Here is a 52,987-nt window from a genome sequence, read left to right on the forward strand (position 1 = left end):
GCACTTGATGTTGTATATTGCAGCAAAAGAACAAATTCATACAATCGGTCACCAGGGGAAAACTAATTTTTCTTTTTTTTTCTCTCTCTGAAATTTTTAGGTTGGTTTTTTTTTTTTTTTTTTTTTTTTATATATCAACTCTGAAATTTAAGGTATTTCGTAACAAATTCTAATACCTTTTACTAGAACACTAAAAAACATTTGAAATAAGCAAAATTAGCTAAAAAAAAAAAAAAACCATTACCAAATGTGACTTTAGCAAATTGCTATTTAAAATTACCAGGTTGACCACAAAGATTTCGGTGTGTAGAACGACCCTTAGCACATATTTGTACCAAGTCGATCCATGGAAAAAAAATACTATTTAAAAATCCATAATGTTAGAGATAAACATTCTACCTAGTTGGTATCTGCTACATGGATACGCTAAGGATCATTGGGTTGTATAGCTAGGTATATAATTCTCATCATTCATCTGTATGTTATCTAATTGTATGTATGTCAGTATTTTTGATGAGTTGTATTAGATAGACTAAGGGCTTGCTTATCTCGTCTACCAATGCGTAGCCACTAACTTGTGTAAATTAACTCATCATCAATATAGAATTAAATAATTAATACATGCTTCCAACATATTTCTATCTTTGCGTTTAATCATCACACATAATAGTTACTTTTTTTAATTTTTATTTTATTTTTTTGATATTGGTGTATGAGGATTTGAAAAAAAAAAAAAAAAAAAAAAAAAAAAAACAGTAAATTTATCAAGGGTTGTTCCTACAGGGACAATAATGTTCAAGTGTATTGAATATTATGTACACATAATATTAAGCCTGATTATACACTGTCTTTTGACAATGTCTGAAAAAAAAAAGGCCGCCCTATTTGCACTAAACTAGGTGCATGAAAACATTAAGCCAATAATATTTTATTCGGTTTTGCTAGTCAAATTGAACTAATATACAATTAATTATATAATTTTTAATTCCCTTTTAATTTTTAATCTGAGGTGGTATAATTCAAATTCAGAACCATAAGTTGAGACGAGATACTAATTTGCCATTTGACAATTAAGGGCTATAATCGTAAACTAAGTAACTGTTTCAGTGATTTTAACCACTGACAACTTATTCAAAATTTTGTAATTCTTAATAGTTAAGAATTTGGCAGATGTGGTCAACCGCCGGCTGCTGCTAAAACCAGTACGATGAACCCAGTCCCTCAATTTTTATCTCCTAAATTTTTGAAGTGATTGTTTTATATTTTTATTTATTTAGTCATATGCCCTTATCTTATTAAATCAACGATTGGCTCAAACTTCCAGCAAAAATTAATAAAAAAAGGACCGTTTGATTTAAACTTTGTACTATAAATAATTTTAATTTATAGTTTTTATTATTTAGTTACGAAAGTTTCGTTCAATGAAAGCAATTTTTAAGATGAAAATCAGCACGGAAACACCTCCAACATAAAATATTGATTTCTGTTTTATGTCTGCTACTGGATGAGGTATGTTGAAAATGAAAATATTGTACTATAATAATGATATCCCAATAGAAAGTTAACATTGAACATCAATTGTCGCATGATGCCATGAAATGTGTAATTTTTTTAATAAAAAAAAAAAGATGTTTAATTTGGTATTCATGCATGCACATGATGTCATGCATGCACTCAACTCCCTCTATAAAATCTTGAGCTAAATAAGCATTTTAATGATCACACGCTAATTAAGCAGATAAGCAACTCAATTTCCAGATCCTTTAAAACAAAATGTCGATCCAAGTTTCAGCAGTTCCTGAAGCCTTAACCCAAAGTAAAAACCGTCCTTCGGCAGATTTTCATCCCAGCATCTGGGGTGATTATTTCCTCTCTCTCTCGGTGGTATGCTACAGCCTTTTTTTTTTTTTTTTTGGCCTATTCTTAGTATATTTAGGTTACCGGTTCTATTAGTCCTTGAATTATATTCATAATTGTATTTTTTGGTCTTTAAATAAACTCTCTTTTTTGATACTTTCATCCATAAATTTTATTTTTTGTGCATTTTGATTCTTAAACTATTTTTTAAATTTAATTTTTAACAATTATGAAACATACAGTATATTTTATGATAAAGAAATAATGAAATTACAAAATTAGACATTTCCGCAAGACCCACATGCATGTGTCCAAATTGTTAAAAAGTAGATAAAAAATTGTTAAAGGACCAAAAGTACATCAAAAATTAAAGTTTATGACCAAAGTAAGCAAAAATAAATAAATAAATAAAATTAATAAAAAAATTCATGGGCTAAAGGGCAATTATGGGTATAGTTTAAGGACTAAAGAAGCTAATAACTTAGTATATATTTTTAGACTAGAACCATCTTGTTGAAAAAAACTATTCGGACTTCTCATATTAGCTCTTAGATTGTTTAAAAAGGTTGAATTTAAAGATGTATTTAAAATTTCTATAAATTTATAAAGGTTCATCTTATCTTTTCAAGATTTTATTACTTATTGAATTTTTATAAATCATACTTTTTTTATTTTTTATTTATAATAATAAACGATTAGGGTTTTCAGTCCCTTTTGAAACCGAGAGCAAAATAAAAAGGCCCATAAAAATAATTGACTGTTAATAGCTCTTTATAGATTTACTTGTTTCTAGATGTACCTCCAACCGGACGATTAAATTACTGATATATATATATATATATATATTTATCAATTGTGATAAATAATAATTAGCAGTGCTATAGCCACCTACTTGTTTACCATATGAAATTATTAAAATGCATGGCATGTTTATTCACTAAGAAAGAAAAAAAAATGTTTATATTACATGATAGGTTGAAAAATTAATATAATTTACAAAAGTAAAACTTAAAAGAGATAAATGAAACTATAGGCCAATAAAGTAATAATATGTTATAAACAAGTTAAACAGCTTGGTACCCATAGCGTTAATTAATAATTAACCAATATGTATTCGCCTTGCAGCAAAAGGAGCACATCGAAAAAATGAAGCAACAAGTCGAAGAATTGAAGGAAGAAGTTAAAGGGTTGATAATGAAATGTTCTCACAAAAAACCTTTGCAAAAGTTGGAGTTGATTGATGCAATCCAACGTTTAGGTGTGTCGTACCATTTTGAGAGGGAGATTAACGAAGCATTAGAAAAGATCTATAACTCTTATGGATTTCTTGTTGAAGAGGATGATGACCTTTACACTATTTCACTTTGGTTTCGTTTGCTTAGGCAACATGGTTATTATATTTCATGCGGTAAGTTTCTGTCTCTATACACTTCAATTCATTTTTTTTTTTTATTTGTGCTTAGATTTATTATTATGATTATCATCATAATCACATCGTTATTATTATTGTTATTATTTTTGTTTTTTTGTGTAAGTAATTTTTTTTTTAAAGAGGATTAAAGCAATGTTAAAAAGAAACAAGAGGATCAAAACATGATTTAGATAAAAAATAACATAGACAAACTATCTATATGTGATTAATTATATATTTCAGATAATCAAAATTACTGTTTCTAGTGCACTTTTGGAATTTTATATATAAATTGGTGTTGGTTGGTCTACAACCTAAAGATCAATTGGATTTTTGGTTTTTTATTTTGTGAAAGATGTATTTAACAAGTTCAAGTACGGAGATGGTGAGTTTAAGGCATCCTTAACTGCTGATGTTCCTGCCATGCTAAGTCTATATGAGGCAGCACACCTTTGCATGCATGGGGAAGAAATTCTTGATGGAGCCCTAGTTTTCACCACCACTCATCTTCAGTCAGAGCTAAGTAATATGAACCCCGACCTCGCCGCAAGTGTCATCTTCGCCCTTAACCGGTCCATCCGTAAAAACATACCGAGGTCAGAGACAAGACATTACATCTCTTTCTACCCTAAAGAAAAGTCCCACAACAAAACTTTGTTAAAGTTGGCACAGTTGGATTTTAATGTTTTACAAGCATTGCATCAAAAGGAAGTAGCTAACCTATCAAGGTATGTCTAAAGCTTGCTGAACTTGAATTTTAGTATCTCTAGTATTTTGTTTATAAGATCCTTCAAATATGATGAGGACAATATTATCGGAAGATTGAGTTTTTAATCTTGCCACTTAATTAGTTGTGATGTCTCTTTCATACTTTAATTAGTATATTTAATTCAAAATAATGATTATATATTATACATTTTTTGTGTTACTGAAAATTATTATGATTATATTATACATATGTGATTTAATTAGGTGGTGGAAAAACTTGGACTTTCGAAGGAAGTTGCCTTATGCAAGAGACAGACTAGTAGAATTATACTCTTGGATTTATGCAATGTTTTTTGAACCCAAATATTCCCTTGCAAGAGTGTTAGTTACCAAAGTAGTAGCCATGGCATCCATCATAGATGATACCTTTGATGCTTATGGAACATATGAAGAAATCAAACTCTTCACGGAATCAATCATAAGGTAATATAATTATAATTAATTTATGCTTTTAGCTCATATATGAATTGGTTAAAATTTCATTGATCTAGTAATTTTTTTTTTCAATCCATCATATTCAATTTATTTATTTATTTTAGTAAAAATTATGATCCTTAAATTTGATAAGATATTATGTTTTGTTAATTAATGATTCTCAGGTGGGATATTAGTGCCAAAGATGTTCTTCCAGATTACATGAAATTGATATATCAGGAAATTGTGGATAATTATAGTCAATTTGACGAGCATACTAACAAGGAAGGAAGATCTTATGGTTCAGCTTATGCAAAACAAGCAGTGAGCCCAATTAATCTTAAGTTTTTCTTTTTTTAGAATTATTTAATAATCAAAATCTTCAAATGGAAAAGGGAGATTAAAGGGAAAAAAAAATTCTTATAAATTCTTAAGGGGATCAAAATAAATCTTTGTTTATTTGAACAAAATATATTTGTTTATGATGATTTTCATGTTCTGTTAGTTACTTTTTTACTATATAATATATATTATTTTTTATGAGTTTAGATGAAAGAATTAGTCCAAGCCTATTTTGCTGAAGTTGGTTGGTTTCATAGTAAGTGCACTCCAGGGGTGGAGGAATACATATCCAATGGGGAAGTAAGTGCTACTTATTATGCTCTCATAACGGCCTCGTTTCTATTCATGGGTGAGGAGATTGCAACTGAAGAAGCTTTCATTTGGGCCTCTAATAAACCAAAAATCATTAAAGCTGCTTCACTTATTGGTAGACTAATGAACGACATTACCTCCCATAAGGTTGTTTTATATATATATATATATATGTGTGTGTGTGTGTATCTAATTGTTGCTAACTAAATATAATTAGACCGAAATAATTTTACTCCCAAACTAAATTACTTTTGTATTTACCTATCAAACCAAACTACAAAGATTTTCAAATTGCCTTTTTGACTTTTTTTCTTCTTTTTTTTTGCATGTTTTCATTTTTATTTTTTATCAGTTTAGTAAAATTATGCATTTCTTTCTAATGAATTTGAAAAAATTAGCCTTACACACTTACATAGATGAAAGTTTTTAAAACAAAATTACAAGTATGGTTAACTTCATCAAAGTCATTGTAAGATAAGATAATAAATCAAAAGTCTGGAAGACAACAAGAGGTTTTTTTTTTTTTTTTAATATATGGTTTGGTAAATTAATTTCATCTCAAGTTGTTTGAATTCCTTTCTTATATTTATACCTTGCTCTTATACATCTACAGACAACAATGATATAATTATTTCATCTTGTCTATGTCGTGCAACTGTGTATTTATTTGAGGTTTTTGTTTTTTGTAATTGGTAGTTCGAGCGAAAGAGAGAACATTGTGCATCGGCAGTTGAATGTTGCATGGAGCAACATGGAGTTGAAGCAGAAGAAGCATATAAAATGTTGCACCAAGAAATTGAAAATGCTTGGAAAGATATAAACCAGGAATTAATGAAGCCAACTGCTGTAGCAACCCCTGTTCTTGACTGCGTTTTGAATCTTGCACGCATGTCAGATGTTTCGTACAAGGACGGTGACAGCTATACCAATCCTCATTTGATCAAAGACACCATTTCTTTGCTGCTTGTCGATCCTGTACCCATTCACGAGCATCTTCTTCCATAATATATTATCCTAGCTATATATCTATATATATATATATATAATCATAATGATTTTCTATTGGAACATCATAATGGTTTTCCCCTTAAAACTTTTATTATTAGTTTTTGGATTATTGTCAAGATTTAAAGTTGATAGATTTTATGAGTTTAAATACTAAAACTCTAAAAGAGCAAAATGAAACATATTTTCAAATCTCAATACTTGATTTTTAAAATAATCTAGAAGCAGATACGTAAGATTTTCATGGTTTTTATATTAAAATGTACTAATAACGAAATTTCATTATATATAGATATATATTATATAGAATAATTGTAAAATAAAGAGTAGAATTAGTCCTTTTATTTTCTCTTTTGATCTCCTGTTTGTTTCTTGAGTGTATTATGAGTGCATTAATAAGTGAATTTAAATATTATATATATATAGATAGAATAATTATAAAATAAAGAGAGAGAATTAGTTCTCTGATTTTCTCTTATGATTTCCTATTGATTTCTTGACTTTATTATGAGTGCACCAATGAGTGAATTTGAATATTTGTGTTTTAAAGTGACTTATTTACTTAATATGATTTGATTAGTTCTTTCAAAGAAGAATAAGCACTTTTTTTTTTTTGGGAAGAAAGAGTATGCACTGTTTGTTTAACAATAAAACGTCATTATAAATTGCTTAAATGCAATTATCCATTAATGATGGATAATATAACATCCCACATCGGTTGGAAAGGGGAACGAAGCATGGCTTATAAGCGTGTGGATACATTTCCCTTCAAGAGGCATTTTGCCAGTGGGACTGGTAGAAACAAAACCGTGAAAGGGGCTACGGCTTGGAATACCCCAAAGCAGACAATATCTTGATGCGGGTGGACTGGGCTGTTACAGATAATTAGGTCTTTTAAATATAAATCATATCATATATTATTAATACTTTAATACTACTTACATTTTGAAGAAAAAAAATAAAAAAAAAAAAAGAGTTCATCACTAATGTCTACAGTAAAAAGCTCTCTATAGTCATACTATATGGACAAAATTAATTTTATAGCTATAAATAGATTATAAATTAGTGGAGTTAGAGTGACAATATTTTGGCTTCAATAAGAGTAGTATCCATTTCCATGAGTTATTATACACTTGCAATTTTATAGACATTATAATAACATTAAAGAATAAATCACTGTCCCAAGCAATTTTATGTAAATATTTTATGTCATCATGAATTTTTACTATAAAATACCATATATATTTTGTAATATATAGATAATTATCATTATGTTGAGATAAAATTCCTTAATATGAGACTTCAAAAAATTATAACTTATTATAATGTAAAATTTATTCTTATTTATAACTAGTCCAAGTTGGGACTAAAAATTTTTATGACTAAATAGAGTTTATTCCAAAATATAATACTATTATAAAAAGCTTTTATTGTATTAGAACTTAAATGTAATGCATACAAACTATTAATTAGTTTTTGTTATTTATTCATAAAAAAAAAACTATACAATATGTATAAATGGTTGACAACAAAATGCTTAGCATGAATAAAGTGATTGTAAATTCCAAAAAACAAGAAATTTAGCTTTTAATTAGAAAAGAATATATATATATATATATATATATATATATATGTATATATATGACAGGACCTGTCCCGCGAACTCTCCCAGGATCTCCTGGGTGGTCCCTCCTAATGAAGTCCTACTGGACAATCCCTAAAGAATATCCAATGGAACCTCACCTTAAAACGTGCACAACCGAACACCAACATTAACAATAATACCTCAATATATATATATAAATCTACAACAACGTAAAGTCCACAACCGGCCTACTGTACTACAGGCCATAACTACACACATAAGTACCATGATCTCTACTGAGTCTCATATTTAAAATCAGAGCATTCTAAGAGTGGCAACGAAGTCTAGGAGCAAAAATAAGTAATAAGTAAGTCCAGAAGATAACAATAGATAAAGGAAAGATAAATACAGCTGCTGTCTTAGAAGGAACAAAGCGATAAGCTGTGCGCAAGGTAGACTGCTACTAGCTACCTGGGCCTAGAGGAATGAATTTAAAACAATAAAACATGAGATAAAGAAATTTCAGTGAGTGGCATAGTATAATAGAAAATTAATAATTTATGTCTGAAAAATTTTTCTCTCAAGACCTCTCGTGCCACTCGTTTGAAAAGTTTCCCGTTTAAAAATCATTTCACAAAACCCAAACTTATATCGCAATTTAATATCATAAAAACCAATGCTCAAAAGTATGAATGAACGATCATTGTAATATTATGAAATGTCTCAAATCAAGATATAAATATTTGAGTATAAAATATAATAAACATAGTTCCACAAAATAAATATGAAAATACAGAAATCAACCACAATATTTGTAAATCAACAATATATTCAAATGTATACAATGTACCATACGATGTACCAATCTGTAAATCGTGGGATACACTCACCTCACGACCCTCAATATACGAACGGTGTCTTGGAAATAATAAATAACCATCGGGACATACCCAACCTTACGGTCCGTGGTAATAATATCCTGTGGGCCGAGCCTAACCTCATGGTACCGTGACAATAATAATAAACCGTCGAATAAACCCGACCTCACAGTTCGTGGCAATAATAATAAACCGTCGGATAAACCCGACCTCACGGTCCGTGGCAATAATATCCTGTGGGTTGAGCCCAACGTCACGATACCATGGCAATAATAACCTGTGGGAACATCCCAACCTCACGGTCCATGGCAATAATATCCTGTGCGCTGAACCTAACCTCATGGTACCGTGGCAAAACCTAGTGCACTGTAATATAATATAATATAATACTGATCCAAGACATTGGCATTACATGGTACATCAATTTAAAAGTAACCGATACAGTATCCTTAAAATAATCTTGTGAGATCATATATACTTTTCCAATAATACTGTATCATAAATCATAATTTAATATTCAAGCTCAACTGCTTATTTAAATATTTCAAAAATATCAATTTGCCATTTCATGCGAAAACTATAAAATACTACAATGAAATATATTCACCATAAAACCAATTTTAAGCACCCAAAAATTATAAAAAATATTTGAACATGTTCAAAATCATATAAATTTTAAATCTGCTCCTCGAATCAAATATTTTCTGAAACGATTTAAAATCTCAATTCAAATATCAGAATATTTAATTAACATAATTCACGAGTTCATTATGAACTCATCAAAATTAAAAATCAACAAAAATTTTATTAAAATCCGCATAAAATGATAACTCATATAAGTGAAAGCAGATATTATACATGCATAATGCAATCCTTTCAATCAATTTGTATATACGTAAAATAACGAACCATATATATATATATATATATATATATATATATTATTCTATATACCAAAAACATTTTAAAAATAATAACCACTCACGGTACTGTAGATGCTCAAGCCTGCTCCTTTACAGGATCGTCTCCAAGCTCAACTCGAGTGCCTGTAATATAATAAAATATTTCTCAGGCTCTAAACAACTAAACCAGAGACACTTGTATAACCCAAATGTCTCAAAATAATTTATAGTACTATAAAATTGCATAAATTGGACATTGGACAGTCCAATTATACTGCGTGTCCTTAGGATCCGGTATCCAAAACTGGAGATTTTCTGTCAGGACCCGTCCAGAATTCCTTCCCAGAACCCTAGACAAGCCCTGATCCCAAGGAAATACCACCGAACCTTCCAACGGAAAATCCGGCAGCACCTCCCCTAAGGGTAGGACTTACCAAAAATTACCTGCACTGAAAACACACTTCTATATTCACCCCTTTATTCCTCCCGCAAAACTACAAGTTGTTTCCACAATTTACAGCACTTCACAACAATAACAGCAACCCAGTGCATAAATAAAACATAAGTGTCCAAATAGTATACAGAGCTTTATGAAGTGCTAATCCACAAAAATACAACAAAGATGAAAGAAATAATACAACTGAAATGAATGAGTACAAAAGTACTTCTCGAAACACGATAGCAGCGGAGAATTGGTTCGCTCCGGAAGAACGTCTACCACCCCTTGCACCTAAGGGAACGGAACTTAAAAACATGAGATGCTAATCATCTCAATGAGTGACCCTAACTACTAAACACTTTTAATGATAATAATAATAATAATGTAACAAATAAGGGAATTGAATTAATACCAACAATTAATAAATAAATAATAACAGTTGGAAATAATAATTTTCCCTCAAAACTCTCACTAATCACTCCGTTGGAAATGTTCCCTTTTTAAAACAATTTCACAAAACCCGATATTCGTACTTCCCGAAAACCAAGGGATCAAACCATTTGATAAACAATAAATAAATAAATACCCCAATATATATAATTAAAATGTAATAAATTATAGTAAATAATTTTTGAACACCTTTGGGGTTTTAAACTTTATCTGAAAATTACACTTGACGCACCACACCATATACCAGTGATGCCCTCCGATACCCAGCGTCCCGAGCACCGACTGGCCGGGAGATTAAAGAGAGAAACTTGCAAACGGCACTTCGGCGTCCCGACAGTACCGCTGCTGAAACCGTCATCCCGGCCAAGGAGGGGGGCGGCTGTGGCCAATAACAAACTTGCCTGCCCACGGTCCAATGGCAACCACGGGAGACATAATACTTGCACGCTAAACCACATAATACTTGCGCGCTAAACTACGTGTACATACACTAGAACACCAATACTGTATGAGTGCGTCTAAAATAATTATTAAACCAACCGTACCGTTTTCCAAAATTACCGTGGGAAATATATTAAATTTTCACACTTACCATCCCACATACTTTTATTTAACAAACCGGTACGAAAACATCGATAACAAATAAACCATAATTTTCTCGTAATACGAGGTTCAACAGATAAAATACAGTGGGCATAATTATAAAATTAAACCACCAATTTAACAAATATTTTCATAAAATATTTAAACCAATTATGCCCAAAATAATACTTAAAACCACGTACGACTATTACCGAAATATATTTTGCTCATGCATAATAAATAAATTAAATCACAATAAAACCATAACTAAATTGTACCACATGAGCATAATTTAAATACCAATTAAACATAATTAATTGCCCAAAATATTTTTGAAGGTGGGTCACTCACCTTAAGCACGTAAATCAGCTAAGATCCTCCGCAGGATCAACTCCACTACTCGTACGCGCACCTAAAACATCCACAGTACACCAACCAAATATATTAATATTTTAATCGGATAATTCCCAAATGGGTACCCGGGGAGCGAACACAACGACAACTAAAAGTTACGAGTTATATACCGAATCGAAGCTTGAGTGATGAGGATCACGGATTCGGTCTTACTTTCCGGTGATCGGACCCGAAGGGGTCGGAATCTCGCCGGAAAGCTTTCGGGATTCGACTCCTCAATCCTCCCAAATCATCGCGAATTGGTGGAAAAGGATGCTGGATTTGGATTCAGAAGGTCGGACACAGTGGACAAGGACCGGCGGTGCAACTGGGTACTTGCCGAAACAGTAACTTCCGGCGAGCCGCCGCAGTCACCTGCAACCGTCGCCGGCGGCGGCGCATGCGGTGGCCGTTGGCTGAGATTTTTGGTGGTTTTTTAGTCGAGGGGAGAGGATTCCAACAGGACAGGCGGTGAGGCAAACGGAGGCCGGACGGCGGAGAAATCAGGGTTTGAAGATTTTTGGCCCCTCGCCAGAAAACGCTCCGATCCCGGCGTGTCGAAGGCCGGTGGCCGTGAAATTTGGTGGGTAGGCCGGACTTGAGGAGGTGGTGAGGGGTGGCTAGCGCGTGTGGCCTAAAAATGGCCGAAAATAGGGCAAACGGCGGTGGAGGGAAAAATCGCCGCCGAGCTTCACCGCCTCAATCCGGGCGCGTCCGGCGACCAACGGCCGTGAAATTTCAGGGTTTGGCCAGAAATGGGGAGAGGCTTCCGTCTGGCCGGCGAGTGTAATGAGAATCGGCCGGAAAATTTGAAGATTCTGGCGGCCGATCGGTTTCTCTCTCTCTCTCTCTCTCCTCTCTCTCTTTCTCTCTCTTCCCCGAGATTTTTGTCAAATAAAAGCCACCGTGGTGATACTGTTCATACACGTGAACCAATCAGGTGATGACACATGGTGTTACTGTGCACTTAAGCCAGATATAATAAAATATTACGATATCCGGCGAACTTCAAACGTCCATAACTTTTTAATCAAATGTCTGATTTAAGCGTGCCGCTAGTCTATGAACTTGTATTGACGAGTACTTTACAACCATACAAGAGTCAAAACAAAATTACACAACGAGAAAAAGTCAACTCCCGGCACCTTTTGGACTGTTTGCACCTCAACTTGTTTTGCCCATAACTTTCAAACCATAGCTCCGTTTTCGACGTGCTACTAGTCTACGAACTCGGGGTATCATGCACTTCGCCACGGTACCCTGGTCAACTAGAAATTTCAACTGGAACAAAAAGTCAACTTTTGACCCACCTCGATCAACGATCGACCTCGGTCAACGTGCACGGATTCCGGTGTAATTTGGGACGGGGTGTTACATTTTCACCCGAAACCTAATATTTTGAAATTGAATCACCTAATGGGTCCTAATAATATCCAATTTTACTAATCCAACTCCAATTTTAACTAATTGGACCAATTTTGTCCAAACATAGTCTCAACTTATCCGAAAATTAACTACTTGATCTAAAAATGGAAAAATTATCAAAAGACCTCCAAAATTCACAATATTTATATTGACGGAAAGCTCAAGAGACAAGGAACCCACCAGTATGGTCACCTTGGTCCAAGGTTTCCTCCAGTGGCCGAAAAACTTGGTTGAAGCTTCGGCAGAACTTCCCATCGTCGGATCTCCCAAATGGTAAGGAATCTGGGCAAAAGAACCATGTAAATGAGTTTAGAGGGGTAGAAAATAGTGGAAAAGGTGTATGGGTTGGCCTGAAACGGCCAAAAATTGCGAAAACCCGATGACCCACCTCCCCGGCCAGACGCGTCCAGCCAACGTTCACAGTGAAATTTTACGGCCAAGCTTGCCTCGATGTTGGCTTCCTCTCTGGCTGGTGCGTGTACAAGGTTGGTAGCTAAATGGGCAAGAACGACGGTAACCCAGTTCGACAGTAAACAGGTCGAAACGACCCAGTTTGGATCCACGGATTTGATGGGAGAATTTCTAGGGTTTTGGAGTTGAAAAGGGTATTTTGAAATTTGGTTTCGTGTTTGGCACACTTACCGAGGCTTATATAGAGCCTAGGTCAGACAAAAACTTGGGGACTGGTTTGGATACTGATATAAAACTTATCCATAACTCGGAATTTGGCGTGCCGCCAGTCTATGAACTTGTATCGACAAGATCTACGCAATAGTATCTCAGTTAAATAAAAAATATTGACCATTAAAAAAAGTCAACTTGGACCTACATATTATTCACTTGGTCAAATTTGGTCAAACCTGGTCAAACTTGTATATTTTGGTACGGGTTGTTACATATATATTGTGCAATTAGAGTATCAAAGCATCTCCAGTGGGATGCAGATTATAAAAACAAACATACTGTATAAACAATATAAAACTTATTTTAAAAAAATTACTGTCCAATTGCAATTTCTCAAATAAATGATAAATTGATATGACTTAAACATTATCAAAATAACAAGTCTCTAGATTTTAAAATTTTTGAAGAAAGAAAACTTTCTTTAAAATGTCAATTCTTTCAAAAAATTAACAAAATATTTAATTAATTGATAATCATAAATGGCTTTTATATGCATTATTATTGAAGAATAATTTTATATTTAATTATCCATTATATCACCTCTCAATTTATATATCTAATACATATTTACCATTGAAGATTCTCTGTAACATTTATAATACGTGTTTCCTTTTTTCTTGCTTTTTTTTCTTCCACTAGATGTAAATAATATTAATTCATTTGTTAAGAGCACAGTATGCACATGACAAACTGATAAAGCCCATTTTCAATATTTGGACCTCAACTCGAACGAGCATAGTTGGGTTGGATTGCAGGCTTGGGTCGTAACTAAACTTTTTTTCTTTCTTTCTTGGTTCCTTTTTTTCAGAATGTAGACCATTTGCCTTATATACTATGGGAAATAAATAGTATTTAAAAACAAGGAGAGGAAACTAGAAAGAATATAAGCATTCAGTAATCAAATAAATTAAACAAGACAGAGCGTTTTTCACTATTAATCATGTCCATTAAATATAAGATAGCAAAAAAAAAAAAAAAAAAGTGTCACCTTCCCAGTCCCAATCATAAGAAATTATACAAGTAAACAAACATGGATATAATAAGAACGTTCATACTAAAACCATAACAAATCAAAACAACCATAGTTAAAAAATCCAGGTAATTATCTATTTAGATCTCACCTACCATTGAATCCCCACATTAAGGATTAGCTAATTCATATAGCAAACACTGTTTCTCAATGAACTATACACCCAAACATATATGTGTACATACATACAAATATATAACATATTCAGTCACTGTCGCACACAAACTTCGATCTACCTATTATCTGTCATAATATACCATACAAGATTATAATCGCCACAAAAATTTTACAATTAAAATTTCAAGTTGAAAAACCTACAGATTAAGATCAACAATAAACTTTAAAAAAGAAGGAAAAAAAAAAAGGAATAAGAACAAAATTAGAGATCAAAGAACACAAAAATTTAAGGAAAAAAAGATAGTGAACGATAATCGCCAACAAGTATTGATATTGATAAAACAAATCGATGAACAAATTTTTTATTTTTTATTTTTAAAAAAAAGCACCTGCAATGGAAACCCTAGAGGCGTAGAGTGAAAGCAGTTGGAATTTAGGGTTTAGATGTTATGGAGAAGAAACTAGAAAGAAATAGAAGAAGAGAGTGAGAGAGATAAGATCTCATGAGAGGCGGCCAACCAATTCTCTGTATATCATATATTGTTTATATTTATATCTATACAAGGTGTGTATGAAATTTGGGTATCTAATAGTTTTTTTGTTTGGAATATTTCTAATTAAATTAATTTTATGATTGCTATGACATTATAATTTGAAACGCATCTATCTAGTAAGAATTAAATAAAAAAATTCATTTTGATGTGTTATTTTAAATTGCTAAATTAGTATATTTGAATGAGCCAACATACTTAATTTTGTAAATGAGAAAATTTAAAATACATCAAAATTTTAAAATTTTTTATTTTCTTTGTTTTGCTTAGAAAGAAAAAGGCCCAAACAAAATTGATGGGGAAAAGCCGACGTTTTTAACCATAAAAGCATCGGCTTTAGTGCTTTCAATATAAAAATAAAAATAAAAAAAGAAAATAAAAAAAAACATTTTGATGTATTATTTCAAGCTGTTAAATTTGTATACTTGAATGAATACCAAGTAAAAAAAAAAAAAAAGAGCATATTTAACTTTGTAAATGAGAAATTTTAAAATACATCAAAATTTTAAAAGTTTTTATTTTCTTTGTTTTGCTTACAAAGAAAAAGGCAAAAAAAATTTTATGGGGAAAAGCTGATACTTCTAAGCATAAAAACGTCGACTTTGGTGCTTTCAATATTAAAAAAAAAAAAAAATTATTTTGATGTGTTATTTCGAATTACTAAATTAGTATACTTGAATGAATACCAAGTAAAAAAACAGAGCATATTTAACTTTGTAAATGAGAAATTTTAAAGTATATCAAAATTTTTAAAGTTTTTATTTATTTTTTTTTTGTTTTGTTTACAAAGAAAAAGGCAAAAAAAAAAATGATGGGGAAAAACCGACACTTTTAAGCATAAAAGCTTCGGATTTGATGCTTTTAATATTTAAAAAAAAATCATTTTGAACAAAAATAATAAATTGGATTTTGTGGCAATTTTTATTCAATATAATGCTTATGGCAATTTTTTATACTTTTACAAGCATCATTGAAAATTTGTCAAATTTACACTAACAAAAGAAAAAAAGGAGAAAAAAAAAACACAAAAGAATAGGCCAAAGCCAATGCTTTTACAACAAAAGCGTCGGTTTTTGTTAATTTTATTTTATTTTATTTTTTTTGTAAATTTGTTATTATTTTTCTTTTTGTAATTCTTTTGTAATTTTTTTCTATTTTTTTGGTACTTTTACAAATATCATTAAAATTTTTTTTTTTAATACTTTTACAAGTATCATTAAAAATTTGTCAAATTCAAAGTAATCAAAGATAAATAAATAAAAAAAGAAAAAGAGAAAGGGGGGGGGGGGGGGGAACTGACACTTTTACAACAAAAGCATTGGCTTTTGTTAATTTTATTTTTTTAATTTTTTTGTAAATTTATTTTAAATTTTCTTTTTGTACTTTTATAAGCAGCATTGAAAATTTTTTTTTTTTTTTATACTTCTACAAGCATCATTGAAAATTTGTGAAATTCAAACTAATACAAAAAAAAAAAAAAAGGAAAAACGAAAAACGAAAAAAAGGGGAGGCCTAAGCCGATGCTTTCCAAAAAAAGCAGCGGCTTTTGTTAATTTTATTTTTTTTAATTTTTTGTAAATTTGTTTTAATTTTTTTGTACTTTTACAAGTATCATTGAAAATTTTATTTTTTTGTACTTTTACAAGTATCATTGAAAATTTGTCAAATTCAAACTAACCCCCAAAAAAAAAAAAAAAAAGAAGGAAAAAAAGGGAACCTAAACCAATGCTTTTTCAACAAAAGCATCGGCTTTTGTTAATTTTATTTTTTAAATTTTTTTGTAAATTTGTTTTTAATTTTTTTGTACTTTTATAAGCATAATTGAAAATTTAATTTCTTTGTACTTTTACAAGCATTATTGAAAATTTATCAAATTCAAACTAACAGAAAAAAAATAATAAAAAAGTGAAAAACAAAGGTGGCGAGGGCAAAGCCAAAGCTTTTAAAAGAGTGAGCTTTTGTTAATTTTATTTTTTAATTTTTTTTAGTGAATTTATTATTATTTTTTTTTGTGATTTTTTTTTTTTGGTATTTTTACAAGCATCATTAAAAATTTAATTTTTTTTATACTTTATAAGCATCATTGAAAATTTGTCAAATTCAATCTAACAAAAAAAAGAGAAGGCCAAAGCTGATGCTTTTATAACAAAAGCATCGACTATTGTTAATTTTATTTTTAAAAATTTTTTGTAAATTTATTTTAATTTATTTTTCTTATTTTTTTATATTTTTACAAACATTATTGAAAATTTAATTTTTTTTGTGCATTTATAAGCATTATTAAAAATTTATCAAATCCAACAAAAAAAGAAAAAAAATAAGAAGGTGCTCATCAGCTCAATAGATTAAACTATTTTTAATTATTGATTGGGTTTCCTTCTTCTTATTGGATGATTTTGTTTTATTGGGTTTCCACTTTTATTTCTACTTGTTCCCACAGAACAAAGGGAAAAAAAAAAAAAAAAGGAAAAAATTGTAGTGACAATGGCGGTTTTGTAAGTATAGACCGTGTTTGTTTCACTGGATTGGACAGGTCAGGACAGGACTGTGTCCCAGTCCAGTGTTTGGTATCAACATTTAGACAATGGGACAACTTGACCTGTACAGTGAAAGAGTCCCACTACCGCAGGATTAAACTGACCCATTTTCCACCTGGGTCAGTTTTATCCCAAACTCATCGTCCCATTCTCCTCTCTCTCGGTGGTGTCTCTCGCTGGTATCTCTCGCCAAAGCAGGTCCACCAGATCATCTCAACAATCGAAGCAGCTCTTCCCCGGTGAACATCCATGGCCTCTCCAGACCTCTGCATCCCTCCGAGGAAGAAACACGACCTATTAGTATGATTTCTTCTTCTTCGTGTTCTCTCCAATGTCTGTATTTTGATGTACCGAAATTAGGGCTTGTATTCAATCACCTGCACCATGTATGAAGACGCCCACAATTTGGTTGTGCATTTTTGAAAGGGATTTCAATGAATGTAACTTGGGTTTGTTAAATTTCGATATATATATATATATATATATGCTTCTTTTTTTTTTTTGATATTGTAAATTGTCAAAGTTTTGAATTTGAAGTTAAATCTTGCCAGAGGGGGCTTGCACTAGATTGTTCGATGTTGTGGCTCACCATAACGATGGTTGATTGTTTAGTTCTTTGTCAGCTTGGAAATTCTTAACTGCATATGGTGGGTAGAATTGGACCTTCGAATTGGAATACAGATGCCCAATCGAAATTCATTTTTTATCATATCATTTCTGTGTAGGAAAAAAAAATTCACTACTTTTGCTTGTATGCCAATAAGTTTGGAATTGAGTTTCATCTCTTTGTTTTCTTTTATATGGGTTTTATAATTTTTCAATAATGAATTGCATAGAGTGTTAAATGGGCACTTAAATATGCTTCCTTCTTGGGGATGAAGTATTTTTGGTGATTAGCAGGATTGTTAATAATATAATCGTTTGAATCGGAGTTAATTTTGATTTTTCTGCTACTGAGCTAATTTTGATTATGTTAATGTATGAAAATATATAACAAATTTTTTTTGTCACTATGTTTTTAATAAGCAAATTACTAAAACTAGTTTAAGCTCTGTTCTTTTTAATCATTTTCTTCTAAAACGAATAATGGGATTTGATAAAATGGATACTCATTAAGAGTTATGGGTATATTGATAATGTGTGAATTCGTTTTTTTAGTTGTGCAAAGATTAAGATCTCTGATCCAGTAAATCTTAACCCTTTAATTTTTTTTATTGATTCTCATTCCACCTAAAGTTATGAGTATCTTCGTTCAAATTTCCCATAGCCATGGTTCATTTTTTGTTTGTTTACATTTCTTAGGAATGATTTTTGCTTCTAGTTTAATTTGTTGATCGATGATTGTCTCACAAACTGTTGGTGTGAATGCTCTGTTGAAAAACCAATGCCGTGCTATGTTTAAAATGGAGAAACTTTGGAACAAAATGTTTCAACATGTGAGATTTTCATCTGTATTAGTGCATTTTGTATTCGAGGTTCCAATATGCCAAGTTCTTGATGACCAAGAACTGATGCTGTTGATAATGAGTTCTTTTGGGGATGTGATGTTGGCAATTAAGATGTAGAGGATAACTGGATTCAAACTAGTTTTGCATCTGTGCTAGGATTTATCAAATGCTATATTGAAGCTGTAAGGTGGATGTGGGACCCATTGGTCACAATGATATGCTTCTGATCTATGTTTTATCACTCTCTTTTCATTGAGATAATTCTTCTATATATTATGGCACACTTTGCAATCATTGTAGCCTCTATGAAGTGACATATTTTAATTACACATTTGATATATTTTTTTAAAATTTTCCAGATAACAGAGTCCATAGTCCATGCAGTTCGAGTTGTAGTAAATAATAGCCACATGCTACAACTGCTTTGTTTAAAGGCAGATAACAACGTTTTTAGCAGTCTATATCTTCACTGATACACAAAACGATGAGGATTATTGCACTGCTGGTTCAAAGGCTGAACAAAAGAAGGCAGAGAAGATAGCTTTTGATGTGAATTTGGAGAAGTTTGACACTGCTGCAAAAATCAAGGTGATTAAAGAAGGGCCTTTACCAATCTAGGACTGAAGGAAGCTAAAGAGCTGGTTGAGAAGGCACTTGTTTTGCTTAAGCAAGGAGTTACCAAAGAAGAAGCAAATGACATGATAGAGAAGAGAAAGGCTGCTGGGGGAGTTGCAATTATGGAGTAAAAATTTTCTGCAATGGTTTTATATCCTTAGTTTTGTTGTAGTTGGTTTTATGGTATCATGAAAATCTCAAATTTCAAATTATGAAAATTTTGTAATGTGGCTGCTTGGTGGACGTTCATTTGTCTTGGTGAAAAGATAGAAGGAATAAATTATATTTTGAGCTTTCATGGTTGCAAAGTCATTAATCATACACCTTCATTCATATGGTGAAAAAATTTCTGCTTTAGTTTATTTGGGTTCTAAAGTGGAATCTAAATCTGCAAAATGTATAATTTTATTTTAATTTATTTCTAAAATTATATATTAATTTAATTTGTGGGTATTAAAAAAAATTTAAAATTTGCATGTAAATATAAATATATAAATTTAGAACTTTAATCAGATATAATATTTTTTAAAAAAATATAAATATAATTTTTAAATTTTTTATTTTTAAAAAAATTAAAATTAAAATTATAAAATAGTCCGATTCTGCACCACCAAATATGAAAAATTAGTCTATTATTTAATTCGAAATTATGTCAAACACAGTACTATATTATTTTATCCTATTCGATCCCATCCGATCCGTACCTATCCTATCCGATCCAGTCCAATCCAAACGTATCCTGCATAGCAAACGCCAGCAAGTGGCTAGAAAGGAGTACGAATTGTCATTTAACATGACCATTAACAGAGTTTAGTCCGACGGATCCCGTTTTGACCTCACGTGCCCTGCCCGCCTCCACCCCGCACCCTCCAGAACCATTTAATTCACTTATTAAATTTTCTTTATTGAACATTTTTTATTTGTTTTTTTTCTATTTTTTTAAGTTTACCAAGAATAAATATGCATGAATAATGAAACTGTTATTCAAAATTTACTTTGTCCATTTAGACTCAAAAAACACTCAGAAGGACAAAAAAATAATAATAATAAAATAAAATGAAATAAAAAACAATTAATGAAGTTGATTTTTAGATAAGTGGGTCCCACAATACAATATTTTCTTTTGGCCGATCACTTTGTCTTCTCTCCCGTCCTTTGTTCTCCCCTTTGCATTTTAGTAATTTGTCCTTGTTATTTACTAAAGTGCGCCACTACTCTTATCCTTCACTTTCCCCCACAATGACAGACGCTTTTCCTCTCTCTCTCTATTTTGTCGTTGGATTTGTCATTTATCACATGTATTGAGGGAGAAAAAAGAAACCCAGAGATAATGGATGGATGGTTTCATGGTTGAGCTTAAGCATTTTCTTGTTCTTTTTGTTTTTTTTTTTCTTTTCATGGTTTAGGTTGAATATGTGACGATTTTGTTATTTGGTGAAGTGGGTTTTTTCTAGACGGATCTTTGGTTTTTTATTTTTTTCCTGAAAGGTTTTGTTTTTTGAGATTTTTGGAACTAGTTTAATGGCTAGAAGTAATGAAGTCAACCTTAATGAGTCCAGGGTTTAAAAAGTTTTGGTTTCTTTTTTTTAACTTTTTTTTTTTTTTTAGATATAGACTTACGTTAAGATTTTTTTTCAAAAGATTTGGCATTTGCTTCACTTTTAGCTTGTGCTTTGAAGCATTCTTTCTAGAGTTTTGATTGGATTTGTTGATACAATCTAGGGCTTGTAATGGGTTTGATTCTCTGGTCGAAATTATGGATTTGATTAGTTTAATATGGTTGATTTTGGCTTTGTTGTTGAATATTTTGGAGGCTATATATGATTTGTGTACTTGGTAGACATTTTGGGCATGTTATTGACTCTGATCTCTGTTCTCTATCGAATGCTTTGCCAAAGCTAGTGTTTAGATGAAAAACAAGGTAGTTGAGAGGTGCAACCAGCTTTTGAAACATGAAAAAAAAAAAAAAAAAAAAAAAGGCAAAATGCATGGGGCCGTGCTGTTTTTTAACCAAAATGAACAGTAAAAAAGGAAAAACCGCTTCTAGACAAAGGATATAAATAGTGTTGGATGCGACCCCAACCAATCCTATTTCTTTCTAAAAATATTGTTTATATATATATATCTATATATATATATATATATTTTTTTTTTTTTTTTTCACTTAAAAAGGCTTGGATCCGACCTTTTTTTTCTTTTGGCTTAAACTGGAAATTCATTCGAAACCAAAAAAAGACAAAACAATTAAAGTTGGATCCAGGGAGCTTCCTCAGGTGCACTTTTCTGGATCACTGTCTCAGTACACACACTAGGCAACCAAATTAGGTCTATAGGACCTACTACATAATAAGTTGCCGACCATTTGCTAACATTATGGGCCAAGTTGTTTGCTATTCTAGGAGCCCAACTGAATTTTACAATTTGGAAACTGGAAATATTAAGCATAATATTTGAGAAAAGGCTTTCTGAAGCCCATTGAATAAGGGATCTATCTTTCATGTGGAGTGCTTTAATGACTGTCTGGGCATCGGTTTCAAAAATCATCTTTGTCCACCCATGAACCTGGGCTCTGTGCATGGCTTTTGCAATAGCTTCTAACTCGGCTACTTCAGGGATGGAGACTTTCGATTTGAAGGAGTGTATTGACAGGACTTTTCCTTCTTCATTCCTGGCAATTATGGCTAGGAAGCAACCATTGGATCTCATCGTTGCATATGAATTTACTTTGATAAAACCGGCTGTCGGTTTTCTCCAAGAAAGACGGATGTGTCTGTCGGACACCTCCGGACTGTGGCTAGCACTAGCATCCCGTTTTGTTGCGTCGATCATCTCATTGACCTTTTTGCGTATCAAATCGGGAGTTAATTGCACATATGGAGACTCTATTGCATGGTAACTTGTATTCCTGATTTTCCATAAATATTCTAGCATGGTGGCGCCAAAGAAGAGGAATGTCTCTTTATCATCCTCATGTATGGGAATCAAGTCTGTTGGGTTGAACAGACAGTGGAGGAAGGACATGAGGTCATTGAGCCGCAGGGCTTCCCACCTTAAGCCCCAGGGACTCGCCAGCCAAATCTGCCGAGCCACTTCACACAGAAAGAAGACATGTATTTCGTCTTCGCTATAGTTGCATCCATGAACACACTCATTGTGCGTTACAGACATTCCACGATTTGATAAGTTTGCTGCTACGGGGAGACCATGGTTTGCTAGTTTCCACAAAAAGAACTTGGTTGTAACACCCCGTCCCAAAGTACAACGGAAATTTTCCAACTTTTACCGAGGTTGACCGTTGACCGTTGACCGAAGGGGTCAAAAGTTGACTTTTTGATTCGGATGGAATTCTAGGTTGACTGAGGTACCGTTACGAAGTACACGTTGGCATGAGTTTGTAGACTAGTAGAACGTTGGAAACGGAGCTACGGTTTGAAAGTTATGAGCAAAACAAGTTGAGGTCCAAACTGTCCAAGGGTGCCGGAGTTGACTTTTTATTCATGCAAAGTTGAGCTTTGACTCGTGCATGGTTGTAAAGTGCTCGTCGATACGAGTCCATAGACTAGCGGCACGTCTGATTTGGACATGTGGTTTGAAAGTTATGGACCTGTAGAGTTTTTCAAATACTGTGTTATTTTAATATAATTTTTTTTAAAACGTGTAACGATGTGCCACGTGTGACTTAATAAATGTGACCATGTGTCACCATGTTGAGATGCCACATGTCAACCATGCTTAATACCATATTATTTTATTATTGTTATTTTATATAATAATATTATTTTTAATATTATTTAATTATTTAATTTTATTTTCTTTTTATTTTCTTTTCTTTTTTTCTTTTTTTTCTTTTCCCCCACGTGGGAAAAATGCCCAGCCACCCCGAAGCCTCCTTTCTTTCTTCTTCTTCTTCCTCCTTCTTCTTCCTTTCCTTTCCTTCTTCCTATCGGGCCGTCACCGTTTCTTCGTTTCCGGCCACCACCTTGCTACACGCGCCGGCCAGGGATGAGCGGGGGACGGAGGCGAGCTCGGCCTCAAAATTTCACGGCCACCAGTCGCCGAACGCGTCCAGATCGGGCCGAAGAAGCCGCCGGCTGGAAATTTTCTCTCTCCTCTTTTCTTGTGTTTTCCGGCCAGCCCAGTCCAAAATTCGAAGCGGTTTGTGAGATACGAGGAGTTGAATTTTGGCCGGTGATTCACGAGTAAATTCCGACCACCGCCGGTCAAAATGGGTCCGACGAAGGTTGGTTTCATGTTCCTCATCTCGTAAACTTTCCATAGACATATAATTTGCGTATTTTGGATAACGTTTGTGTTAGGACCCCAGATACCGGGTATTAATTATCCGAATAAAATATTATTTTATTTGACTGTGTAAAATTGTTAATTTAGAAGCACGTGTGAATTGTGGAATCGATCCTATGGTAGATCGTGGTTTAATTGCGTGCTTGAGGTGAGTGACCTACCTTCAAATTAATTTCGGAAATTAAATTTGTGAATATTTTGTGTGAATTGAATATTTGAAATTTATATTCTATGTGTCAAATATTTAATTGATTTATTGTGGAAATTATTGGTGGATTTATTTTGATTAAAGAAAATATGCATTATATAAATTTATGCCATGTGAAAATTATTTTATAGTATTGAGGATTGTGGAATTCAATTATATATGAAATTCTTGTGGTTTTAACATTATTTTGGGCATGATTTGACTTTCAAATATTTCAAGGAAAATATTTGTTTATGTTGGTGACTTCAATTTTTATAAGTATGCCCATGGAATATTATGTGATTTAATTTATTATATTTCAAAAATATTTATGCCATTGGAAAAATTTGAATATTTAAATTGGTGGATTTGGGAGTTGGTAGATTTGGAAATCATGGAATTTATGGCGACGATTATAAAGAAATTGTGGAAATTTTACGGGTTTAATTGGATGGAATAAACCCGGTATGTTTATAAAAAAAAATTTGAGATTTTGAGATGTATTAATTTATGATTTTTAGATGCACCATACACGTACTGGTGTTCTGATATATGGATGTGATTAATGTGCACATGGATGTGATTAGCGCGCAGGTGGGTGTGAGTAGCGCGCAGGTGATTTATGGGGTTGTCCTGTGTTTGCCATCGGATGAGGGTAGGCCGCCCCTCTATGGCCGGGACACCTGTTTGCAGAGGCGCGGTGGGACGCCACGCGACCGTATGCCGGTTTCTCTCTATAACCTCCTGTCTGGCGGTATCTTGGGACACTGGGTACTGTTGGCGCCACTGGTATATAGTGGGTGCATCAAGTGATTTTCAAAACTGAGATTTTAAAATAAATATTTTGAAATTGCATTGGAATTAAGAATATGATTAATGCTGTTTTTATTATTTAATTGAATGGGGATTTTAAATTGATTTAATTTTTCCTTTACTTAATTATTCAATAAATTAATTTCTTTTTAATTATAAATTTGGAATGCTTGATTTATTATAATTTATTTGATATTTGGTTGAATAAATTGATTCCTTGGTTTTCGGGGATTATGAATAAAGGGTTTTGTGAAAATGTTTTAAAAGGGGAACTTTTCCAACCGAGAGAATCGTAAGGGTTTTGAGAGAAAATATTATTTCCAATTAATTATTATTTATCTACTTAATTATCGTGGTATTATAATCGTATAGTAGATAAGGTCACTCACTGAGATGATTAGCATCTAATATTTTTAAATTCCGTTCCTCTAGGTACCAGGTTTTGTCGGTATTCATCCGGAGCGGACTTGATCTTCATTGCTGTCTTAGTTCGAGAAGTACCTTTGTCTTCATTTATTGCAGTTGTAATACTTCTTTTCCTCTTGTTGTATTCTATGTTTAATAGTAATTCATGAAGCTCTGTATACTGTCTTGAACATTTATGTATTATATATGCACTGGGTTACTGTTATTCATTTGGAGTGCTGTAAATTTGTGGAATCAAATTGTAGTAATGTGGGAGGAATAAGGGGACGATATAGAAGTGTGTTTTCAGTGCAGGAAATTTATGGTAAGTCCAACCCTCAGGGGAGGTTCTGCCGGATTTTCCATTGGAGGGTCCGGTAGGGTTTCCCTGGGATCAGGGCTTGTTTAAGATTCCGGTGAGGAATTTTGGACGGGTCCTGACATTGGTTCTCTCATGAAGTTTGCTTTTCCAGAGGCTCTTCCACCAATGTTGATCTTCATGATGATTGGCTTCTTGAGCCAGATAAGCTGTCTTGACATTGAAAATCCCATTCTTTGTTTTCGTCCAAATAATTTTGTCCTCCTGGGTACTGTTGGCCCAGAACATTTCCTGGATTTTCTGAGCCTAATCATGATCGAACAGAGCATGTAAACGGACATCATCCCAATCGCCATTGCTGCGTTTAAGAGAGTTTACCAGGGCAAGAGATGTGACAGGGAGTTGTCTCGGTGTTGGGATGAAGCCTTAAATATTGGGAACCCATGGGTCTTCCCAGATATTCACACAGGATCCCATTCCTATCTTATAGCAGAGGCCTGTGGTTAGGATAGAACGACTCTTGAGGATGCCCGACTAGAGCCATGAGCTATTATGTTTCTTCTTACACTTCATGAAGGAAGAGTGGGGAAAGTATTTGGCTTTGAGGGCTTGCACCCAAAAATTATTTGCTTCTGTAGCAAGCCACCAGCCGATCTTAGCAATGAGGGCTTTGTTGAAATACCACATTTTTTTTATGCCTAGACCTCCACTGTATTTTGGTTGGCACACCGTTCTCCATGCTATTGGAGTGAATCCTCACGAATTTGTAAGGTCATGCTTCCATAGAAAGGCTCTTGCTTTGCGTTCCAAACGTTGGCAACAACCTTTAGGAAGAAGTAACGTTAACATGGAGTACACCAGGATGGAGGTGACCACATGTTTGACGAGGGTAGCACGACCGGCCTGCGAGAAAAGCTTAGCTTTCCATCCTTGGATTCTGGTTTCCACTTTTCTCTGCAAATCCTGGAAGGTTTCGGACTTATTTTTGTTGATAAATAAAGGCAGTCCTAGGTATTTGTTTGTCCGATCAACCTCTTTGATTCCTAACAGCTGTTTAATCTCTGATTTCCTTTTTCTGTTGACATTATGGGAAAAAAAACATCCTGATTTTTCTCGATTAAAAGATTATCCTGTCCATTTGCAATAAAGTTGTAGATAGTGATGGACATTTTTGGCTTCCTCAACACTGGCTCCACAGAATATGAGAACGTCATCGGCGAAAAGCAGGTGAGACACGACGGGGAGGAGCATCCAAATTTCACGCTGGTGATCTTCTTTTCGCTTTCCCATTTGTACAAAATACGGGATAGAAGTTCCACCGTGAGAATGAAGAGAAATGGAGATAACGGGTCACCTTGTCTGAGTCCGCGTTCCATCGGGATTTTGCCAAATATGCTTCCGTTTAGAAGTAATTCCATGGAGACAGGGAAAATGCAGTTAAACACCAGCTTGGCGATCTTATCTGAAATCCGAAGAGAATTAAAAGTCTGGAAATCACGACCCAGTCCACCTTGTCGTAAGCTTTCTGCATATCAACCTTAATGCCCATGATTCCATTCAACCATTTTTTACGTGACATAGAGTGGATGACTTCATGAGCTAAGATTGCATTTTCACCAATCCAACAGCCCAAAACGAACGCTGATTGGTTTGGGGAGATGAATTTCTTTATAACTGGCTTCATTCTATCAGTTATGATTTTCACAATGATTTTGTATGTAGTGTTACATAGGCTTTATAGGTTGGAGATGTTTGACTTCGGAAACTCCAGAGACTTTTGGGATTAAAACAACAAAGGTTCGGTTGATGTCTCTTGGCAGTAACCCAGAACTTAAGATGTTTTGCACCATTCTGACAACATCTTGACCAACAATGTGCCAGAATTGTTGGAAAAAAATGGCGGGCATGCCATCCGGTCCGGGAGCCTTCGTTAGGTGCATGTTTTTCACCACACTCCAAATTTCAGCTTCCGACGGGATTTTTTCCATGAATTGATTGTCTTCCCTAGTAACACAATTCGGAATGAATTCTCCCATGCGTTCGCCTCGTCTGATGTCCTTGGCGCTATATAGCTTTGAAAATTCCTCGATAAGCAGGTTACCAATTTCTTCGCATGATTCCCTCCAATGTCCTGTTCTGTCCTTTAGGCCTGGTATGAAAATTTTCCTCCTGTTTGCTATAGTTGCCACGTGGAAGAATTTTGTGTTTCTATCTCGTGCGGTCAGCCACATCTCTTGAGATTTTTGTCTCCAAAGAATTTCTGTTCTCTTCCTCCATTCGTTTATCTCCCATTGAGTGCTCTGTTCTTCTTCCAAAATTGCCTCTGTTGGTTTGAGGCTTTGAAGCCATTGTATTTTTTCTTCCAATTCATTAATTCTGGTTTGGCAGAAGCCAAATACGTCTTTGTTCCACTTCTTCAGGGCTAAAGCCATGCTGTGGAGCTTGTATTTTATGGATGCAAGACTATCCCTGGTGTCTGCACTTTTCCAAGCCATCTCCACTATGTTCCTGCATGTTATATCTCTTGTCCAGATTTTCAAAAATCGGAAGGGTCGAGCTTTGAGACATTGATCAAGATGAAGCTTGATTTGAATGGGGATGTGATCCGAGTTAGCACTGGAAAGATGGATGACACCCGTTTGATCGAAGACAGTCCTCCAAGCGGGGCTCGCTATAGCTCGGTCGAGACGCTCTCTGATGTTCACTTTGCCTCCCTTTTTATTGCACCATGTGAAAGGATTACCATGATATCCAATGTCAATCACTCCCACATCAAACATAAAAGAACGCAGGAAGTGATTGGACTTTTCCGTTACTGGTCGACCTCCCATTTTCTCATCCTGCTCATAAACGTCATTGAAATCTTCGACACAAAGCCACGAATCAGGGCCGGATTTGACCTGCTCTGATAGCATCTCCCAGAAAGCCTTTCTCATAGAACGTTCTGCGGGGCAATGACAAAACCATAACATCCAGCTATCCCTGTGGTTAGAGTCCACCCGCACATCAATGAGCCAGCTATTGGGTATGGTGATTGTCCAGTTCCACTTGGAGTCCCAAAAAAGAGCTAGTCCCCCTTTTTTATTAACAGCTTCCATTACAAAAAAAATTTCGAAGGCCAGTTTTCGCTTAATCTTATTTATTTTCTCCTTATGAGCTTTAGTTTCGCATAAAAAGAGGCCTGTAGGGGAGTGTTTCCTAACAAGGCCATAGAGGCCACAAACTGCCGAGTTTCTCTCCAGTCCTCGGCAGTTCCATGATATGAAATTCATTTGGGGGGGGGGGGCATGATAAGGCCTGCCTCCTCAGCTTTGGACTTGAAGGTTCCGCACATGGTTGCCTGGTGTACACCTCTCGCTCTTTTCTTAAGTCTTATCTTCGATGAAGGAGATTGATGCCTGTCTTGGTTCACCACTTTGCTTTCCATGAAGCATGGTTCTTCAATGGGCCGTGACTCCCCTTTTGGTTCAAACCAAGTCACTTGCCAGCACTCCTTTAAGGATCAATCTTGTTGGGCTTGTGTTTACCAATTCCCCCTGTGTAATCTTTGGGTCAGTACGTCCTGTTTTTGGGTCTTCTATAGTATTCTTCTCCAAATCATATTGTTGGGCTTCCTCAATATTCGGCCCATGAGATCTGCTCTTTCTTTTGTAGCCCACTCCAGTCAGCTTTTTGTTCTTCGCTACCTACCTCGTGAAGGTCCCAAACATGAAACAGGACGGTTCCTTGTCAGAGCTCCCCTGTTCCTCTTTTCTGTTGGAGATGGTGCTCTCGGATGTGGCTCTAGGGTTCCTTTCTGGATGCTCCGCTTTTTGAAATGTGGTAGTGATGTATTGTATTTATTCCTTCCTTCTTTGATGCAAATTATAATAGCTGACTTAGCCACATCTCTTTCTCTCAATCACGGCCGTTCCGTTTTGTTGTTATCTTGTGGATAAGATTTTTTTTTTTTCTTCTATGTTTCATCTTTTCCTATGCATATTATATTTGGGAAATTACAAAAATATTCCTTGTTTCTAAAAATTAATAATTTAATTGATTGTTTTTACAAACAATATATATCTAAGTTGTAACTCCTTTTTTTTTTTTTTAATGGTGATTATAATTTATATATTTATTTTTCATTCCCCATCTTGTTTCTCAATTAAATAAGGAATCTTTCACCCAGCAAAAACACGACTGTGCAATATTTTGTCATTCCAAAAACTACAAGAATTTTTTGTGAAGAACAAGGCTATAAAAATGATTTTTCTCAGTTGGACTACTTGAGAATAGACTTTATCAAATGCTGCTGCCAAAAATGTTTTATGTTTCTCTTAGGATTTTTGTTTCTTGTTTGTCTAATGCTTTATATTCTTTATCACGTGTTAGTTTTAAATATCCCTTACATAAAATTTGGCACCATCACTTAGAACATCCTAGTTATGTTATTATGAATAAAGTAGCATCACAATGTAATAACTATTTTTCGATTCCATCTTCTGGTGATTCTTCTTCCACTGCCTGCCAATTAGAGAAAAATAAACCTGCCAATTAGGCAAAAATAAATGCCTATTTACTTCACCATCTTCCACTGTTAGTCATGCACTATTAGAATTAATTTTTTCTAATGTGTGGGGTTAAACTCCAGTTGATCCGCTAAAAAAGTAAAAGTATTATTTATTCTTCGTGGATAATCATACTCATTTTTCTTGAATATATATCTCATGAAATTAAAATCAAAAGAATTAACAATATTTTACCATTGGTTGAAAATTTAACTCATAAAAGAATTAAAATTTTACAAGCAAATTGGGGAGGTGAATATCGGATTCTCAAAGCAATTCTACATAATTTTGGTATAATTTTTCAACATTTTTATCCTCACAATCATAATCAGAATGTAAAAGTAAAAAAAAAAACACCTTCATATTATTCAAACTGCTCCAACTTTGTTTCCACAAAATTTAATGCCTTTTACCTACTGTTGAAATTCTTGTTCTACTGTCACTTTATTAATTTTAATTAATAGACATCCCATTAAAATATTAAATTTTCAATTTCTTTTCCAAAAATTATTCCAAAAAAAATTTTGATTTTTCTTTTTCGAAAAGTTTTGGTTATGAATATCTTCTTTTTTTTACATATGACCTAGGAAGAAAAAGTCGGCGAGCGAAATTTCGGCAAGATTTCCATTGGATATTTGTAAAAGTCCAATGAAAATTTCGATTGACAGTGAAAATCTGTTGGATATTTCTCTCTTTCTCATCTCTTTTCATCTTTCCAAAGTTTGGTAAAAGCTTAACATAAAAGTCCTTCCTTAACCCAGCCGAACACCATCCCATTTTCTTCCTTCCTTAACAACCACCACCACCACGGCACCACCAAAATTTCGTGATTGCTTTGAGGCTTTGATCAACAAAGAGAAAGAAGAGGATTTCATTACCTTTAAAGGATCTAAACTGCCTCAGAGACCTGCCTCCTCAGATTTATTTTCAAGAAGAGAGCAATCGGCCACTGCTCCTCTCATTTCCTTCCTCATTTTTTCTAATTAATTTTTTTAACAAATTTTTTTATTATTTAAATTATTTTGTTTTGCCACATCCCACTGAAAACAACTTTATTTTTTTTCGTTTCTCTAACTTTTTTCCCCTGTTTTTGTCATTCTAATTAATTTATTTTTTACAATTAAAATATTTTTTTTGGTTCTTAAACTTATCGCTAGTTTTTTGCCGATTGCCATTTTTTCAACACACATCAAATCAACCTCTCTTTGGAATATTTTTTAATATTATTTATTTTTTTGGACTATTTAAATTCCAATCAAAATATTTTATTTTTTACATTGTCTTTCACGTGTCATTTCTTTTCTTTCCACGTACTTTCTAAAATATTGTTTGCATATTTATTATTTTCTATCGACTCTAGAAGCTTAGAAATAATATTTTATTCAAAATATCTCTACAATTTCCCCGCTGATTGGAAATGTGTAGCAAGGTGGACCATAAAAAAAAATTACATATGATTATTCATTGTTATACTAGTAGAGTATTTAGATATGATTATTAATTGATAAAGTATCATTGAATTATTTTTGATATTGATAATGTATTATAAAATATATTTAAAAATTTTATATATTTTAATATTATTTATTAAATTTTTTATATTTTAATGCTAACAAATATTGTATTTTTTTAATTTATAATATTTATTAACTATTTTATTATAATTATATTTTTTATATTATTTTAGTATATTAATTATTTTATATATAAAAATTTATATTTTAAATTAAATATTTATAATTTTTATAATTTTATAGATATTAATATCTCTATCTATATTTCCATAGAATTATAATTTTGATATTTTTATAAATACTGATATTTTCATTATTAAATATAATCCATATATTTATATCAATCGTCGAAAAAATTTATATTATCCCAAATATAATTTCTAATGAAAATTGCTCCCTCTTCCATCAAATTTCTTTGGCTAGGCCACAATGGTCCCAGTCCACATTTAGCTGTTCCATCAAATTACCAGCCTCGTTGAAGAGTATTCCTCCTGTCTTGTCACATCCGAAGAATTCAATCGTGTCCTCAGGGGTCACATACTACGTGTCCCTCATTCTACAACAGGTCCTCGCGGGGTCCCACATGCTATCCTCATTCTACAACGGCTCTTCACGGGTCCCACTTGGAATCATGCATGCACATGATGCATTTTAATCACACGCTAATTAAGCAGACAGGCAACCCAATTTCCACATCGTTTAAAACAAAATGTCGATCCAAGCTTCAGCAGCTCCTGAAGCCTTTACCCAAAATAAAAACCGTCCCTCTGCAGATTTTCATCCCACCATTTGGGGTGGTTATTTCCTCTCTCACTGTGTGGTATGCTACTGCTTTTCTTTTTTTTTCTTTTTTTTTTTGGGTCTATTCTTAGGCTATTGGATTCTATTAGTCGTTCAATTATATTTATAATTGTTATTTTTGGTCTTTAAATAAATTCTTTTTTTTTGACATTTGTGTTCCTAAATTTTATTGTTTGTGCATTTTAATTTTTTAATTATTTTTTATATTTAATTTTTAACAATTTTGAAACATACTTTATATGTATTATAATAAGGAAATAATAAAATTACAAAATTAGATACTTCTAGGAGACCCCATATATGTGTCGAAATTGTTAAAAAGTAGACCAAAAATTGTTAGAGGACCAAAAGTACATCAAAACTTAAAGTTTACGACCAAAGTATCCAGAAAAAAATTCACGGGCTAAATAAACTAATATAATCTAAATATAAATATAAATAAAAGTTAAAAAAGATAAGTGCAACTCAACATAAATCAATAAAATAATAAGATGTTACAAAAAAGTTAAACAGCTTGATACCCATAATAATAATTAACCAATATGTATTTGCCCTTGCAGCAAAAGAAGCACATCGAAAAAATGCAGCAACGGGTTGAAGAATTGAAGGAAGAAGTTAAAGGGTTGGTAATGAAATATTCTCAGAAAAATCCTTTGCAAAAGTTGGAGTTGATTGATGCAATCCAACGTTTAGGTGTGTCTTACCATTTTGAGAGGGAGATTAATGAAGTATCAGAAAATATCTATAACTCTTACGGCTTTCATGCTGAAGAGGGTGATGACCTATACACTATTTCACTTTGGTTTCGTTTGCTTAGGCAACATGGTTATTATATTTCGTGCGGTAAGTTTCTGTCTCTATACACTTCAATTCATGTTTTTTTTTTTTTTAATTTTTTTTATATGTGCTTAGATTTATTGTTATATCATCATCATCATCATTATTATTGTTATTTCTTTTTGGCATAAGTACTTTTTTGTTTTTTTTAATGGAGGATTAAAGCAATGACAAAAAGAAAAAAGAGGATAAAAACAAGATTTAGATAAAAACCCATAGATGAACTACCTATATATAATTAATTAATTATATATTTTCACATAATCAAAACTACTGTTTTCTATTGGGCTTTTGAAAGTTTATATATAAATTGGTTTTGGTTGGTCTACCATCTTAAGATCAATTGGATTTTTGGTTCTTTATTTTGTGAAAGATGCATTTAACAAGTTTAAGGATGGAGATGGCGAGTTTAAGGCATCCTTAACTGTCCATATTCCTTCCATGCTAAGTCTGTATGAGGCAGCACACCTTATCATGCATGGGGAAGAAATTCTTGATGAAGCCCTAGTTTTCACCACCACTCATCTTCAGTTAGAGTTGAGTAATATGAACTCCGACCTCGCCGGAAAGGTCACCATTGCTCTTAACCGGTCCATCCGTAAAAACATACCGAGGTCAGAGACAAGACATTACATCTCTTTCTATCCTAAAGAAAATTCCCACAGCGAAACTTTGTTGAAGTTGGCACAATTAAATTTTAATGTTTTACAAGCATTGCATCAAAAGGAAGTAGCCAACTTTCATGGTATGTCTAAAGCAACTTGAAAGTATCTCTGGTATTTTGTTTACAAAATCCTTCAAATGTGATCAGAACAATATTATAGTGAGATTGAGTTTTTAATGTTGCCACTTAATTAGTTGTGATGTTTCTTTCACACTTTAATTAGTATATTTAATTCAAAATAATTATTATATATTATAAATTTTTTTGTTATTGAAAAATTGTTATGGTTGTGTTATACATATGTGATTTAATTAGGTGGTGGAAAAACTTGGACCTTAAAAGGAAGTTGCCTTATGCAAGAGACAGATTGGTAGAATTATACTTTTGGATTTATGCAATGTCTTTTGAACCCCAATATTCCCTTTGCAAGAGTGTTAGTTACCAAAGTTGTCGCCATGGTGTGCATCATAGATGATACCTTTGATGCTCATGGTACATATGAAGAACTCAAACTCTTTACGGAAGCAGTCATGAGGTAATATAATTATAATTAATTTATGCTTTTAGCTCATATATGAATTGGTTAGAATTTCGTTGATCTAGTATTTTTTTTTTTTTTGGTCAGTCCATCATATTCAACTTATTTTTTTATTTTAGTAAAAATTTTGATCTTTAAATATGATAAGATGTTACTTTTTGTTATTTAATGATTCTCAAGTGGGATATTAGTGCCAAAGATGTTCTCCCATATTACATGAAATTTATATATCAGGAGCTTTTGGATATTTATAGTCAATTTGAGGACCATATTAGTGAGGAAGGAAGATTCCATGGTTTCGCTTATGCAAAACAAGCGGTGAGCCCAATTAATCTTGAGTTTATCTTTTTTTCTTTTTTGTTTAAATTATTTAACAATCAAAATCTTCAAATGGAAAAGGGAGATTAAAGGAAAAAGATATTCTTATAATTTCTTAAAGAGATCAAAATAAATTTTTGTTTATTTGAGCAAAATTTATTCGTTTATGATGATTTTCCTGTTATGTTATGCTTATGTACCACAAACATTATTTTTTTGCTTTTTGTTTTTTTAATGACTTTAGATGAAAGAACTAGTCCAAACCTATTTTGCTGAAGTTGGTTAGTTTCATAATAAGTATACTCCAAGGGTGGAGGAATACATATCCAATGGGGAAGGAAGTGCTACTTATTATTCTTTCACAACGACCTCGTTTCTATGCATGGGTGAGGAGACTGCAACTGAAGAAGCATTCATTTGGGCCTCTAATAAACCAAAAATCCTTAAAGCTGCTTCACTTATTGGCAGACTGATGAATGACATTGCCTCCCATAAGGTTGTTATATATATATATATATATATATATATATATATATATATATATATATAAATAATAATAATAATAATAATTGTTACTATCTCAATATAATTAGACTAATATCATTTTACTCCCAAACTAAATTACTTTCTGTATTTTACCTATCAAACAAACTACGAGATTTTCGTATTGCCTTTTTATCTTTCTTTTTTAAAAAAAAAAAAAAAAACCGAGTTTGTAAAATTATGCATTTCTTTATAATGAATTTGACAAAATTAGCATTACACACTTACATAAATGAAAGTTCTTAAAGCAAAATTACTAGCATGGCTCATCAAATTCATAAGACAACAAGAGGGTTTTTTTTATGTTTATTTTTTTTATATGGTTTAGTTAATTAATTTCATCTCAAGAAATTTGAATTCTTTTATTATATTTTTACATCGCTCTTATACATATACAGATAGTGATGATATAATTATTTCATACTGTTTATTCCACGTGAAACTGTACTTTTATTTGTGTTTTTTGTATTTTGTAATTGGTAGTTCGAGCGAAAGAGAGGACATTGTGCATCGGCGGTTGAATGTTGCATGAAATAACATGGAGTTGAAGAAGAAGAGGCATATAAAATGTTGCACCAAGAAATTGAAAGTGCTTGGAAAGATATAAACTAGGAGTTCATGAAGCCAACTGCTGTAGCAACCCCCGTTCTTGACTGTGTTCTAAATCTTGCATGCATGTCAGATGTTATTTATAAGGATGGTGACAGTTATGCCAATCCTCATTTGATCAAAGACACCATTACTTTGCTGCTTGTCGATCCTGAACCCGTTAACGAGCATCTTCTTCCATAATATATTATCATACCTCTATGTATATATAATCATAATGATTTCCTATTAGAACATCATAATGGATTTTCCATTAGATATTTTGTTATTAGTTTTTGGACTGCTGTTAAAATTTAAAATTAATGGATTATATGAGTTTGATAAAATACTAAAACTTTAAAAAAGCAAAATGAAATATATATTTAAATATCAATTATTGAACTTTAAAGCAATCCAAAAGCTGATAAGTAAGATTTTCATGGTTTTTTCATTAGGTCGTATTAATAACGGAATTCCATTATATATTATATATATATATATATATATATAAAATAATTATAAAATAAAGAGGGAGAATTACTCCTTCGTATTTTCTCTTTCGATCTCCTGTTTGTTTGTTGAATGTATTACGAGTGCATTAATAAGTGAATTAAATATTATATATAGAGAATTATTATAAATAAAGAGAGAGAATTAATTCTCTGATTTTCTCTTATGATTTCCTATTGGTTTCTTGACTACATTATGAGTGCATTAATAAGTGAATTTGAATATTTATGTTTTTAAAGTGACTTATTTACTTTGTTGTAATATATACTTTAATCATCAGTAAAATTTCATTTTTCATGTGATTTAATTGATTCTTTCAAAAAGAATATGCATTGTTTGTTTAACAATAAACTAGCATAGTTAATTGCTTACATGCAATTATCCATATCCAAAATATTTTATTAATGATGGATAATTAGGTCTTTTAAATATAAATTATATCATATATTATTAATACTTCAATATTACTTACAAAACCTTTTTATAGTTATACTATTTGGACAAAATTAAATTTATAACTATAAAAGATTATAATTTACTAGAGTTATAGAGAAAAATATTTTGACTTCAATAAGAATAGTATCCATTTCAATGAGTTATTATATCCTTGCAATTTTATTGACATTATAATAACTTTAATGAATAAATAATTGTCTCAAGCAATTTTACATAAATATTTTATATCATCATGAATTTTTACTATAAGATACCATATATATTTTGCAATGTATAGATAATTATCTTTATGTAGAGATAAAATTCCTTAATATGAGACTTAAAAAAATTATAATTTATTATAATGTAGAGGTTATTGTTATTTATAACCAATCCAAATTAAGACTAAAAGTTTTTATGACTGAATAGAAATTATTCCAATATATGATATTATTATAAAAAGTTTTTACTGTGTTTAGAACTTAAATGTAATGCGAACTTAAATGTAATGCATACTAACTATTAATTAATTTTTGTTATTTATTCATTAAAAATAAATACGATATGTATCAATGGTTGACAAAAAATCGATTGGCATGGATAAAGGAATTGTAAATTCTAAAAAAGAAAAAGGTTAAATTAGAAAGAAATATATATATATATATATATATATATATATATATATATATATATATTGTAAAATGAAAGTATAAAAGCATCTTCAATAGAGATGTGAATTATAACAATAAATATACCACATAAGCAATACGAAAAGTATTTTAAAAAAATTTCTATTTAATTGTAATTTTTAAAATAAATATCAAATTAATATGATCTAAATATTATCAAAATGAATATCTATTAGGAACCTGTTAGACATTTTAAAATTTTTTAAAAAGTAAATTTTTTTTTAAAATGTCAACTTTTTCCAAAAAAAAAAATATATTTAATTAAATAATAATTATAAATGACTTTTATATGCATTATCATTGAAAAATAATTTTATATTTAATCATCCATTATACGACCTCTCAATTTATATATTAATATATATTTACTATTGAAGATGCTGTGTAACATTTGTGTAAGGTGTTTTCTTTTTTCTTTTGTTTTCTTTTCCTCCACTCGATGTAAATAATATTAATTCATTGATTAAGAACACATTATGGGCATCACGACCCTATAAAGCCCATTTTCAATATTTGGGCTGAATTCTAATGACCATAGTTGAGTTGGATTTCAGACTTGGGGTGGATCTAAACTTTTTTTTTTCCCCCCTAAGAATGTAGACCATTTTTTCTTATATATATATATATATATATATATATGGAAACTCTAAATAGTATTTAAAAACAAGTTGAGGAAACTAGAAAGATGTAGGGAAAGTGGAAGGGAAAAATAGAAATAATATAATCATTCAGTAATCAAAGAAATTAAATAAGACAGAGAAGTTTATCACCATTGAGCATATCCATTAAATATAAGCTAGCAATATTTTAAAGTAAAGAATTATATACAATGAAAGAGAGAAAACAGCAAAAACATGCTGCCAGAACAGCAGTGCTGAAGCTTCTCTCACTGCATAACCCCTTAGCCTTACAATTGCTCCCAACAATATAGCACTTGGCGTTGTGTATTGCAACAAAAGAACAAGTTTATATAATTGGTCACCAGGTACCAACAAATTCCATCTGTCAGCCAAAAGTACCACTCCAATTCCAACCAAAGGAAGCACCAAAAGCCTTGCAACAATGATACCAATTGTTGTCCTTACTCCAAGATTAGATTCATTTGGTCCCTCGGCAAGCATTCCTCCAAGAACAACCATAGCAGAAGGCACCATTGCATCTGCTAGAATCGCTAGACTATCCGTTATGAAAGAAAGCACAGCATCAGCTCCGAAAACAAATGCTTTCAACCCGGGAAATACTCTGATGACAATGGCCAACAGAGGAATAATTATCGGAGGCTGAAGAATGTGGCTGATTGGAGTGCTTTCCGCAACTATCCTTATCTTTCTCACCATCTTAGGCTCTGCCAAACATCTAATGGATTCAGTATTACAACCCGGACTTTCGTCGTCCGAGGATTCGAATTCTGGGTTATTCATATTTGAAACACCTGAGATGTCATTGAAAAGCCTGGCTATAAAGGGTGTCTTGCAGTGTTCAGTTTCGTTGTCTTCCATTCCAGGCCATTCAGCTTCAACAAGGAGTGGCCCGCTAAGATCATTAACAGACAATTCCTCAATCTCAATCTGAGCATTTTCCTCGATGATTTCGTAGTATTCCAATGGCGGCTCCATCATATGGTAAACAAGGGTGTAAACAAGGATAGCAGAGGCCCATTGAGAGAAAGCAACATAAGCCACACCAGAGACATGGCGTTTTGGACCAAATGGGTTGTCCTGGCTGTGGCACACAGATGTAACAATGGATAGAGGGAGATTACCCGTGTTCTCGAACGCCGTCATGATGACGGTGAACCGGTAATATTGAGGTGGCGGACGGCAAATGATGGCCACCAGCAATCCCAATATGCAGCCAATGGTAGTGATGAGGAGAACATTGACAGGGATGAACCACCAGAGGGTTAAATTCTTGAGAGTAATGGATGGACCGAGGTTGGTGAAAATGAGGCAGGGCAAAAACAGAGCAAAGACAAGTTTGCTTAGAAGCTTGAGAGTTGCTTTTGGGACAAGTTGGATTTTTGGGTGGGCAATAAGCAAGCCAATCACAGCAAGAGAGAGGAGCTTTAACAATGGAAGTACTGCATTAAGCACATCTCCACCTTCAGATTTTATATCTCGTTGCTTCATAACGGCAAGGATGTTGAACTCCATTTGTTGTTGTTGTTGTTGTTGTTTTTTTTCCCCCCCTTCTCCTCGTGTTCTTGATCTGTTTTCTGAAATTCCAAAGATGAAACTCCTTCCTGCTGCAATTGCTCCCAAAATCTCCCTTTCTGATTGAAATAATTGGATCAGGCGTAGAGGCTGAATTAGCAACTACTTGTTAACAAGATTGTCAAAGTCATGGAATTGGTGGGTCATTAAGGACCTACCGGCAATTTTTTTTTTTTTTTTTCCAGAAGATTTTGTGAGAAAGTGATCGATTCTTCTAAAAAGACTTTGTGGGAAAGTGATCAATTTTTCTAACATTTCATCAATGAAATGATGCATTGTTTATATATTGATTACTTTAATTAGGGCCAATTAATTGTGATAGTTGGAATAAAATACTGTAAAAGTAGTGTTGAACAATATACTGCATCTGGATTCAAAAGGCCTAAGTTAAGTGTCACATTTAGAACTACTAGATATCTTGTCCCCATTGCGACTTTTATGTTGTCCAGAAGTTTATAACATGACAAAGAAGAAATTATAATAAAATGTTGTAGCTACCTTAGAGCCATAAATCAAATTAATGGCTTTTGGGTATCATGAAGGGGTATATAAACGTTGTTCCTGTGTATCCTATTTATTGTTATTATTATTATGTTTTGTTAATGGGTTGGGTTTGTTCGTACGGACTTTTTAAAATGTTGTATCAACTTGATGAGTAACTACGTAGAAAGAATGGGTCAGGAATGGGCCGGGCTGAGCAAATACAACCTACATAAATTATGCCTTCAACATAACAAATACGTTTATCGGAACCAAAATTATGTATATAATGAAATTCTTTGATGTTTAGAAAGAGATATGGACGGTTAACTATTACCAAAAGAAAGAAGTAATCCACTAATCGTCTAATTGTAAAGCCATTATGCTTCGTCAGAAGGCTTAATCCTTCAAAACCTACGTACAATTAGACATTAAAATATATTGCACTTTTAGTTAATTATTAAAAAATAAGAATATTTAAATATGAGATTTCTTGTAATATAACTTCTACATAAGGAAATACATCCTAGCTAGTGTGAGCTCTCTTTACTTATAAGTTATGGTTTCGTGTACTTTAAAATACTGAGAAATATTAATTTTGAACAGATAAAAAAATTTTAATTATAAAACTTTGAGGTAGCATGGCTTTCATGAAAATAAGATTTTGTGCAATAATAATCAATGATGCGATTATTGATCGTAATGCAACGTATCTCACGTGTAACACATGCAAACGCTCGACCTTCTCAAGTAGCTTTGCTTCATGATCTTCTTCCTTCACGTTACAATAATCCAATATTTGACGTTAAATTAATTTCCTTCTGATATCAAGAAATTAGGTGCTGCAGGGACGTTTACTAAGTGCAGCAATGGTGGCTTTGCCCTCTTTCTTGATGATCATTAATTCCTGAGAGGGATATCGAAGTATTGCTCAAAGCTTTTTCCAAAGACATGAAGCCAGTAATATATACACTATTGGTTGTACCAAAGGTATATATGATATATAATTAACAACATATTTGCGTACATTCACCCAAAAAAAAAAAAAAAAAAAAAAAACGAAAAAAAGAAGAAATCAACAACATATTTGCGTATGATATATAAAATTCTTAATAACCTATATGATTCAACTTGTTTTTATTACTTTAAACTCGTAAAATTGCAAGTTGCATATGCATATTTAATTCTTTTCCATATGATAATTAGTGTAAAAATAATAATTAAATAGAAATCGTATAGTGAAATCTTCTACACATGAACATATATATATATATATATATAAATATTTATGACTTTCTAAATGTATTAATTTACAAACAATAAAAGTAGTTGCTTGCTCTTTTTCATATTACATGCATTAATTGTCTAGTAAAAAAAAAAAAAAGAAAAAGAAAAAAAGCTGAGAGATTGAATTCATATAAATAAATTTTCATAATCAATTAGTATCAGTAAAGTGCAATCAAGTAGTATTTTCAGAGCAAAATTCAAATCATATGCTGATAATATTTTTCAATATCTTGAGACATATTACATATATATATATATATATATATATATATTTATATATGATACTTAAACTTGATTATCTATTATGATATATTTATGATACTTAAACTTGATTATCTATTATGATATATTTATTTTTCTACATTATTATTAATTGTATTATATATATATATATATATATTTTAAAAAGAAACCATGGTTCCCTCTGATTCGGCTCCAAGTTCGAATCTCCTCACCTTTTATATAAAAAAAAAATGCTATTACTTCTTAATTGATGATAACAAGTTTTTACATTTAGGATAACAAAACAAATAATTATAAGTACAAATATGTTTCATAATATTTGGAGATTTTTTTTGGGTCATCTACCTAGAGTTTTGAGCACTTAATAGTCATTAGTATATCATCGTATATGCATAGAGCTTTATATATATATATATATATATATATATATATATATATATATATATTTTTTGATCAACTACAATATTGCTTTAGTTCTTACAAATGAGGACCGTATTGAATAAGGATCTTGAGCAAGGTTCAGAGAAATAAACGTGTCGGTGCCTGAAGGGCATGAATAGAAATTCTCTGCCGCTAACATACTGGGGTTTTAATGGCCCGCTTCCTTAGTTAGTTTCCATTAATGGAGTCTTAATCTTCTTGCATACCTTTTAACCCTTTCACAACCCTGCATCAACAAGAAACAATTTAAAGACAAAAAAAAAAAAAAAAAAAAAAAAAACCAGAGATTTAATCGAACGAAAAAAGAATATATGTCAGTTCCAAAAAGAGAAATTCTATTTGCACTTCCAAAAATACTTTATACAGTCACGTTATTTTAAAATACCAAAATGTCTAAATCAAAATTTTTTTTTTCAATCCAAGCAGTCATCACAGTGTTCACCCAATCCGGCACTCGTTGCAGATTTCCAATGACGGAATCATTGCCTTTGTGTTTGTCAATGCAGATTTCCAATGACGGAATCATTGCCTTTGTGTTTGTCAATCTTCTTGGATGGTAGTCGGTTAGCCAAAAACTACTGAAAAATGATAAGGTGAGTTTGATCAAACTATATTGTTGGATTCCTTTCTCACCCACGGTTTCTTCCATATTTTTTGTTGAGAGAAACTGGCGAGGTGGGTTTCATTAAAAGAAGATATTGAAAATGGTGAAAAAAAGTGATGAAAATCAAACTATGTTGTTGGAATCCTCTCATACCCACCAAATTTCAACACGTTTTTTTTTTTTTTTTTTTTTTACCTAAATACAAACTGTATGTTTCCCTTGCCTCCCGTATGACTCAAACTCTTGCTTTCATTGGCACAAGTAGGGGTGTTCTATTACTGAAGCTAACCCACTTCGTCAATTCCAACACGTTTTTGGATGAGAAAAATGATTTTGGGTGGCAAATCAAATGTATTACGGTTGATTGTTGAAGAATTTGATAAAAATAAAAAAAGGATATTTTTGGTATTTCATAATGTAGGAAATTGTAAAGAAATAGAATGAAAGTGTAAAAAGAACCATTCTTTTTAACTTGGGAAGGAAATTTGAACACCAAAATTTTGAATTTAGGATTATCAAAACAATATATATATAGAGAGAGGTTATTATTCTTGTTTTATAGATTTTTGTGGGTTGAAAATAGATATTTTAACTGAAATTAGAGACATCAAACTATTAAAGTCAGTACATAAAATATTTCTAAAAATATTGAGTAAAATAATATCCCATCCAAATAAAAATTTTTTGCTTCGAGCAATTTTAACAACCCAGTCAATAGCTTCAAGGCACATGATTAACCTCCCAGCAATTCATCTTGTATTTATAGATTGTTAAACTTCAGTTTGTAAATTTTAGCATCTTGTATAGGAAACTTAGATGGTCACATAAGTTTTTAACTCTAAAATTTTGGCTGATTGTTGTTGATTTGGACCAATTATTTCGAGCAATTTCTCAATTCCATTTGAGCAACCAAACTTTGGTCAAATTTTGTTTTTGTATTCAAATTTTGCCAACCCACATATCCTGACTTTAAGGTTTAGTGATGAAATCTCTTTCCCAATTTATTAAAAACTACAAGAATTTTTTGTCATTTCTATCCAGCTTGTTTCCATGTATTGTTAAACATTAATTGGAAAATAATAATTTTTTGTTTGATTATATTTGTTTCTAAAAAAAAAAAAAAATCATGGCTTAATAAATAAAATAAGGAAACCATAATTTAAAAAGTCAAACTTTTAAGTTTTGTCTTAATATGCACTCAAAAAAAATCGTGTCTTAACATGCCTTCAAAAAAACATCTCGTGTTAATATAATTGTCTTATCATTTTTTTTTAATTTGAATTTTTTTTTTCTAAATAGAAGGTAGATAGGAAAGCCAAATATTTTGCACAAAATAGGAAAATAAAATTAAAAAGTTTTTATGAAAAATATTAAAATTACCAAAATATTTGACAAATAATATAATCAATAATATAATAATATTTAATTAAATCATTTTTATATTCGTTTAAGAATTTATTTATTTAATATATAATATTGGTAAATGTTATGTTGCCTGTCTCATTTACGCTTAGACTGTACATATTGAAACTTGAAACTACCTTTTAACCCCTTGGTATTTATGTTCGCTAGTTAATGCCTAAACCAATTGTCAATTTGCGAATGAAATTTCCATCTCTATACAAGTTCACTTGGATTGGAGACATTCATCTTTCTCTTCACCCATTACAAATAATTACATATAATTACATGAGGAAGAAAACTGTAATATATCTTTCAATACTTGAGAACAGAGAACGAAATACAGCCTACTCAATAGATAAGCATTAGGAAATTAAACGACAAAAAGCTTCAAACAAAAAGATGGTATCCCTTACAATGAATCAGGAAATAGAAGAACCAAGCTATTATGAAAACTTAATCCAGCATTTGTGAGATATTGTATGGAATTTTTAGTATGCATTTACAGAACTTAAATGCCAGTAATCATTAATTTTAATTAACCAGTCAATATGAAGTGTTTGGTTCCCTAAAGCTTGCAAAAAAAAAAAAAATATATATATATATATATATATAAAGCATTCAAAAATCAAATGAAATATGAAAACTATAATATGGTTGAGCTCTATAATGCATTTGGACTACTGTTTCCCACTTGGAAGATTGAAAAGAATGTAATACGAAATCAATAAGTGAAAATTGATTGTGTAATTTGGACCAAGTCGAAAAATAATAATAATAATAAAATCCAAAAAATAATAATCATAATTGAAAAAATAAAAATAAAAAGAGGCTTCGTTGATGGGGTATTGAATGAGAAGCTTGAGCGAGTTTCAGAGAAATAGAAATATGAATCAGTTATACATATACATACATATATATATATATATATATATTTATATGAATATGGAAATGGAGTGATACATACATTTGAGTGATGTGACAAATGGTGGCATTTTGAAAAGTACAGTCACATTTGATGGCGGGGTTCTTAGCAGGGTCCCTGAAGGCTGTCCCATTTATAACTGATCCACAGCTACTGCATGGCTCTCCACTTATATTCCACAGGTTTTCCACCGCTTGTCTATCCCATTGTCTGAATATTGAGTTCAACGCCTTCACTGTCTCATTGTTTCATCAGAAGTACAATATATCTTAGTCATTATTATTATTATTATTTTGCTAAAATATCTTAATTAATTAATAAATTACCGCCTTGTAGTAATATGGAGCCACGAGTCTTATATATTCGTTCATTAATTTCCAATCTTTTGGTAAACGGTAAACTTATTTGAGCAGCGTATATATTAAACTTATCTTTTGGTAATAGTGTATATGTTAAACTTATCAATCTTATCAAAGATAGTGAACTGTTCTTGGGAATTATGAGGATATAGGATTTTGATTAATTTTGCATTTGTTTTCTTCTTTTATTTGTTCAATTAATTAGTGTTGGTTTGATTAGTTTCCTCAAGATGTCGACTAGTTAATCCAAAAAAAAAAAAACAAAGTCAAATAATTGGATCTGGGCAAGGACAGTAATTTTTTTTTTTTTCCCTGTTTGCGTCAATGAGTAAGCTTATTTCTTGGGATAGTTTGTCATTTATTATAAAGGTTTTGAAAATACTCTGCAATCTTTTTTGGGATAAAAAATAAATAAATGAAGAATTTATTATATTTTGATGTCTTTGATTTTTGTAGTTTTACAATTTAAGTTTTCAGTTTCAAAAGTTGCAATTTAGGTACTGTGCTAACGTGCTCAAAATTTTTTTTATTTATTTTTGTCTTTTTCTTTTAAATTTTATGTAGTTTACTTGCTTTATTGATTTTTTAATGTTAATTTATAATAGTTAGACATCTTTATTAACTATAAATGTAAGATAAAAAAAACACAAACAAAAAATAAAATACAACAAAATTGTCTTGATTTTTTGTTTATTTATTTTTTTATTATTATTTATTTTTTTACATTTGTAGTTAATTAATATGTTTAATAAACTTAAATATTATTAATTAACACTAACAAACAATTAAAATACACAAACTACACACAGTTTATAAAAAAAAAAAAAAAACACAAACAAAAAACAAAAATTGTACATGTTAATAAATTAGGCTCCCAATTAACAATTTGTTGCAATTTAAGCTCTGTTTAACTTTTGATTAATGAGTTTTAACAATCGTTTCGAATCATATGATTGGTATTAAACTATATCAAATTTTAACTAGATAATATTAAAGTGTAAAATTTTAAAACTAAAAGGTATTAAAATGCATTGAACCAAATAAAATCACACATTTAAAAGTTGAATGCCTAAATCTTTAAACTATGAAAGTTTAGAATACTAAAGTGCAACTATTATATAAAAAACTTATGCATCGAATATGACATTACAGTTGGGACATGATTTTTGAACATTTTGGTGGAAAAGTCATTATTTAGTATTGCAAATATTCAAAGTTCAACTTTTCCACTCTTGCACTTCTAAATAATTTTTAAAAGTATAGTTTTTAAATTTAAATATTATTATGGTGGTTCCCGTAAGGGTAGGTCTAGTTGCAAATCCCATTATTTGTTCTAGTGAAGGTGTGCATATATGTCAGAACCCGTCCAAAATTCCTTATCGGAATTCTAAACAAGCTCTGATCCCAGGGAAATCCTACCGGATCTTCCAAAAAAAATCCAACAGCATCTTCCCTAAGGGTTGAACTTACCACAAAGTTTCCTGCATAGAAAACACACTTCTAACAATAGTTCTTTATTCCTCCCACCTTACTACAATTTATTTGCGCAAAGTTTAGCACTTCAAAAATTAACAGAGAACCAATACAATATTATATAAAAGCATCCATACAGTATACAGAGCATCAAGGGTTTACAAATAATTATGGAATTTAATACAGCAAAGTATAGAAGGAAGTGGTATAGGGTAGGAAGGAAAAGAAAGAAAGGACTCCTTAGAATTCGGCAGCAACTAAAACGTCGAGCTCGCTCCGGTCGATCACATCTACTAACCTGAGTCTAGAGGAATGAATTTAAAAACATCGTGAGACGCTAATAATCTCCATGAGTGACCCGGCACTATACACTGATAATAATAATAATCATAATAATAATATAACAATAAAATGATCTTGATTAATGAATAAATACTAAGTATTTTGAAATAATATTTTCTTTCAAAACCCTCATAGTTCACTCCGTTGGAAATGTTCCCCTTTTAAAATATTTTCACAAAACCCAATAATCATATGCCCCAAAGAATCACAAATAATTAATTAAATAAATTGCACACAGAATACAATAAATTAAAGACCTAAAATTTATAATGGAAACAATAAAAGATAATTTTAATAACAATTATTAAAATTGAAACACGATGTCATAAATAGAATAAACCAAATCACAAATAAATCAATAAATAAATAATAGAACTCATAGTAGAAGAATTTAGTACAAATCAAACTAACTAAACAAGAATTGAATCAATGAAATAATCAAGAAATACTATTTAATAAATAAAATGCAATTGATATGCAACCAAAAAAATAATGAGAGACACCAATTAATTAAATAATAAAATCACGATTAAATACCTTTAGTTTCAAATAAAATTTGAAAACATTAATTATTATAAATTGGATAAAACATAATTAAATCCATTGAATCTTTAAATATGATTTTAAAATAGATTTTGTTTAAAAATTTCATATCGAAATATCCTGACGCACCATACTATATACCAGTGATGTCTGACGGTGCCCAGCGTCCCAAAGCACCGTCTGACGGGGAGGTTTAGAGAGAACCTACATCCGATCACCGTGGCGTCCCATTGGGCCAATGCTATCAACAATCACCTGGCCATGGAGGGGGTGGCTGATGCTCATTATGCATTATACCCTGTCAGCCCTCAACTCCAATGGCCTAATCATGCGCGCTAATCATATCCATGTAAATCCAATACAAAACACCAGTGCTGTATGAGTGCACCTAAAAAATCATTAAATCAATATATTTTTAAATATCGAAATTTCATAAATTCCACTTTCAAATCTGTTGGTTCACATCACTTTTAAACTCATAATATTTTCACAATTCTTTTAAATCATACTCATAAATCCATCGAGTTCAAATCCATCAACTTTCAAATCCATCAATTTGAATATACAATTTTCCAATGGCATAAGGTCAAGCCTTTAATATTTCAATACATAAATATTTTTGGAACGTGATAATTAAATCAATATTTTTCTCAAATTCTGAAAATTTATTTAAATCAAAGATATTCTTAAAATCACGTAAAATTCATGCATAGTTAAATCCCACAATTCATCAATGCATAATAAATTTAAAAGAGATAATTTCTTTCAAATCCAAGAATCAATTCATACCAAAAATAGTATTGAAACCACATAAATCCATATATAATTAAATTCATACAATTATGCACAATAAATTAAATAATAACATCACAATGATTAAGAGAATTTAAAACTACAATTCCTTTAAATTCTCAAATATATTTTTGGTCCCAAAACATATATTAAAAATTATCAGAAATTGGCAACATAAATTTAGATAGTAATTATATTAAATCTCCAACACATAAAACATATTTTTCCAAGTAATCAATTAACACAAAATATATAATTAATCACCCAAAATAATTTTGAAGGTGGATTACTCACCTCGAACACGCAATTCAATCAAGATCTTTTATGGGATCGATTCCACAATTCATACGTGCTCCTAAAATATCAACATTACACAACAACAAATAAATTAATATTTTATTTGGATAAATAATACAAGGTACTCGGGGAAGCTAACACAAACGGTATCCAAAATTTGTGAGTAATATACCGAAACGAAGCTTATAGAACAAGGAAAACAGATTGAGGCTTACCTCTCAGAGATTGGACCCATGGTGGTTAGAATCTCGTCGGAAAGCTTTCGGAATTCAAGTCCTCGATTCTCTCAACCCGTCGTAAATTGGAGGAAACCGACCTTAGATTTGGGTTTAAGGAGGTCGAATTAGTGGGGTGATCGGAAACTCACCGAAACTGGATTTTCCAGTGAGCCACCGTGGTCACTGGAATCTGCCACCTCCAGCGGCCGCGGCCATTGGCTGTGAAATTTGGTGGGGAGGTAGATATGGTGATGGCTAAACCAATGGAACCGACGGTGAGGCAAACGGAGGTCTGGTTTGAGAGAAATCGCCGGAGAAGAAAACGGGCCACTCACTAAAAAACACCCCGATCAAGGCGCGTCGCCGGTGATCTGGATGTTATTTTTGGCTGGCTGGCCGATTTTGATGGGTGTATCACGGTGGTCAGGCACGTGTACGGAAAGGGTGGCTGGAAAGTGGCAAATCGGCGATGGCCAGTGGTGGTGGTCTCTCCTCTCTCTCTCCTCCCCTCTTTCTCTCTCTTCCCCCCGGCCCACATGTGTTTTGGCCAAAATAAAAGCCACCCATGGATGATACTGTTCACTCATGGGATTGGCTGAGAACATGACATGTGGCATGCATTGTTCACCCAATTAAAAAATATATTAAAATAATACGGTATCCGAACAACCTTTTGAGTCCATAACTTTTTAACCATATGTCCAAATTAGGCATGTCACTAGTCTATAGACTCATCTCAATGAGTGCTTTACATACACATAAGAGTCAAAATAAAATCTTACAATATTAAAAAGTCAAATTTGGCACCCTCGGATAATTTGGACCACAACTTGTCTTCATCGTAACTTTCAAATGGTAGCTCTATTTTTTATGTGCTACTAGTCTACGAACTCCGGTCGATGTGTACTCTGAAACAGTGCCTCAACCAACATGAAATCCCATCCGGAACACAAAGTAAAAATTTTGACCCACTCAGTCAACGATCAACTTCGGTCAACGTGCAAAAATTCCAATGTACTTTGGGATGGGATGTTACAATATATATCAAAATATTTATTATATATATTATCGATTATTAATTTAAATTAAAAACATGAAGAACAAAGCAACAATCATTAACGCTTATCATGTAGAATAGAATAAAATATATATGTCTAATACAAATATTTTAAAATTTTATGTTGGACATAAAATATATAATATAATTAACTAAAAAAATATAAAGTCAATTTAAAGAACGAGTGAAAGAAAGAAAAATCAATTTAAAGAAAGAGTAAAAGAAATAAAAATAAACTGTTTTTTTTTCCCCCAAAAAGCTTATATTGAATATGGATGTAGAGAGAGAAAAATGTGTATGTTTGATATATAATAAATATATACCTGATCTAGTATTAGCAATATATATATATATATTTGATCTAAGACATCTTAAAAATTTGGGAAAGAAAAAACGAGTTTTATAATAGTAAATATATCATTAAAATTGAATTTCATATATTAAAAGTAATTTTTCTTTTTATAAATGCTACATAATAATTTTTTTTTATATATAGTTTTTAAAAGATGCGTTATAAAATTTAAAAACGATTTTCATACAAAATCATGAAACGCTAATCTAGAGAAAACATAATAGATTAAATAAAGTAAAAGTATACTATTTTGTTAACTTGTTATAATACGAAACTGAATGTATAAAAACTATTTCTAGAAATCCTCGATAAATCTTACCCAAATTTTCATTAAAAATATATATATATATATTATATAACATTTATAATTTCGTTTTAAACCATATACAAAATTTGGGAGGGAGTCTAAATATTTGTAAGGGAAAATCTTAAAAGTTTTGTTTGGGCATGATTTGAAAGTGACCCCAAAAAAAAAAAAAAAAAAAAAGGTATTTTGTCAAAAACAAATTCATGCTTTTAATTTTAAAAAATAAATTCTTGAAAAAAAATCAATAACCAATAAGCCTCATAATCAAATATTTTCATATGAAGTTACAAATTGTGCATAAAAATTAATAGCTAAAGTGATGAACATTTCAACGTCGTCAAAATTATATATCTATCCACAATAGTTTTATAGAAATACCAGATGTTAAAAGCATTCATGGAGGACAATAATACATATAAAACGTACCATATCCTAGAAAAACAATTTATCAAGCAATATAGGCAAAAAGAAAACTAAAACACAAAAAACAATAACAAAAACACAAAAGAGCAAGATGTTAGAACCTTCAGAAGGGTCTGTGGTGGCATTTTGAGCTACTGAATTGCGAGGTGATAAGAAGAAGAAGAAAAAAAAGGCCACCAAAAGCCAGAACACAAGCGAGGACCAGAGGACGGCATCTTCAACCAACTCCGGCTCATCTTCTGTGGGTTTACATAAAACTTGAAATTGATTTCAAGTTAGTTTATGCAGACATCATTACAAGAATCACAATGATAAACGACGCAATTAATGCGTTGCACAAAATATAAACCGACATTTTATGAAGCGTCGCCTAATATTTTGTCGCTAAAACTATAAGACAAAAGGCGACGCATTAATAGTATCGCCTAATATTAAAGAAAAACGCCGACGTTGTACAAAACGCATCACTAAAAGTTTAAAGAAAAACCAACGGAGTTAAACTATGTTGCCTATTTTTTAAGTTTTTAGCAATGCTTTTTGAAATGCGTCGCCTATTTTTTTAGTTTTTAGCAATGTTTTTTCAAATGCATCCCTTATTTTTTGAGTTTTTAGAGATGCTTGTCGAAATGCATCGCCTATTGTACGAGTTTTTAGGGACTTTTATATTAATTTTTAGCGACGCTTTTTGTAATGCATCGCTTTTTTTTTAGAAAAAAAATTTAATTTTGTGAAAATTGATTAAAATAATAAAAATACAAAATAATTCAAATACAAAAAAAAAAAAATTAAAACTAGCTTTATCCAAAATAATTAGAGTACAAAAATTTAAAATAAACATTTTTATAGCAAAATAATTATCAAATAAATTAAATATTATCTCATGAAATATTTTACAATTTGGTAAACTATTGTATATGTAAAAGCAAAAGCAATATTAATTAAACTTCCATGAATGCATAGTCATTACGATGGAAGTTGACGATATTATACCTTCATACCGCATATGGAAAAATTAAAAAAATTATAAACGTTTATGCAAAATAAATAAATATTAATTATCATTAATAAGTAATTTAGTGAATGAAAATTTAAAGAATATTACTATTATTCTTAAGATTTGGCGTGACACATTTCTCCTAATTAAAAGTGAAAAACTCATAATGAAGCGGATCAAAAAATTAATTAAATGAATAATAATAAATGCCATAAATATTAATTACAACCTAAGTAATAAATCTACGTACTAATTTATTTAGAAGATATTTTTTATCCATATCCCCTCACAATCATTACAAACATAGCCACTCTCTCATTCATCCTTATTATCATTTTCATCAACACTTGGCAATTGTATAACAAATGGATTGTGAGCCATTGTAATATTGCCAAGAACATCTTTTTCAACAAAAGTAAGATGTTGTGGTGAAGTTAAAACAACATACCATCTCGAATCAAGTTAATCTTCAACATAAGAT

The 52,987-nt window shown here is 31.6% G+C and overlaps 3 protein-coding genes and 1 pseudogene across 3 annotated transcripts; 2 read left to right on the forward strand and 2 right to left on the reverse strand.

Moving 5' to 3' along the window:
• The first annotated feature begins 1,773 nt into the window (after window positions 1–1,773).
• On the forward strand, window positions 1,774–19,748 carry LOC125422115 (alpha-copaene synthase-like). The gene is made up of 8 exons (XM_060816696.1): window positions 1,774–1,884; window positions 2,983–3,265; window positions 3,624–3,996; window positions 4,238–4,459; window positions 4,636–4,774; window positions 5,000–5,251; window positions 5,801–6,079; window positions 19,569–19,748. Exons 1-8 carry the CDS (start codon window positions 1,774–1,776, stop codon window positions 19,746–19,748), a joined length of 1,839 nt encoding a protein of 612 aa, XP_060672679.1.
• Window positions 19,749–21,989: 2,241 nt separating this feature from the next.
• On the reverse strand, window positions 21,990–22,913 carry LOC132803507 (uncharacterized). The gene has a single exon (XM_060816697.1). It carries the CDS (start codon window positions 22,911–22,913, stop codon window positions 21,990–21,992), a length of 924 nt encoding a protein of 307 aa, XP_060672680.1.
• Window positions 22,914–32,244: 9,331 nt separating this feature from the next.
• LOC125422114 ((-)-germacrene D synthase-like) lies at window positions 32,245–34,673 on the forward strand (annotated as a pseudogene).
• A 3,867-nt stretch (window positions 34,674–38,540) lies between these two features.
• On the reverse strand, window positions 38,541–40,013 carry LOC125422113 (protein PIN-LIKES 2-like). The gene has a single exon (XM_060816878.1). It carries the CDS (start codon window positions 39,906–39,908, stop codon window positions 38,541–38,543), a length of 1,368 nt encoding a protein of 455 aa, XP_060672861.1. The 5' UTR covers window positions 39,909–40,013.
• Window positions 40,014–52,987: the final 12,974 nt, after the last annotated feature.

This window comes from Ziziphus jujuba, chromosome 4 (genome assembly GCF_031755915.1).
Source record: "Ziziphus jujuba cultivar Dongzao chromosome 4, ASM3175591v1".
NCBI classification, from domain to species: Eukaryota; Viridiplantae; Streptophyta; class Magnoliopsida; order Rosales; family Rhamnaceae; genus Ziziphus; species Ziziphus jujuba.

What these genes read in the sequence shown, in the direction of transcription:
- LOC125422115 (XM_060816696.1), top strand. Translation starts at nt 1,774, where the DNA reads ATGTCGATCCAAGTTTCAGCAGTTCCTGAAGCCTTAACCCAAAGTAAA. An exon ending in ATTTCCTCTCTCTCTCGGTG is followed by an intron (nt 1,885 to 2,982) that starts GTATGCTACAGC and finishes TTCGCCTTGCAG; the next exon opens with CAAAAGGAGCACATCGAAAA. An exon ending in GAAGTAGCTAACCTATCAAG is followed by an intron (nt 3,997 to 4,237) that starts GTATGTCTAAAG and finishes ATGTGATTTAAT; the next exon opens with TAGGTGGTGGAAAAACTTGG.
- LOC132803507 (XM_060816697.1), bottom strand. Translation starts at nt 22,913, where the DNA reads ATGTCTGTAACGCACAATGAGTGTGTTCATGGATGCAACTATAGCGAA.
- LOC125422113 (XM_060816878.1), bottom strand. Translation starts at nt 39,908, where the DNA reads ATGGAGTTCAACATCCTTGCCGTTATGAAGCAACGAGATATAAAATCT.